Source organism: Salvelinus alpinus, chromosome 34 (genome assembly GCF_045679555.1).
Source record: "Salvelinus alpinus chromosome 34, SLU_Salpinus.1, whole genome shotgun sequence".
NCBI lineage: Eukaryota > Metazoa > Chordata > Actinopteri > Salmoniformes > Salmonidae > Salvelinus > Salvelinus alpinus.
In genome coordinates, this window is record NC_092119.1 from 638,963 (window position 1) to 708,187 (window position 69,225).

Sequence of the window (69,225 nt, forward strand, 5' to 3'; positions counted from 1 at the left end):
AAATCCAGCCGGGTGAAGTGTACCCATCCACGGGTGTAAGCACCATCAGCCTCTGGCCCTGACCGCCGACAGACCCCCACCTTCTTGACCTGCCTCTGTCCCTGACCGCCTGCAGACCCCCACCTTCTTGACCTGCCTCTGCCCCTGACCGCCTGCAGACCCCCACCTTCTTGACCTGCCTCTGCCCCTGACCGCCTGCAGACCCCCACCTTCTTGACCTGTCCCTGACCGCCGGCAGACCCCCACCTTCTTGACCTGCCTCTGTCCCTGACCGCCTGCAGACCCCCACCTTCTTGACCTGCCTCTGCCCCTGACCGCCTGCAGACCCCCACCTTCTTGACCTGCCTCTGCCCCTGACCGCCTGCAGACCTCCACCTTCTTGACCTGTCCCTGACCGCCGGCAGACCCCCACCTTCTTGACCTGCCTCTGTCCCTGACCGCCTGCAGACCTCCACCTTCTTGACCTGCCTCTGGCCCTGACCGCCTGCAGACCTCCACCTTCTTGACCTGCCTCTGTCCCTGACCGCCTGCAGACCTCCACCTTCTTGACCTGCCTCTGGCCCTGACCGCCTGCAGACCTCCACCTTCTTGACCTGCCTCTGGCCCTGACCGCCTGCAGACCTCCACCTTCTTGACCTGCCTCTGTCCCTGACCGCCTGCAGACCTCCACCTTCTTGACCTGCCTCTGGCCCTGACCGCCTGCAGACCTCCACCTTCTTGACCTGCCTCTGTCCCTGACCGCCGGCAGACCTCCACCTTCTTGACCTGCCTCTGGCCCTGACCGCCTGCAGACCTCCACCTTCTTGACCTGCCTCTGTCCCTGACCGCCTGCAGACCTCCACCTTCTTGACCTGCCTCTGGCCCTGACCGCCTGCAGACCTCCACCTTCTTGACCTGCCTCTGTCCCTGACCGCCGGCAGACCTCCACCTTCTTGACCTGCCTCTGGCCCTGACCGCCGGCAGACCTCCACCTTCTTGACCTGCCTCTGTCCCTGACCGCCTGCAGACCTCCACCTTCTTGACCTGCCTCTGGCCCTGACCGCCTGCAGACCTCCACCTTCTTGACCTGCCTCTGGCCCTGACCGCCTGCAGACCCCCAAATGATGTAGATGTTGGAGGATGTCCAACAATGTCACTACTTTAAACTGGAGTTGGAGTGTCTGGCTTCTTTCTGTCTGCTAAACAAACTCTAGGAGGCAGCCTGGTTGCACGCAAACTGTCCACATGTTACTGTTTGAGACTGTGGGGGGGTAAACCATGGCTGCATGTTAACCCAGCAAACTGTCCACATGTTACTGTTTGAGACTGTGGGGGGTTAAACCATGGCAGCCTGGTTGCACGCAAACTGTCCACATGTTACTGTTTGAGACTGTGGGGGGTTAAACCATGGCAACCTGGTTGCACGCAAACTGTCCACATGTTACTGTTTGAGACTGTTTAAACTGTTGCTATCTGTTAACCCATCTCAACATCTGGATGTGGCTAACCAGCACCATGGCATTGGGGTAAACTGTTGCTATCTGTTAACCCATCTCAACATCTGGATGTGGCTAACCAGCGCCATGGCATTGGGGTAAACTGTTGCTAGCTGGCTTCATTAGAAGCCTGTTTTATCCCGTTTTGGTTGATGAAATTAAACATCAATGTGTTATAGTTTCTCTTTTAATTACCCCAAGAGTTTACATTGCAGTTAACATGACATTTTTTATCCCCTTATTCTAGCTAGCTAACATTACACTCTATCCTGCATTCCACTTAGCGTTGCGAGTGATCAAAGTATGACAGACCATAAGAATTTACCCGTGACAGTGGTGGTACAGAATTTGTGCATTAAAATTCAATATCCAAACACAAATGATAAATTATCAAATTCTAATACAATTTCAGTTGGAACTGAAATCGCTCCATGAGGTCATTAGGTCATTCGATTGCCGGAAAGGGTTACCGACAGGAAACACTTAAGGTAGGAATCTCCCATTCCAGCCAGTCTTCTTCCATTCCTCTAAATGGATTATCATGTACACCACGGCCCAGTGCATAAAATAATCTTAAGTCATTTTTTCCCTTAACTTTAAGTCAGTTGCACAAAACATTTTAAGGCGAATTTCCCCCTTAAATTAAGTGAAAAAGTTACTGGAGGCTGAGACCCCCTTTGTCTCAGCCTCCAGTATCTATGCTCTACAAGTCTGTTATATCAATTCCTAGGACCATGCCTCATTACTTCCTGGCCTGATGCCTCATTACTTCCTGGCCTGATGACTCCTTGCTGTCCCCAGTCCACCTGGTCGTGCTGCTGCTCCAGTTTCAACTGTTCTGCCTGCGGCTATAGAACCCTGACCTATTCACCAGACATGCTACCTTGTCCCGGACCTGCTGTTTTCAACTCTACCTCTCTCTCTCTCTCTCTCTCTCACACACCTGCTGTCCCAACCTCTGACTGCTCGGCTATAAAAAGCCAACTGACATTTCCTCCTGAGGTGCTGACCTGTTGCACCCTCGACAACCACTGTGATTATTATTATCTGACCCTGCTGGTTATCTATGAACGTTTGAACATCTTAGCCATGTTCTGTTATAATCTCCACCCGGCACAGCCAGAAGAGAACTGGCCACCCCTCATAGCCTGGTTCCTCTCTAGGTTTCTTCCTAGGTTTTGGCCTTTCTAGGGAGTTTTTCCTAGCCACCGTGCTTCTACACCTGCATTGCTTGCTGTTTGGGGTTTTAGGCTGGGTTTCTGTACAGCACTTTGAGATATCAGCTGATGTAAGAAGGGCTTTATAAATACATTTGATTTGATCTTAGACCGCTGCGCCACTCGGGAAGACCTGGCGTTTCTATCTGAAACGGTGGTAGAAGAGAAGAGTGGTAAAGATGAACAACATTTAAATGGGACATTTGCTGAAGCATGATGAGTTGAAAGTGTTAGTGCAAAAATGTGCCCCCTTAGGGTCCCCGGGACCAAGATTGGGAAACACTGATTTAGGTCTGTGTGGCCCGGTCACTCACTGGTCCTGGAGGTCACAGAACTTCAACACCATCTGACCAGACTCTGCTGCGGCCAAGGAGGCTCCTCTCCCGGACTCTGCTGCGGCCAAGGAGGCTCCTCTCCCAGACTCTGATTGGCTAATGGCCAACAAACTTTGTAAACCATTAACTAAAAGTACAGCTATCATGCTTGTAAACAAATTTTAGTGTTCAAAAGCCATTAATACATTGCTTTTTAGAAATAATTGCATTTAGAAATAGTTGCATTTAACTGACGAAAATCCTGTTTAGGTCATTTCCTTAGTAGGTGACATCAGAGGTCAGCATGTGGGAGGAGTGGGAGCTCGTGGTGCTTTCAAGACAACAGGGAATTCAGAAGAAAAAAAACATGGGAAAAATCATGACGTCAGTTACCTCCAGGTCGGAAAGTCGGAGCCCTAGAAAGATGCCAGAGTTTCCGACTTGGAATTCCGACTTGGAATTCCGACTTGGATGTGGCCAAAAATAATAATTCCCAGTTAGAGCTAGTTTTGTTTTTTTAAAGTTTTTTAAGTTCCCAGATGTCTTAAACGCACTAAAGTCGGAAGTCCGAGATTTCCCAGTTATCTTGAACACGGCATCAGGATGATAGACCAGTTTCCCACTAGTAATTCCCAGTTAAAAAAGCAGCTGAAGTGGATTTTAACCAGTCTTGTGGTTAATTCCCACTTGGTTACGAACCGAGCATTATTTCCTTTCAATCTGTGTCCAATTAAGGCCTAGACAACCAGGTGAGGAGAATTCCTAACTAATCAGTTACCTTAATTGATCAGTCAAGTACAAGGGAGGAGCGAAAACCTGCAGACAGACTGCCTAGGTGCCCTCATGCTGTGTTCATAATCAAGTGGGAAGGTGGTAATTACCTGTTGTGAAGGTGTAAATAAGAGTTGGATGCATTCAAGTGCTTTGAACTCATTGAGAAACGCCGATTGGCAAACAAGCTGCGTCAACCATTTAACTAAAAGTACAGCTATTATGCTCGCAAACAAATTATATAGTGTTCAAAAACCATAGTATTCTATTTTTATATTTTTTATAAATTAATGTTTTGTTGTTGGAATTCCCCAGTTGGATGACCATTCATTTTTTTAAATAATCCCAGTCGGAGCTCTTTTCCCAGTTGTTTTGAAAGCAGCATTCCCAGTGGGAAACTAGTCATCCGGAGCTCCCACTTCTCCCACATGCTGACCTCTGACATCACCTACTAAGGAAATGATCTCAACAGGATTTTCAGCAGTTAAACGCAACAAAACATTTATTTTAAAAAACGATCTATTATTAATATGGTTTTTGAACACAAAATTTTAGTTTATGGCTTATGACTTCACAACTGGTAAATTCTCACCTCTCACTTGGATACGAATGCAGCATAAGGGGAGGTTGATGTTACGTGGGAGAGCTGGAGAGTGTTTGAGGGGAGGAGTTGCCCCTTAGGCTATAGGCCTCTGTCTCGTTCAACAGGACTTAATGGCGTGCAACTTTTAATTCAACAGATACTGTGCTGTTCTGAACAACCAGTTGAAGAATGGTGTAATCATGGGCAGCGTTTACACAGGCAGCCCAATTCTGATATTTTTTTTTTCACTACTTGGTCTTTTGTCCAATCAGATCAGCTCTGAAAAGAGCTGATGTGAAAAAAATATTTTGTGATTAATCAAAAGAACAATTAGTGTAAAAAAGATGAAAAAATACCTCAAGGCTGTTGAAAAATGGTGCGCGAAAAAAAAACAATCACTGAATGTAGCAAAACGTTTAATGAACTGAACGCACCCCGGTAGACACGCCCTCTCAGCTCTAGCTCTGTTTGATTGGTTGTTATCCTTTTCATGATAAACGTCGAGTTTTTCAAGCTCATACAGAACACACATTAAAACCAACTACAAATGCTCTCAATCATAAAAATGACATTTGTTTTTTTAACAAATTCCTATTTTTTCCCCCACCACACATATAATCTGATCATATAAATCTCATAATCTTCAGCCTACTTAGAAAGAATGACTTAAACTGCAAAAATATGAAAAGCGCATTCTGTTCTATTTGTTATTTTGTGCCTTTCTAATAAGTCTATGCCATCACACTACTACATGTAGAACATATGTTATAGGAGCTAGTCTTCCATCCATCTCAGTGGCTGGTCTTGTACACCACATCTCCAACCTGGAGTACCCCTGTCTTGCTGACGATATACATCTGTCCAAACAGGGGAGATGCCTTATAGATGTTCTTCTGGGATGGTTCACACATTCGATAGCTGGGAAGCAAATAAAACCGTAGGAGTTAATACCTTCTATAATATTATATTTTATATATATTACCTTATACTTTAACTTATATATTATATTTTATATATATTACCTTATACTTTAACTTATATATTATGTTTTATATATATTACCTTAAACTTTAACTTATATATATTACCTTATACTTTAACTTATATATTATGTTTTATATATATTACCTTATACTTTAACTTATATATTATATTTTATATATATTACCTTAAACTTTAACTTATATTTTATATATATTACCTTATACTTTAACTTATATTTTATATTTTATATATATTGCCTTATACTTTAACTTATATATTATATTTTATATATATGATCTTATACTTTAACTTATATATTATATTTTATATATATTACCTTATACTTTAACTTATATATTATATTTTATATATATGATCTTATACTTTAACTTATATATTATATATTATATATATTACCTTATACTTTAACTTATATTTTATATATATATTACCTTATACTTTAACTTATATATTATATATTATATATATTACCGTATACTTTAACTTATATTTTATATTTTATATATATTGCTTGTTGTAGTTGTTCTATAAACAGAAGTCACATTGTGCTTGATCACAGATGGCAGTTTTTATAGAATTTGGTAGTACGTCCAACCGTTCAGCATCGTAACTGACTTCAGTGGGCAAATGTTCACGTTCGATGGCCACTGGCACCCTGGAGATGTGGGCTCTTCACTTCCATGTCTGCCATCTGCTCGGTACAGTTGAAACCAGGATTCATCAGTGAAGAGCCCACATCTCCAGGGTGCCAGTGGCCATCGAACGTGAACATTTGCCCACTGAAGTCAGTTACGATGCTGAACGGTTGGACGTACTACCAAATTCTATAAAAACGAAGTTGGAGGCGGCTTATGGTTGAGAAATGAACATTCAATCATCTGGAAACAGCTCTGGTGGAAATTCCTGCAGCCAGCATGCCAATTGCACACTCCCTCATAATTTGACATCTGTGGCATTGTGTTGTGTGACAAAACTGCACAATTTTTATAATGGCCTTTTATTGTACCCAGCACAAGGTGCACCTGTGTAAAGATCATAATGTTTAATCAGCTTCTTGATATGCCACACCTGTCAGGTGGATGGATTATCTTGGCGAAGGAGAAATGCTCACTAACAGGGATGCAAAGAAATTTGTGCATAAAAGTTGAGATTAATAAGCTTTCGGTGAGTATGGAAAAATTTCTGGGATCTTTTAATGTCAGCTCATGGGAAACATGGGAACAACACTTTACATGTTGCGTTTTATATTGTTGTTCAGTGTACATAGAGTGCCAGCTACTCTTGTTACCTTTTGAGTGTGTCCAGTGGCTGTTTCCTGCTGATGACTCCTGTTTCAGGGTCAACCGTGGTGGAGATGCATCTGATGAGGAGGACAAAATGAGGATGACAAAATGAGGAGGACAAAATGAGGAGGACAAAATGAGGAGGACAAAATGAGGAGGACAAAATGAGGAGGACAAAATGAGGATGACAAAATGAGGATGACAAAATGAGGATGACAAAATGAGGATGACAAAATGAGGATGACAAAATGAGGATGACAAAAGAAGGATAACAAATGAGGATGACAAAAGGAGGATAACAAAATGAGGATGACAAATGTGGATGACATCCTTCACTTAACACCTTAACAGTAGTGTTATATAATGTTGGGTTCTGAGGTTCTGAGAATATGAAAATATACTTATTCATGTCACTGAGGGAGTGCTGAGGTTTAGAGGGTCTACACCAGAAGTTAATGGTTATAGGAGGAAGGTATATAGTGTGTGCAACTAAGATTGGAATGTGTTGAGTGCAGGGAAGCGATTACATGTGGCAGGCATTGATAAGGGGAGAGAGCCATGGATTAGTGATGGAGGGGGGGTTGAAGTCAGGGCAGGCATTGATAAGGGGAGAGAGCCATGGATTAGTGACGGAGGGGGGTTGAGGTCAGGTCACCTTAAGGGAGAAATAAAAGTTTATGGCCCGTATCACTAGTGTCCTGCCTAGCAGTAAAGATACAATGTTTGTACAGATGTGTAGGAGGAGACTCAGCTTAGGAGGAAGGGTTAAATATCATTGCGTGTGTGATATTATATAAACACAGGGTCACTATATTATATAAACACAGGGTTACTATATTATATACACACAGGGTTACTATATTATATAAACACAGGGTCACTATATTATATAAACACAGGGTCACTATATTATATAAACACAGGGTCACTATATTATATAAACACAGGGTCACTATATTATATAAACACAGGGTTACTATATTATATAAACACAGGGTCACTACATTATATACAACTATATAAACACAGGGTCACTATATTATATAAACACAGGGTCACTATATTATATACAACTATATAAACACAGGGTCACTATATTATATAAACACAGCGTCACTATATTATATACACACAGGGTCACTATATTATATAAACACAGGGTCACTATATTATATAAACACAGGGTTACTATATTATATAAACACAGGGTCACTACATTATATACAACTATATAAACACAGGGTCACTATATTATATAAACACAGGGTCACTACATTATATACAACTATATAAACACAGGGTCACTATATTATATAAACACAGGGTCACTATATTATATAAACACAGGGTCACTATATTATATACAACTATATAAACACAGGGTCACTATATTATATAAACACAGGGTCACTATATTATATAAACACAGGGTCACTACATTATATACAACTATATAAACACAGGGTCACTATATTATATAAACACAGGGTCACTATATTATATAAACACAGGGTCACTATATTATATACACACAGGGTCACTATATTATATAAACACAGGGTCACTATATTATATAAACACAGGGTCACTATATTATATAAACACAGGGTCACTATATTATATAAACACAGGGTCACTACATTATATACAACTATATAAACACAGGGTCACTATATTATATAAACACAGGGTTACTATATTATATAAACACAGGGTCACTATATTATATAAACACAGGGTTACTATATTATATAAACACAGGGTCACTACATTATATAAACACAGGGTCACTATATTATATAAACACAGGGTCACTATATTATATAAACACAGGGTCACTATATTATATAAACACAGGGTCACTATATTATATAAACACAGGGTCACTACATTATATACAACTATATAAACACAGGGTCACTATATTATATAAACACAGGGTTACTATATTATATAAACACAGGGTCACTACATTATATAAACACAGGGTCACTATATTATATAAACACAGGGTAACTATATTATATAAACACAGGGTCAATATATTATATAAACACGGGGTCACTATATTATATAAACACAGGGTCACTATATTATACAAACACAGGGTCACTATATTATATACAACTATATAAACACAGGGTCACTATATTATATAAACACAGGGTCACTATATTATATAAACACAGGGTCACTATATTATATAAACACAGGGTCACTATATTATATAAACACAGGGTTACTATATTATATAAACACAGGGTCACTATATTATATACAACTATATAAACACAGGGTCACTATATTATATAAACACAGGGTCACTATATTATATAAACACAGGGTCACTATATTATATAAACACAGGGTCACTATATTATATAAACACAGGGTCACTATATTATATACAACTATATAAACACCAGGTCACTATATTATATAAACACATAAACACAGGGTCACTATATTATATACAACTATATAAACACAGGGTCACTATATTATATAAACACAGGGTCACTATATTATATAAACACAGGGTCACTATATTATATAAACACAGGGTCACTATATTATATAAACACAGGGTTACTATATTATATACAACTATATAAACACCAGGTCACTATATTATATAAACACATAAACACAGGGTCACTATATTATATACAACTATATAAACACAGGGTCACTATATTATATAAACACAGGGTCACTATATTATATAAACACAGGGTTACTATATTATATAAACACAGGGTCACTACATTATATACAACTATATAAACACAGGGTCACTATATTATATAAACACAGGGTCACTATATTATATAAACACAGGGTCACTATATTATATACAACTATATAAACACAGGGTCACTATATTATATAAACACAGGGTCACTATATTATATAAACACAGGGTCACTACATTATATACAACTATATAAACACAGGGTCACTATATTATATAAACACAGGGTCACTATATTATATAAACACAGGGTCACTATATTACATACACACAGGGTCACTATATTATATAAACACAGGGTCACTATATTATATAAACACAGGGTCACTATATTATATAAACACAGGGTCACTATATTATATAAACACAGGGTCACTACATTATATACAACTATATAAACACAGGGTCACTATATTATATAAACACAGGGTTACTATATTATATAAACACAGGGTCACTACATTATATAAACACAGGGTCACTATATTATATAAACACAGGGTCACTACATTATATACAACTATATAAACACAGGGTCACTATATTATATAAACACAGGGTTACTATATTATATAAACACAGGGTCACTATATTATATAAACACAGGGTCACTATATTATATAAACACAGGGTCACTATATTATATAAACACAGGGTCACTATATTATACAAACACAGGGTCACTATATTATATACAACTATATAAACACAGGGTCACTATATTATATAAACACAGGGTCACTATATTATATAAACACAGGGTCACTATATTATATAAACACAGGGTTACTATATTATATAAACACAGGGTCACTATATTATATACAGCTATATAAACACAGGGTCACTATATTATATAAACACAGGGTCACTATATTATATAAACACAGGGTCACTATATTATATAAACACAGGGTCACTATATTATATAAACACAGGGTTACTATATTATATACAACTATATAAACACCAGGTCACTATATTATATAAACACATTAACATAGGGCCACTATATTATATACAACTATATAAACACAGGGTCACTATATTATATAAACACAGGGTTACTATATTATATAAACACAGGGTCACTATATTATATAAACACAGGGTCACTATATTATATAAACACAGGGTCACTATATTATATAAACACAGGGTCACTATATTATATAAACAAAGGGTCACTATATTATATAAACACAGGGTCACTATATTATATAAACAAAGGGTCACTATATTATATAAACACAGGGTCACTATATTATATAAACACAGGGTCACTATATTATATAAACAAAGGGTCACTATATTATATAAACACAGGGTCACTATATTATATAAACACAGGGTCACTATATTATATAAACAAAGGGTCACTATATTATATAAACACAGGGTCACTATATTATATAAACACAGGGTCACTATATTATATAAACACAGGGTCACTATATTATATAAACACAGGGTCACTATATTATATACAACTATATAAACACAGGGTCACTATATTTAATACAACTATATAAACACAGGGTCACTATATTATATAAACACAGGGTCACTATATTATATAAACACAGGGTCACTATATTATATAAACACAGGGTCACTATATTATATAAACACAGGGTCACTATATTATATAAACAAAGGGTCACTATATTATATAAACACAGGGTCACTATATTATATAAACAAAGGGTCACTATATTATATAAACACAGGGTCACTATATTATATAAACACAGGGTCACTATATTATATAAACAAAGGGTCACTATATTATATAAACACAGGGTCACTATATTATATAAACACAGGGTCACTATATTATATAAACACAGGGTCACTATATTATATAAACACAGGGTCACTATATTATATACAACTATATAAACACAGGGTCACTATATTTAATACAACTATATAAACACAGGGTCACTATATTATATAAACACAGGGTCACTATATTATATAAACACAGGGTCACTATATTATATAAACACAGGGTCACTATATTATATAAACAAAGGGTCACTATATTATATAAACAAAGGGTCACTATATTATATAAACACAGGGTCACTATATTATATAAACACAGGGTCACTATATTATATAAACAAAGGGTCACTATATTATATAAACACAGGGTCACTATATTATATAAACACAGGGTCACTATATTATATAAACAAAGGGTCACTATATTATATAAACACAGGGTCACTATATTATATAAACACAGGGTCACTATATTATATAAACACAGGGTCACTATATTATATAAACAAAGGGTCACTATATTATATAAACACAGGGTCACTATATTATATAAACACAGGGTCACTATATTATATAAACAAAGGGTCACTATATTATATAAACACAGGGTCACTATATTATATAAACACAGGGTCACTATATTATATAAACACAGGGTCACTATATTATATAAACACAGGGTTACTATATTATATAAACAAAGGGTCACTATATTATATAAACACAGGGTCACTATATTATATAAACACAGGGTCACTATATTATATAAACACAGGGTCACTATATTATATAAACACAGGGTCACTATATTATATAAACACAGGCTCACTATATTATATAAATACAGGGTTACTATATTATATAAACACAGGGTCACTATATTATATAAAACTATATAAACACAGGGTCACGACAATAGCAAACCTTGCTAGTGCCCGTAGCAACGGGAGGAAGTTTGTTTGTGATGATAAATGATGATCAGTAGTCAAGACCACGTTACCTTCCGCACGCCATCACACGGTGCAGCCGCACGTTGCCAATCTGGATATCTTCCCAAGAATCCTAACCAAGAGGAAGATGAAGTTATGGGAATAGAATTAGTATCCTAAAACCCCAACACACTGGAACAAAGTTATGATGAAGTGGAATTACAGGAGTCCACTTTTAAGCCTCAAAAGACCAGGATATACCCCATGAAATGACATGTAGAATAACATAGGATCTCTGGATAGACCAATTAAACTTCCTCAATTATAGAATTAACATGATTTACTAAAACGATATATGTGATGTTGTTGGATGTTGGTTGATGTATGATGTTGTGTGATTGGTGTGGATATTGTGTGATGTAGTATGATGTTGTGTGATGCGTTGATGTGTGTGATGTTGTGTTGTGTGTTGATGTGTGTTGTGGGTTGATGTGTGATGCTGTGTGATGCTGTGTGATGCTGTGTGATGTGTGCGTGTTGATAAAGCTGAAAGCTATAAAACTGTACCTCGTCAAAAGCATCACAATCACTGACAACGATGCTAGGTCGGAACCGTGCCACGGTGACCTCCTTCTCCAGCCTACTGCTCAGGTCCTTCACAGAGGCTTCAGACAGCAGCATGACAGGGCCAAGGTCAGGGTACACTATCTAGACAACAACATGACAGGGCCAAGGTCAGGGTACACTATCTAGACAACAACAGGACAGGGCCAAGGTCAGGGTACACTATCTAGACAACAACATGACAGGGCCAAGGTCAGGGTACACTATCTAGACAACAACATGACAGGGCCAAGGTCAGGGTACACTATCTAGACAACAACAGGACAGGGCCAAGGTCAGAGTACACTATCTAGACAACAACAGGACAGGGCCAAGGTCAGGGTACACTATCTAGACAACAACATGACAGGGCCAAGGTCAGGGTACACTATCTAGACAACAACAGGACAGGGCCAAGGTCAGGGTACACTATCTAGACAACAACATGACAGGGCCAAGGTCAGGGTACACTATCTAGACAACAACAGGACAGGGCCAAGGTCAGGGTACACTATCTAGACAACACCAGGACAGGGCCAAGGTCAGGGTACACTATCTAGACAACAACAGGACAGGGCCACGGTCAGGGTACACTATCTAGACAACAACAGGACAGGGCCACGGTCAGGGTACACTATCTAGACAACAACATGAAAGGGCCAAGGTCAGGGTACACTATCTAGACAACAACAGGACAGGGCCAAGGTCAGGGTACACTATCTAGACAACAACATGACAGGGCCAAGGTCAGGGTACACTATCTAGACAACAACATGACAGGGCCAAGGTCAGGGTACACTATCTAGACAACAACATGACAGGGCCAAGGTCAGGGTACACTATCTAGACAACAACAGGACAGGACCAAGGTCAGGGTACACTATCTAGACAACAACAGGACAGGGCCAAGGTCAGGGTACACTATCTAGACAACAACATGACAGGGCCAAGGTCAGGGTACACTATCTAGACAACAACATGACAGGGCCAAGGTCAGGGTACACTATCTAGACAACAACATGACAGGAGCAAATGTCAGGGTACACTATCTAGACAACAACATGACAGGACCAAATGTCAGGGTACACTATCTAGACAACAACATGACAGGGCTAAGGTCAGGGTACACTATCTAGACAACAACATGACAGGAGCAAATGTCAGGGTACACTATCTAGACAACAACATGACAGGGCCAAGGTCAGGGTACACTATCTAGACAACAACAGGACAGGGCCAAGGTCAGGGTACACTATCTAGACAACAACATGACAGGGCCAAGGTCAGGGTACACTATCTAGACAACAACATGACAGGGCCAAGGTCAGGGTACACTATCTAGACAACAACATGACAGGAGCAAATGTCAGGGTACACTATCTAGACAACAACATGACAGGGCCAAGGTCAGGGTACACTATCTAGACAACAACAGGACAGGGCCAAGGTCAGGGTACACTATCTAGACAACAACATGACAGGGCCAAGGTCAGGGTACACTATCTAGACAACAACAGGACAGGGCCGATGTCAGGGTACACTATCTAGACAACAACATGACAGGGCCAAGGTCAGGGTACACTATCTAGACAACAACAGGACAGGGCCAAGGTCAGGGTACACTATCTAGACAACAACATGACAGGGCCAAGGTCAGAGTACACTATCTATACAACAACATGACAGGGCCAAGGTCAGGGTACACTATCTAGACAACAACATGACAGGAGCAAATGTCAGGGTACACTATCTAGACAACAACATGACAGGAGCAAATGTCAGGGTACACTATCTAGACAACAACATGACCAAGGTCAGGGTACACTATCTAGACAACAACATGACAGGACCAAATGTCAGGGTACACTATCTAGAAAACAACATGACAGGGCCACGGTCAGGGTACACTATCTAGACAACAACATGACAGGGCCAAGGTCAGGGTACACTATCTAGACAACAACATGACCAAGGTCAGGGTACACTATCTAGACAGCAACACGACAGGGCCAAGGTCAGGGTACACTATCTAGACAACAACATGACAGGGCCAAGGTCAGAGTACACTATCTAGACAACAACATGACAGGGCCAAGGTCAGGGTACACTATCTAGACAACAACATGACCAAGGTCAGGGTACACTATCTAGACAACAACATGACAGGGCCAAGGTCAGGGTACACTATCTAGACAACAACATGACAGGGCCACGGTCAGGGTACACTATCTAGACAACAACATGACAGGGCCAAGGTCAGGGTACACTATCTAGACAACAACAGGGCCAAGGTCAGGGTACACTATCTAGACAACAACATGACAGGGCCAAGGTCAGGGTACACTATCTAGACAACAACATGACCAAGGTCAGGGTACACTATCTAGACAACAACATGACAGGACCAAATGTCAGGGTACACTATCTAGACAACAACATGACAGGGCCACGGTCAGGGTACACTATCTAGACAACAACAGGACAGGGCCAAGGTCAGGGTACACTATCTAGACAACAACATGACAGGGCCAAGGTCAGGGTACACTATCTAGACAACAACAGGACAGGGCCAAGGTCAGGGTACACTATCTAGACAACAACATGACAGGGCCAAGGTCAGAGTACACTATCTAGACAACAACATGACAGGGCCAAGGTCAGGGTACACTATCTAGACAACAACATGACCAAGGTCAGGGTACACTATCTAGACAACAACATGACAGGGCCAAGGTCAGGGTACACTATCTAGACAACAACATGACAGGGCCAAGGTCATGGTACACTATCTAGACAACAACATGACAGGGCCAAGGTCAGGGTACACTATCTAGACAACAACAGGGCCAAGGTCAGGGTACACTATCTAGACAACACCAGGACAGGGCCACGGTCAGGGTACACTATCTAGACAACAACATGACAGGGCCAAGGTCAGGGTACACTATCTAGACAACACCAGGACAGGGCCAAGGTCAGGGTACACTATCTAGACAACAACATGACCAAGGTCAGGGTACACTATCTAGACAACAACATGACAGGAGCAAGGTCAGGGTACACTATCTAGACAACAACACGACAGGGCCAAGGTCAGGGTACACTATCTAGACAACAACATGACAGGGCCAAGGTCAGGGTACACTATCTAGACAACAACATGACAGGGCCAAGGTCAGGGTACACTATCTAGACAACAACATGACCAAGGTCAGGGTACACTATCTAGACAACAACACGACAGGGCCAAGGTCAGGGTACACTATCTAGACAACAACATGACCAAGGTCAGGGTACACTATCTAGACAACAACATGACAGGAGCAAATGTCAGGGTACACTATCTAGACAACAACATGACAGGAGCAAATGTCGGGGTACACTATCTAGACAACAACATGACAGGGTCAAATGTCAGGGTACACTATCTAGACAACAACATGACAGGGCCAAGGTCAGGGTACACTATCTAGACAACAACATGACAGGGCCACGGTCAGGGTACACTATCTAGACAACAACATGACAGGAGCAAATGTCAGGGTACACTATCTAGACAACAACATGACAGGAGCAAATGTCAGGGTACACTGTCTAGACAACAACATGACAGGAGCAAATGTCAGGGTACACTATCTAGACAACAACATGACAGGGCCAAGGTCAGGGTACACTATCTAGACAACAACATGACAGGGCCACGGTCAGGGTACACTATCTAGACAACAACATGACAGGACCAAGGTCAGGGTACACTATCTAGACAACAACATGACAGGAGCAAATGTCAGGGTACACTATCTAGACAACAACATGACAGGAGCAAATGTCAGGGTACACTATCTAGACAACAACATGACAGGGTCAAATGTCAGGGTACACTATCTAGACAACAACATGACAGGGTCAAATGTCAGGGTACACTATCTAGACAACAACATGACAGGGCCAAGGTCAGGGTACACTATCTAGACAACAACATGACAGGGCCAAGGTCAGGGTACACTATCTAGACAACAACAGGGCCACGGTCAGGGTACACTATCTAGACAACAACATGACAGGGCCAAGGTCAGGGTACACTATCTAGACAACAACATGACCAAGGTCAGGGTACACTATCTAGACAACAACATGACAGGACCAAATGTCAGGGTACACTATCTAGACAACAACATGACAGGGCCACGGTCAGGGTACACTATCTAGACAACAACAGGACAGGGCCAAGGTCAGGGTACACTATCTAGACAACAACATGACAGGGCCAAGGTCAGGGTACACTATCTAGACAACACCAGGACAGGGCCACGGTCAGAGTACACTATCTAGACAACAACATGACAGGGCCAAGGTCAGGGTACACTATCTAGACAACAACAGGACAGGGCCAAGGTCAGGGTACACTATCTAGACAACACCAGGACAGGGCCACGGTCAGAGTACACTATCTAGACAACAACATGACAGGGCCAAGGTCAGGGTACACTATCTAGACAACAACAGGACAGGGCCAAGGTCAGGGTACACTATCTAGACAACAACATGACAGGGCCACGGTCAGAGTACACTATCTAGACAACAACATGACAGGGCCAAGGTCAGGGTACACTATCTAGACAACAACAGGACAGGGCCAAGGTCAGGGTACACTATCTAGACAACAACATGACAGGGCCAAGGTCAGGGTACACTATCTAGACAACAACATGACCAAGGTCAGGGTACACTATCTAGACAACAACATGACAGGGCCAAGGTCAGGGTACACTATCTAGACAACAACATGACAGGGCCAAGGTCATGGTACACTATCTAGACAACAACATGACAGGGCCAAGGTCAGGGTACACTATCTAGACAACAACATGACCAAGGTCAGGGTACACTATCTAGACAACAACATGACAGGAGCAAGGTCAGGGTACACTATCTAGACAACAACACGACAGGGCCAAGGTCAGGGTACACTATCTAGACAACAACATGACAGGGCCAAGGTCAGGGTACACTATCTAGACAACAACATGACAGGGCCAAGGTCAGGGTACACTATCTAGACAACAACATGACCAAGGTCAGGGTACACTATCTAGACAACAACACGACAGGGCCAAGGTCAGGGTACACTATCTAGACAACACCAGGACAGGGCCACGGTCAGGGTACACTATCTAGACAACAACATGACAGGGCCAAGGTCAGGGTACACTATCTAGACAACACCAGGACAGGGCCAAGGTCAGGGTACACTATCTAGACAACAACATGACCAAGGTCAGGGTACACTATCTAGACAACAACATGACAGGAGCAAGGTCAGGGTACACTATCTAGACAACAACACGACAGGGCCAAGGTCAGGGTACACTATCTAGACAACAACATGACAGGGCCAAGGTCAGGGTACACTATCTAGACAACAACATGACAGGGCCAAGGTCAGGGTACACTATCTAGACAACAACATGACCAAGGTCAGGGTACACTATCTAGACAACAACACGACAGGGCCAAGGTCAGGGTACACTATCTAGACAACAACATGACAGGAGCAAATGTCAGGGTACACTATCTAGACAACAACATGACAGGAGCAAATGTCGGGGTACACTATCTAGACAACAACATGACAGGGTCAAATGTCAGGGTACACTATCTAGACAACAACATGACAGGGCCAAGGTCAGGGTACACTATCTAGACAACAACATGACAGGGCCAAGGTCAGGGTACACTATCTAGACAACAACATGACAGGAGCAAATGTCAGGGTACACTATCTAGACAACAACATGACAGGAGCAAATGTCAGGGTACACTGTCTAGACAACAACATGACAGGAGCAAATGTCAGGGTACACTATCTAGACAACAACATGACAGGGCCAAGGTCAGGGTACACTATCTAGACAACAACATGACAGGGCCACGGTCAGGGTACACTATCTAGACAACAACATGACAGGACCAAGGTCAGGGTACACTATCTAGACAACAACATGACAGGAGCAAATGTCAGGGTACACTATCTAGACAACAACATGACAGGAGCAAATGTCAGGGTACACTATCTAGACAACAACATGACAGGGTCAAATGTCAGGGTACACTATCTAGACAACAACATGACAGGGTCAAATGTCAGGGTACACTATCTAGACAACAACATGACAGGGCCAAGGTCAGGGTACACTATCTAGACAACAACATGACAGGAGCAAATGTCAGGGTACACTATCTAGACAACAACATGACAGGGCCAAGGTCAGGGTACACTATCTAGACAACAACATGACAGGGCCAAGGTCAGGGTACACTATCTAGACAACAACATGACAGGGCCAAGGTCGGGGTACACTATCTAGACAACAACATGACAGGGCCAAGGTCGGGGTACACAACCGTGGGATGTAGCTGAGGTAAGTCGGACAGGCTCTCATGATGAGATAAGCCCAGCCTGTGACTTAAAATTCAGTGTCACCCTTGACCTAAAAAGAGAATTTCCTCTTGGCCTAATGGTTACGTGGGTTGGTTTCCTGACTGGGAGACCAGGGTTCAGATCCTACCTGTGGCAGATACAGAGTCACACAACAATTAGGATATTGCTGCACTTTGTGTTGTTCAACCCAGACTCACATGGAGTGAAAACAAATGAAGACCTCCATAACTTCTGAAGTCAGTCGTTTGGTACACACGCTTTAACTCCAAAAGATCAGGAAAATAAATAACAAAACAATTTACAGTCATGAAGTAGTTCTTATTTATATCGTAAAAAGGTGTGTTTCTTTAATCATGTAGAGAATACCTGTGAATACAGGTGGCATTATAGGTGAATACAGGTGAATACAGGTCAATACAGGTGACATTATAGGTGTGTGTTTAGAAAACTACTTTATTTAAACTTTTCTTATCCAGGAAGTCAAATCAATCAAATATTATTTGTGACCCCCCCGTCTCTTTTCAGTCTTTATGTTACATTGGATAAAAGTACACACTCAGAGTTTCTATATGACGTATCATATACTGTAGATGGAGGAGACATGGGAAAGTAACGCAGCTTTAAAAATGTTTATACACTTAGAATCTAATTCAGGACAAAAAAGGCATTCAAACATTTTACTGTGATTTTCAACACTTGCTCTACATTAATCCCTGGGAAACATATTTACAAAAAGGAATACTTTCACCAAATTGCAAAAAAATTGATTCTCTGAACATTATCTCACCAAGTTACCCCATTAAACCATTTACAGTATTAAAATGGCCTATTGTTGTATAATAAAAGGTCATCTTTCACATTGAACAGCTTGTGCTTTTCTTTGTTTACGCCCATTTAGCATCGTCCGTACCCTTTAAAGCCTTAGATCCACCAGTCTCTTAAAGAAACAACACATTGGAACACAAGCGAATGGGAAGTGGGAATGGGAGGTGGGAAAGGGAAGTGGGAAAGGGAAGTGGGAATGGGAAGTGGGAATGGGAGGTGGGAATGGGAGGTGGGAATGGGAAGTGGGAATGGGAAGTGGGAAAGGGAAGTGGGAATGGGAAGTGGGAATGGGAGGTGGGAATGGGAGGTGGGAATGGGAAGTGGGAAAGGGAAGTGGGAAAGGGAAGTGGGAATGGGAAGTGGGAAAGGGAAGTGGGAATGGGAAGTGGGAAAGGGAAGTGGGAATGGGAAGTGGGAATGGGAAGTGGGAAAGGGAAGTGGGAATGGGAAGTGGGAATGGGAAGTGCGAATGGGAAGTGGGAAAGGGAAGTGGGAGTGGGAAAGGGAAGTGGGAGTGGGAAGTGGGAAAGGGAGGTGGGAAAGGGAAGTGCGAAAGGGAAGTGCGAAAGGGAAGTGCGAAAGGGAAGTGGGAATGGGAAGTGGGAAAGGGAAGTGGGAAAGGGAAGTGGGAAAGGGAAGTGGGAAAGGGAGGTGGGAAAGGGAAGTGGGAATGGGAAGTGGGAATGGGAAGTGGGAAAGGGAAGTGGGAATGGGAAGTGGGAAAGGGAAGTGCGAAAGGGAAGTGGGAATGGGAAGTGGGAAAGGGAAGTGGGAATGAGAAGTGGGAATGGGAAGTGGGAAAGGGAAGTGGGAAAGGGAAGTGGGAATGGGAAGTGGGAAAGGGAAGTGGGAAAGGGAAGTGGGAAAGGGAAGTGGGAAAGGGAAGTGCTAAAGATGTGAGGTAGTGCTAAAAAAAAGAAAAAAGATTTCAACAATAAAATACTTTATTAACTTCAAGCGCTAAAAAGGTAGTAGCCTACAACTATATTTAAAAAAGAAGTAAACAAACACAAAGGTAAAAATACTGTCTAGATCTAGGCCTATATCATAAGATCATAAGGTCAGGGTACACTATCTAGACAACAACATGACAGGAGCAAATGTCAGGGTACACTATCTAGACAACAACATGACAGGGCCAAGGTCAGGGTACACTATCTAGACAACAACATGACAGGGCCAAGGTCAGGGTACACTATCTAGACAACAACATGACAGGGCCAAGGTCGGGGTACACTATCTAGACAACAACATGACAGGGCCAAGGTCGGGGTACACAACCGTGGGATGTAGCTGAGGTAAGTCGGACAGGCTCTCATGATGAGATAAGCCCAGCCTGTGACTTAAAATTCAGTGTCACCCTTGACCTAAAAAGAGAATTTCCTCTTGGCCTAATGGTTACGTGGGTTGGTTTCCTGACTGGGAGACCAGGGTTCAGATCCTACCTGTGGCAGATACAGAGTCACACAACAATTAGGATATTGCTGCACTTTGTGTTGTTCAACCCAGACTCACATGGAGTGAAAACAAATGAAGACCTCCATAACTTCTGAAGTCAGTCGTTTGGTACACACGCTTTAACTCCAAAAGATCAGGAAAATAAATAACAAAACAATTTACAGTCATGAAGTAGTTCTTATTTATATCGTAAAAAGGTGTGTTTCTTTAATCATGTAGAGAATACCTGTGAATACAGGTGGCATTATAGGTGAATACAGGTGAATACAGGTCAATACAGGTGACATTATAGGTGTGTGTTTAGAAAACTACTTTATTTAAACTTTTCTTATCCAGGAAGTCAAATCAATCAAATATTATTTGTGACCCCCCCGTCTCTTTTCAGTCTTTATGTTACATTGGATAAAAGTACACACTCAGAGTTTCTATATGACGTATCATATACTGTAGATGGAGGAGACATGGGAAAGTAACGCAGCTTTAAAAATGTTTATACACTTAGAATCTAATTCAGGACAAAAAAGGCATTCAAACATTTTACTGTGATTTTCAACACTTGCTCTACATTAATCCCTGGGAAACATATTTACAAAAAGGAATACTTTCACCAAATTGCAAAAAAATTGATTCTCTGAACATTATCTCACCAAGTTACCCCATTAAACCATTTACAGTATTAAAATGGCCTATTGTTGTATAATAAAAGGTCATCTTTCACATTGAACAGCTTGTGCTTTTCTTTGTTTACGCCCATTTAGCATCGTCCGTACCCTTTAAAGCCTTAGATCCACCAGTCTCTTAAAGAAACAACACATTGGAACACAAGCGAATGGGAAGTGGGAATGGGAGGTGGGAAAGGGAAGTGGGAAAGGGAAGTGGGAATGGGAAGTGGGAATGGGAGGTGGGAATGGGAGGTGGGAATGGGAAGTGGGAATGGGAAGTGGGAAAGGGAAGTGGGAATGGGAAGTGGGAAAGGGAAGTGGGAATGGGAAGTGGGAATGGGAGGTGGGAATGGGAGGTGGGAATGGGAAGTGGGAAAGGGAAGTGGGAAAGGGAAGTGGGAATGGGAAGTGGGAAAGGGAAGTGGGAATGGGAAGTGGGAAAGGGAAGTGGGAATGGGAAGTGGGAATGGGAAGTGGGAAAGGGAAGTGGGAATGGGAAGTGGGAATGGGAAGTGCGAATGGGAAGTGGGAAAGGGAAGTGGGAGTGGGAAAGGGAAGTGCGAAAGGGAAGTGGGAAAGGGAAGTGGGAAAGGGAAGTGGGAAGTGGGAAAGGGAGGTGGGAAAGGGAAGTGCGAAAGGGAAGTGCGAAAGGGAAGTGGGAATGGGAAGTGGGAAAGGGAAGAGGGAAAGGGAAGTGGGAAAGGGAAGTGGGAAAGGGAGGTGGGAAAGGGAAGTGGGAATGGGAAGTGGGAATGGGAAGTGGGAAAGGGAAGTGGGAATGGGAAGTGGGAAAGGGAAGTGCGAAAGGGAAGTGGGAATGGGAAGTGGGAAAGGGAAGTGGGAATGAGAAGTGGGAATGGGAAGTGGGAAAGGGAAGTGGGAAAGGGAAGTGGGAATGGGAAGTGGGAAAGGGAAGTGGGAAAGGGAAGTGGGAAAGGGAAGTGGGAAAGGGAAGTGCTAAAGATGTGAGGTAGTGCTAAAAAAAAGAAAAAAGATTTCAACAATAAAATACTTTATTAACTTCAAGCGCTAAAAAGGTAGTAGCCTACAACTATATTTAAAAAAGAAGTAAACAAACACAAAGGTAAAAATACTGTCTAGATCTAGGCCTATATCATAAGATGCTTTGAGAAGCTTTAGTTCAGTAAATCAGATGGATCTTTCAAATATCCACGGTAACAGAGACCAGGAAGTGCCATTTGACAGAGAAGCTTTGAGTGACAGAATGGACACTCTTTCTCCTGAATGTCCCAGCCCCCTTATTATCTCAACCAATCACAGCTAGGCAAGATTCTGTATTTTCTCTGTGTCTAAACAGCTTAGTGATTTCACATTTTATTTATATGTACAGATTACATACAGGTTTGTTAGTGAGGCACATTTTGATCAAATGTTTATTTTTTTACGTTCAAATGCCGCTCCTGTAAAGTAGTAACGTCCGCAATATTGAGGGGGAAAGGTGTTTTTGTGTCTTCTTCATGACTGTATTGGTGTGTGTGGACCATGTTAATTCCTTAGTGATGTGGTCACTCAGTCGTGAGTGAACAAGGAGTAGAGGAGGGGACTAAGCACACACCCATGAGGTTCTCGTGTTGAGGGTCAGCGTGGCAGATGTGTTGTTGCCTACCCTCACCACCTCGGGGCGGCCCGTCAGGAAGTCCAGGATCCAGTTTCAGAGGGAGGTGTTCAGGTCCTGAGATTAGTGATGAGCTTTGAGGGTACTATGGTGTTGAACGCTGAGCTGTAGTCAATGAACAGCATTCTCACATAGGTGTTCCTTTTGTCCAGGTGGGGGAGGGCAGTGTGGAGTGCAATTGAGATCCCGTCATCTGTGGATCTGTTGGGGTGGTATGCAAATTGGAGTGGGTCTAGGGTTTCTGGAATAATGGTGTTGATGTGATCCATGACCAGCCTTTCAAAGCACTTCATGGCTACAGACGTGAGTGCTACGGGGCGATAGTCATTTAGGCAGGTTACCTTCGTGTTCTTGTACACAGGGACTATGGTGGTCTGCTTGAAACACGTTGGTATTACAGACTGGGTCAGGTAGAGGTTGAACATGTCAGTGAAGACACTTGACATCTGGTCAGCGTATGTTCTAAGTACGCCACCTGCTAATCCATCTGGCCCCGCGGCCTTGTGAATGTTAATCTGTTTAAAGGTTTCACTCACATCGGCTACAGAGAGCAAGATCACAGAGTCGTCCGGAACAGCTGGTGCTCTCATGCATGGTTCCAGTGTTTCTTGCTTCGACGCGAATACAGAAGGAATTTAGCTCGTCTGATAGGCTCGCGTGACTTGGCAGCTCGCGGCTGGGTTTCCATTTGTAATCCGTGATAGTTTCAAAAGCCCTGTCACATCCGACGAGCGTCAGACCCGATGTAGTATTGAACTTAGTCCTGTATTGAAGTCCCACTGAGGTTAGAAGTCCTCTTTTTTTTTAAAGGGAGGAAATGCAAGTGTGGAATAAGCATAACTTTACTAAGTTAATCAAACCCATCAACTAAGGTCATAAGGTGATAAGGTAATAAGAGGACCACAACGGAAACAAACCTTTGCAAACATTAAAGTGATCAAGGATAGAATACAATTTTCTCTCTGGCTGGAGCAGCCTACTTTGAATGATCAAATATATTCAAATCTATCCACCAACTGAGCTGTTACCTTTTCATTGCGAGGAAAGAGAGACTCGCAGTCCGCTGATCTCCTGTGTGTCATGTGGGGTTCAAAGTGCACCAGGCGATAGGTTTTACCTGCCCCCAGGTAACGGGTCAGCCAGCTAGACGCCTCGTCTCCACAGTCCCTGCCCTGGATGTCAGTGCTAAACACTCTGGGACACAGACAGAAGAGTTTAGACACTTCCTGCTGACACAGACAGAAGAGTTAAGACACTTCCTGTTGACACAGACAGAAGAGTTTAGACACTTCCTGCTGACACAGACAGAAGAGTTTAGACACTTCCTGTTGACAAAGACAGAAGAGTTTAGACACTTCCTGTTGGCACAGACAGAAGAGTTTAGACACTTCCTGTTGACACAGACAGAAGAGTTTAGACACTTCCTGTTGACACAGACAGAAGAGTTTAGACACTTCCTGTTGACACAGACAGAAGAGTTTAGACACTTCCTGTTGACACAGACAGAAGAGTTTAGACACTTCCTGTTGACACAGACAGAAGAGTTTAGACACTTCCTGCTGACACAGACAGAAGAGTTTAGACACTTCCTGTTGACACAGACAGAAGAGTTGAGACACTTCCTGTTGACACAGACAGAAGAGTTGAGACACTTCCTGTTGACACAGACAGAAGAGTTGAGACACTTCCTGTTGACACAGACAGAAGAGTTTAGACACTTCCTGTTGACACAGACAGAAGAGTTTAGACACTTCCTGTTGACACAGACAGAAGAGTTTAGACACTTCCTGCTGACACAGACAGAAGAGTTTAGACACTTCCTGTTGGCACAGACAGAAGAGTTTAGACACGTCCTGCTGACACAGACAGAAGAGTTTAGACACGTCCTGCTGACACAGACAGAAGAGTTTAGACACTTCCTGTTGACACAGACAGAAGAGTTTAGACACTTCCTGTTGACACAGACAGAAGAGTTTAGACACTTCCTGTTGACACAGACAGAAGAGTTTAGACACTTCCTGTTGACACAGACAGAAGAGTTTAGACACTTCCTGTTGACACAGACAGAAGAGTTTAGACACTTCCTGTTGACACAGACAGAAGAGTTGAGACACTTCCTGCTGACACAGACAGAAGAGTTGAGACACTTCCTGTTGACACAGACAGAAGAGTTTAGACACTTCCTGTTGACACAGACAGAAGAGTTTAGACACTTCCTGTTGACACAGACAGAAGAGTTTAGACACTTCCTGTTGACACAGACAGAAGAGTTTAGACACTTCCTGCTGACACAGACAGAAGAGTTTAGACACTTCCTGTTGGCACAGACAGAAGAGTTTAGACACGTCCTGCTGACACAGACAGAAGAGTTTAGACACGTCCTGCTGACACAGACAGAAGAGTTTAGACACTTCCTGTTGACACAGACAGAAGAGTTTAGACACTTCCTGCTGACACAGACAGAAGAGTTTAGACACGTCCTGCTGACACAGACAGAAGAGTTTAGACACTTCCTGTTGACACAGACAGAAGAGTTTAGACACTTCCTGTTGACACAGACAGAAGAGTTTAGACACTTCCTGTTGACACAGACAGAAGAGTTTAGACACTTCCTGCTGACACAGACAGAAAAGTTAAGACACTTCCTGTTGACACAGACAGAAGAGTTTAGACACTTCCTGTTGACACAGACAGAAGAGTTTAGACACTTCCTGTTGACACAGACAGAAGAGTTTAGACACTTCCTGTTGACACAGACAGAAGAGTTTAGACACTTCCTGTTGACACAGACAGAAGAGTTTAGACACTTCCTGCTGACACAGACAGAAGAGTTTAGACACTTCCTGCTGACACAGACAGAAGAGTTTAGACACTTCCTGTTGACACAGACAGAAGAGTTTAGATACTTCCTGTTGACACAGACAGAAGAGTTTAGATACTTCCTGCTGACACAGACAGAAGAGTTTAGACACTTCCTGTTGACACAGACAGAAGAGTTTAGACACTTCCTGTTGACACAGACAGAAGAGTTTAGACACTTCCTGTTGACACAGACAGAAGAGTTTAGACACTTCCTGCTGACACAGACAGAAGAGTTTAGACACTTCCTGTTGACACAGACAGAAGAGTTTAGACACTTCCTGCTGACACAGACAGAAGAGTTTAGACACTTCCTGCTGACACAGACAGAAGAGTTTAGACACTTCCTGTTGACACAGACAGAAGAGTTTAGACACTTCCTGTTGACACAGACAGAAGAGTTTAGACACTTCCTGCTGACACAGACAGAAGAGTTTAGACACTTCCTGCTGACACAGACAGAAGAGTTTAGACACTTCCTGTTGACACAGACAGAAGAGTTTAGACACTTCCTGTTGACACAGACAGAAGAGTTTAGACACTTCCTGTTGACACAGACAGAAGAGTTTAGACACTTCTTGTTGACACAGACAGAAGAGTTTAGACACTTCCTGCTGACACAGACAGAAGAGTTTAGACACTTCCTGTTGACACAGACAGAAGAGTTTAGACACTTCCTGTTGACACAGACAGAAGAGTTTAGACACTTCCTGTTGACACAGACAGAAGAGTTTAGACACTTCCTGTTGACACAGACAGAAGAGTTTAGACACTTCCTGTTGACACAGACAGAAGAGTTTAGACACTTCCTGTTGACACAGACAGAAGAGTTTAGACACTTCCTGTTGACACAGACAGAAGAGTTTAGACACTTCCTGTTGACACAGACAGAAGAGTTTAGACACTTCCTGTTGACACAGACAGAAGAGTTTAGACACTTCCTGTTGACACAGACAGAAGAGTTTAGACACTTCCTGTTGACACAGACAGAAGAGTTTAGACACGTCCTGCTGACACAGACAGAGGAGTTTAGACACTTCCTGTTGACACAGACAGAAGAGTTTAGACACTTCCTGCTGACACAGACAGAAGAGTTTAGACACGTCCTGCTGACACAGACAGAAGAGTTTAGACACTTCCTGTTGACACAGACAGAAGAGTTTAGACACTTCCTGTTGACACAGACAGAAGAGTTTAGACACTTCCTGTTGACACAGACAGAAGAGTTTAGACACTTCCTGTTGACACAGACAGAAGAGTTTAGACACTTCCTGTTGACACAGACAGAAGAGTTTAGACACTTCCTGTTGACACAGACAGAAGAGTTGAGACACTTCCTGCTGACACAGACAGAAGAGTTGAGACACTTCCTGTTGACACAGACAGAAGAGTTTAGACACTTCCTGTTGACACAGACAGAAGAGTTTAGACACTTCCTGTTGACACAGACAGAAGAGTTTAGACACTTCCTGCTGACACAGACAGAAGAGTTTAGACACTTCCTGTTGGCACAGACAGAAGAGTTTAGACACGTCCTGCTGACACAGACAGAAGAGTTTAGACACGTCCTGCTGACACAGACAGAAGAGTTTAGACACTTCCTGTTGACACAGACAGAAGAGTTTAGACACTTCCTGTTGACACAGACAGAAGAGTTTAGACACTTCCTGTTGACACAGACAGAAGAGTTTAGACACTTCCTGCTGACACAGACAGAAGAGTTTAGACACGTCCTGCTGACACAGACAGAAGAGTTTAGACACTTCCTGTTGACACAGACAGAAGAGTTTAGACACTTCCTGTTGACACAGACAGAAGAGTTTAGACACTTCCTGTTGACACAGACAGAAGAGTTTAGACACTTCCTGCTGACACAGACAGAAGAGTTTAGACACTTCCTGCTGACACAGACAGAAGAGTTTAGACACTTCCTGCTGACACAGACAGAAGAGTTTAGACACTTCCTGCTGACACAGACAGAAGAGTTTAGACACTTCCTGTTGACACAGACAGAAGAGTTTAGACACTTCCTGTTGACACAGACAGAAGAGTTTAGACACTTCCTGCTGACACAGACAGAAGAGTTTAGACACTTCCTGCTGACACAGACAGAAGAGTTTAGACACTTCCTGTTGACACAGACAGAAGAGTTTAGACACTTCCTGTTGACACAGACAGAAGAGTTTAGACACTTCCTGCTGACACAGACAGAAGAGTTTAGACACTTCCTGCTGACACAGACAGAAGAGTTTAGACACTTCCTTCTGACACAGACAGAAGAGTTTAGACACTTCCTGCTGACACAGACAGAAGAGTTTAGACACTTCCTGCTGACACAGACAGAAGAGTTTAGACACTTCCTGCTGACACAGACAGAAGAGTTTAGACACTTCCTGCTGACACAGACAGAAGAGTTTAGACACTTCCTGCTGACACAGACAGAAGAGTTTAGACACTTCCTGCTGACACAGACAGAAGAGTTAAGACACTTCCTGTTGACACAGACAGAAGAGTTTAGACACTTCCTGTTGACACAGACAGAAGAGTTTAGACACTTCCTGTTGACACAGACAGAAGAGTTTAGACACTTCCTGCTGACACAGACAGAAGAGTTTAGACACTTCCTGTTGACACAGACAGAAGAGTTTAGACACTTCCTGTTGACACAGACAGAAGAGTTTAGACACTTCCTGTTGACACAGACAGAAGAGTTTAGACACTTCCTGTTGACACAGACAGAAGAGTTTAGACACTTCCTGCTGACACAGACAGAAGAGTTTAGACACTTCCTGTTGACACAGACAGAAGAGTTTAGACACTTCCTGTTGACACAGACAGAAGAGTTTAGACACTTCCTGCTGACACAGACAGAAGAGTTAAGACACTTCCTGTTGAGACAGACAGAAGAGTTTAGACACTTCCTGTTGACACAGACAGAAGAGTTTAGACACTTCCTGTTGACACAGACAGAAGAGTTTAGACACTTCCTGTTGACACAGACAGAAGAGTTTAGACACTTCCTGCTGACACAGACAGAAGAGTTTAGACACTTCCTGCTGACACAGACAGAAGAGTTTAGACACTTCCTGCTGACACAGACAGAAGAGTTTAGACACTTCCTGTTGACACAGACAGAAGAGTTTAGACACTTCCTGTTGACACAGACAGAAGAGTTTAGACACTTCCTGTTGACACAGACAGAAGAGTTTAGACACTTCCTGTTGACACAGACAGAAGAGTTTAGACACTTCCTGTTGACACAGACAGAAGAGTTTAGACACGTCCTGCTGACACAGACAGAGGAGTTTAGACACTTCCTGTTGACACAGACAGAAGAGTTTAGACACTTCCTGCTGACACAGACAGAAGAGTTTAGACACGTCCTGCTGACACAGACAGAAGAGTTTAGACACGTCCTGCTGACACAGACAGAAGAGTTTAGACACTTCCTGTTGACACAGACAGAAGCGTTTAGACACTTCCTGTTGACACAGACAGAAGAGTTTAGACACTTCCTGTTGACACAGACAGAAGAGTTTAGACACTTCCTGTTGACACAGACAGAAGAGTTTAGACACTTCCTGTTGACACAGACAGAAGAGTTTAGACACTTCCTGTTGACACAGACAGAAGAGTTTAGACACTTCCTGTTGACACAGACAGAAGAGTTTAGACACTTCCTGTTGACACAGACAGAAGAGTTTAGACACGTCCTGCTGACACAGACAGAGGAGTTTAGACACTTCCTGTTGACACAGACAGAAGAGTTTAGACACTTCCTGCTGACACAGACAGAAGAGTTTAGACACGTCCTGCTGACACAGACAGAAGAGTTTAGACACGTCCTGCTGACACAGACAGAAGAGTTTAGACACGTCCTGCTGACACAGACAGAAGAGTTTAGACACTTCCTGTTGACACAGACAGAAGAGTTTAGACACTTCCTGTTGACACAGACAGAAGAGTTTAGACACTTCCTGTTGACACAGACAGAAGAGTTTAGACACTTCCTGCTGACACAGACAGAAGAGTTTAGACACTTCCTGCTGACACAGACAGAAGAGTTTAGACACTTCCTGCTGACACAGACAGAAGAGTTTAGACACTTCCTGTTGACACAGACAGAAGAGTTTAGACACTTCCTGTTGACACAGACAGAAGAGTTTAGACACTTCCTGTTGACACAGACAGAAGAGTTTAGACACTTCCTGTTGACACAGACAGAAGAGTTTAGACACTTCCTGCTGACACAGACAGAAGAGTTTAGACACTTCCTGTTGACACAGACAGAAGAGTTTAGACACGTCCTGCTGACACAGACAGAGGAGTTTAGACACTTCCTGTTGACACAGACAGAAGAGTTTAGACACTTCCTGCTGACACAGACAGAAGAGTTTAGACACGTCCTGCTGACACAGACAGAAGAGTTTAGACACTTCCTGTTGACACAGACAGAAGAGTTTAGACACTTCCTGTTGACACAGACAGAAGAGTTTAGACACTTCCTGTTGACACAGACAGAAGAGTTTAGACACTTCCTGCTGACACAGACAGAAGAGTTTAGACACTTCCTGCTGACACAGACAGAAGAGTTTAGACACTTCCTGCTGACACAGACAGAAGAGTTTAGACACTTCCTGTTGACACAGACAGAAGAGTTTAGACACTTCCTGTTGACACAGACAGAAGAGTTTAGACACTTCCTGTTGACACAGACAGAAGAGTTTAGACACTTCCTGTTGACACAGACAGAAGAGTTTAGACACTTCCTGCTGACACAGACAGAAGAGTTTAGACACTTCCTGTTGACACAGACAGAAGAGTTTAGACACTTCCTGTTGACACAGACAGAAGAGTTTAGACACTTCCTGTTGACACAGACAGAAGAGTTTAGACACTTCCTGCTGACACAGACAGAAGAGTTTAGACACTTCCTGTTGACACAGACAGAAGAGTTAAGACACTTCCTGTTGACACAGACAGAAGAGTTTAGACACTTCCTGTTGACACAGACAGAAGAGTTTAGACACTTCCTGTTGACACAGACAGAAGAGTTTAGACACTTCCTGTTGACACAGACAGAAGAGTTTAGACACGTCCTGCTGACACAGACAGAGGAGTTTAGACACTTCCTGTTGACACAGACAGAAGAGTTTAGACACTTCCTGCTGACACAGACAGAAGAGTTTAGACACGTCCTGCTGACACAGACAGAAGAGTTTAGACACGTCCTGCTGACACAGACAGAAGAGTTTAGACACTTCCTGTTGACACAGACAGAAGAGTTTAGACACTTCCTGTTGACACAGACAGAAGAGTTTAGACACTTCCTGTTGACACAGACAGAAGAGTTTAGACACTTCCTGCTGACACAGACAGAAGAGTTTAGACACTTCCTGCTGACACAGACAGAAGAGTTTAGACACTTCCTGCTGACACAGACAGAAGAGTTTAGACACTTCCTGTTGACACAGACAGAAGAGTTTAGACACTTCCTGTTGACACAGACAGAAGAGTTTAGACACTTCCTGTTGACACAGACAGAAGAGTTTAGACACTTCCTGTTGACACAGACAGAAGAGTTTAGACACTTCCTGCTGACACAGACAGAAGAGTTTAGACACTTCCTGTTGACACAGACAGAAGAGTTAAGACACTTCCTGTTGACACAGACAGAAGAGTTTAGACACTTCCTGCTGACACAGACAGAAGAGTTTAGACACTTCCCGTTGACACAGACAGAAGAGCTTAGACACTTCCCGTTGACACAGACAGAAGAGTTTAGACACTTCCCGCTGACACAGACAGAAGAGTTTAGACACTTCCTGCTGACACAGACAGAAAAGTTAAGACACTTCCTGTTGACACAGACAGAAGAGTTTAGACACTTCCTGTTGACACAGACAGAAGAGTTTAGACACTTCCTGTTGACACAGACAGAAGAGTTTAGACACTTCCTGCTGACACAGACAGAAGAGTTTAGACACTTCCTGTTGACACAGACAGAAGAGTTTAGACACTTCCTGTTGACACAGACAGAAGATTTTAGACACTTCCTGCTGACACAGACAGAAGAGTTTAGACACTTCCTGTTGACACAGACAGAAGAGTTTATACACTTCCTGTTGACACAGACAGAAGAGTTTAGACACTTCCTGCTGACACAGACAGAAGAGTTTAGACACTTCCTGTTGACACAGACAGAAGAGTTTATACACTTCCTGCTGACACAGACAGAAGAGTTTATACACTTCCTGTTGGCACAGACAGAAGAGTTTAGACACTTCCTGTTGACACAGACAGAAGAGTTTAGACACTTCCTGTTGACACAGACAGAAGAGTTTAGACACTTCCTGCTGACACAGACAGAAGAGTTTAGACACTTCCTGTTGACACAGACAGAAGAGTTTAGACACTTCCTGTTGACACAGACAGAAGAGTTTAGACACTTCCTGTTGACACAGACAGAAGAGTTTAGACACTTCCTGCTGACACAGACAGAAGAGTTTAGACACTTCCTGTTGACACAGACAGAAGAGTTTAGACACTTCCTGCTGACACAGACAGAAGAGTTTAGACACTTCCTGTTGACACAGACAGAAGAGTTTATACACTTCCTGTTGACACAGACAGAAGAGTTTATACACTTCCTGTTGACACAGACAGAAGAGTTTAGACACTTCCTGCTGACACAGACAGAAGAGTTTAGACACTTCCTGTTGACACAGACAGAAGAGTTTATACACTTCCTGCTGACACAGACAGAAGAGTTTATACACTTCCTGTTGACACAGACAGAAGAGTTTAGACACTTCCTGCTGACACAGACAGAAGAGTTTAGACACTTCCTGTTGACACAGACAGAAGAGTTTAGACACTTCCTGTTGACACAGACAGAAGAGTTTAGACACTTCCTGTTGACACAGACAGAAGAGTTTAGACACTTCCTGTTGACACAGACAGAAGAGTTTAGACACTTCCTGCTGACACAGACAGAAGAGTTTAGACACTTCCTGTTGACACAGACAGAAGAGTTTAGACACTTCCTGTTGACACAGACAGAAGAGTTTAGACACTTCCTGTTGACACAGACAGAAGAGTTTAGACACTTCCTGTTGACACAGACAGAAGAGTTTAGACACTTCCTGTTGACACAGACAGAAGAGTTAAGACACTTCCTGTTGACACAGACAGAAGAGTTTAGACACTTCCTGTTGACACAGACAGAAGAGTTTAGACACTTCCTGCTGACACAGACAGAAGAGTTAAGACACTTCCTGTTGACACAGACAGAAGGGTTTAGACACTTCCTGTTGACACAGACAGAAGAGTTTAGACACTTCCTGTTGACACAGACAGAAGCGTTAGACACTTCCTGTTGACACAGACAGAAGAGTTTAGACACTTCCTGTTGACACAGACAGAAGAGTTTAGACACTTCCTGTTGACACAGACAGAAGAGTTTAGACACTTCCTGTTGACACAGACAGAAGAGTTTAGACACTTCCTGTTGACACAGACAGAAGAGTTTAGACACTTCCTGTTGACACAGACAGAAGGGTTTAGACACTTCCTGTTGACACAGACAGAAGAGTTTAGACACTTCCTGTTGACACAGACAGAAGAGTTTAGACACTTCCTGTTGACACAGACAGAAGAGTTTAGACACTTCCTGTTGACACAGACAGAAGAGTTTAGACACTTCCTGTTGACACAGACAGAAGAGTTTAGACACTTCCTGCTGACACAGACAGAAGAGTTTAGACACTTCCTGTTGACACAGACAGAAGAGTTTAGACACTTCCTGTTGACACAGACAGAAGATTTTAGACACTTCCTGCTGACACAGACAGAAGAGTTTAGACACTTCCTGTTGACACAGACAGAAGAGTTTATACACTTCCTGTTGACACAGACAGAAGAGTTTAGACACTTCCTGCTGACACAGACAGAAGAGTTTAGACACTTCCTGTTGACACAGACAGAAGAGTTTATACACTTCCTGCTGACACAGACAGAAGAGTTTATACACTTCCTGTTGGCACAGACAGAAGAGTTTAGACACTTCCTGTTGACACAGACAGAAGAGTTTAGACACTTCCTGTTGACACAGACAGAAGAGTTTAGACACTTCCTGCTGACACAGACAGAAGAGTTTAGACACTTCCTGTTGACACAGACAGAAGAGTTTAGACACTTCCTGTTGACACAGACAGAAGAGTTTAGACACTTCCTGTTGACACAGACAGAAGAGTTTAGACACTTCCTGCTGACACAGACAGAAGAGTTTAGACACTTCCTGTTGACACAGACAGAAGAGTTTAGACACTTCCTGCTGACACAGACAGAAGAGTTTAGACACTTCCTGTTGACACAGACAGAAGAGTTTATACACTTCCTGTTGACACAGACAGAAGAGTCTATACACTTCCTGTTGACACAGACAGAAGAGTTTAGACACTTCCTGCTGACACAGACAGAAGAGTTTAGACACTTCCTGTTGACACAGACAGAAGAGTTTATACACTTCCTGCTGACACAGACAGAAGAGTTTATACACTTCCTGTTGACACAGACAGAAGAGTTTAGACACTTCCTGCTGACACAGACAGAAGAGTTTAGACACTTCCTGTTGACACAGACAGAAGAGTTTAGACACTTCCTGTTGACACAGACAGAAGAGTTTAGACACTTCCTGTTGACACAGACAGAAGAGTTTAGACACTTCCTGTTGACACAGACAGAAGAGTTTAGACACTTCCTGTTGACACAGACAGAAGAGTTTAGACACTTCCTGCTGACACAGACAGAAGAGTTTAGACACTTCCTGTTGACACAGACAGAAGAGTTTAGACACTTCCTGTTGACACAGACAGAAGAGTTTAGACACTTCCTGTTGACACAGACAGAAGAGTTTAGACACTTCCTGTTGACACAGACAGAAGAGTTTAGACACTTCCTGTTGACACAGACAGAAGAGTTAAGACACTTCCTGTTGACACAGACAGAAGAGTTTAGACACTTCCTGTTGACACAGACAGAAGAGTTTAGACACTTCCTGCTGACACAGACAGAAGAGTTAAGACACTTCCTGTTGACACAGACAGAAGGGTTTAGACACTTCCTGTTGACACAGACAGAAGAGTTTAGACACTTCCTGTTGACACAGACAGAAGCGTTAGACACTTCCTGTTGACACAGACAGAAGAGTTTAGACACTTCCTGTTGACACAGACAGAAGAGTTTAGACACTTCCTGTTGACACAGACAGAAGAGTTTAGACACTTCCTGTTGACACAGACAGAAGAGTTTAGACACTTCCTGTTGACACAGACAGAAGGGTTTAGACACTTCCTGTTGACACAGACAGAAGAGTTTAGACACTTCCTGTTGACACAGACAGAAGAGTTTAGACACTTCCTGTTGACACAGACAGAAGAGTTTAGACACTTCCTGTTGGCACAGACAGAAGAGTTTAGACACTATATAGAAAAATACACGTTTGAAAATTTCGGAAAGAATAGACGACTCTTGTTCGACCAAGATTTTATTTTAGTCGCGGACAGCCCAAACTACAAGACATGTCACAACCGACTTCACAACACATTACGTGTGTGCCGACAGGCCCCTAACTCTACAACACAAAATCCATGTGTGTATGTTATCATGTGTGTGTGTGTGTGTGTGTATATATACTGTATATATATATATATATGTGTGTGTACATGTTTGTAATCCATGTGTACGTGTGTGTATGTTATTATGTGTGTGTGTGTGTGTGTGTGTGTGTGTGTGTGTGTGTGTGTGTGTGTGTGTGTGTCTGTACCAATGTTTGTGTTGCTTCACAGTCCCCACTGTTCCATAAGGTGCAACAAAACTAGGGCCTGTAGGACCTGCCTTGTTGATAGTGCTGTTGAGAAGGCAGAGCAATGCTTTATTATGGACAAACTTCTCCCCATCTTAGCTACTGTTGTATCAATATGTTTCGACCATAACAGTTTACAATCCCGGGTTACCCCCAAGCAGTTTAGTCACCTCAACTTGCTCAATTTCCACATTATTCATTACAAGATTTAGTTGAAGTTTAAGGTTTAGTGAATGATTTGTCCCAAATACAACGCTTTTAGTTTTTTAAATATTTAGGACAAATTTATTCCTTGCCACCCACTCTGAAACTAACTGCAGCTCTTTGTTGAGTGTTGCAGTCATTTCAGTCTCTGTAGTAGCTGACGTGTATAGTGTTGAGTCATCCGCATACAAAGACACTCTGGCTTCACTCAAAGCCAGTGGAATGTCATTAGTAACACATACCTGCAGTCGATGACAGGGTTGTCGGGCTGCAGTAGGGGGAACCTGAGCTCCTCCATGTCTGGTCCGTTCAGACACGTCTGCCCCCCCTCGCTGGTCAGAGACACCAGAACAAGGCGAGGCTCCTGTCTGCCCGTCACGAAATGACCATCCTCAGTGATCACCAGCCAGTGCCTGCAGCAAAAACACAGCATTATCCAGAGTGACTTACAGTTAGTTTAGTGAATTCATCTTACAGTAGCTGTGTACGACAGGCACAGTGCAGCGTTCTCTGCCTTGATCGGCAACATTATAATTTACATTTGAGGAAGTGTAACAGGACCCTTATCCACTGGGTGTGTAACCTGGTTAGGGCGTCCACCCACGGTGCTCAGAGTAACCTGGTTAGGGCGTCCACCCACGGTGCTCAGAGTAACCTGATTAGGGCGTCCACCCACGGTGCTCAGGGTAACCTGGTTAGGGCGTCCACCCACGGTGCTCAGAGTAACCTGGTTAGGGCGTCCACCCACGGTGCTCAGAGTAACCTGATTAGGGCGTCCACCCACGGTGCTCAGGGTAATCTGATTAGGGCGTCCCCCCACGGTGCTCAGAGTAACCTGATTAGGGCGTCCACCCACGGTGCTCAGAGTAACCTGATTAGGGCGTCCACCCACGGTGTTCAGGGTAACCTGATTAGGACATCCACCCACGGTGCTCAGAATGACAGAAATCACATTCAGAATATGGTAATTCATCAAAACACGCAAGTTTGAAGATGTTAGAATAACTGTCCACGGGGCCTCCCGATTGGTTAACGCTGTCGTCAAGGCAAAGCGTGGCTACTTTGAAGAATATCAAATATATTTTGATTTTACACTTTGTTTTGGTTACTACATGATTCCATATGTGTTATTTCATAGTTTTGATGTCTTCACTATTATTCTACAATGTAGAAAATAGTACAAATAAAGAAAACCCTGGAATGAGTAGGTGTGTCCAAACTTTTGACTGGTACTGTACACTGAATATAAATGCAACATGTCCCATGTTTCATGAGCTGAAATAAAAGATCACAGAAATGTTCCAGACGCACAAAAAGCTTTTTTATTTCAAATTTTGTGCACAAATTTGTTTACATCTCTCTTAGTGAGCATTTCTCTTTTGCCAAGATAATCCATCCACCTGACAGGTGTGGTATATCAAGAAGCTGATTAAACAGCATGATCCTTACAGAGGTGCACCTTGTGCTGGTTACAATAAAAGGCTAAAATGTGCAGAAGAAAGAAAGAAAAAAGTCAAGAAGCTTGTCGCCTGCCTTCCTGCCTTTGGGCAGAGACATGAGCATCTTGTCATTATATTCAGATCTCTGGTGTAAATGTGAAGGTGCACTGTTGAGCGAAGGAGACGAGACCATCTTGTCATTATATTCAGATCTCTGGTGTAAATGTGAAGGTGCACTGAGGAGCGAAGGAGACATGAGCATCTTGTCATTATATTCAGATCTCTGGTGTAAATGTGAAGGTGCACTGAGGAGTGAAGGAGACATGAGCATCTTGTCATTATATTCAGATCTCTGGTGTAAATGTGAAGGTGCACTGTTGAGCGAAGGAGACGAGACCAAAAAAGACAGCATGAGAACAAGCGGACGTAAACACCCAGAAAAACTAAAAATAACAAAATCTTGATTCTTGCGATACAGGCATTTGTAATATCGTACAAAAACATACATTTGAATGAATTCCGATATACAGTGCATTCAGAAAGTATTCAGACCCTTTGACTTTTTCCACATTTTGTTATTTTACAGCCTTATTCTAAAATTGAATAAAATGGACACAATACCCTATAATGACAAAGCGAAAACAGGTTTTTAGACATTTTTACAAATGTATAAAAAATAAATAATAATACCTTGTTTACATAAGTATTCAGACCCTTTGATATGAGACTCTAAGTTGAACTCAGGTGCATCCTGTTTCCATTGATCATCCTTCAGATGTTTCTACAACTTGATTGGAGTCCACCGGTGGATTGGACATGATTTGGAAAGACACACACCTGTCTATTTAAGGTCCCACAGTTGACAGTGCGTGTCAGAGCAAAAACCAAGCAATAAGGTCGACGGAATTGTCCGTAGAGCTCAGAGACAGGATTATGTCGAGGCACAGATCTGGGGAAGGGCACCAAAACATTTCTGCAGCTTTGAAGCACCCCAAGAACCCAGTGGCCTCCATCCTTCTTAAATGGAAGAAGTTTGGAACCACCAAGACTCTTCCTAGAGCTGGCCGCCCGGCCAAACTGAGCAATCGGGGGAAAAGGGCCACAGTCAGGGTCAGTCTGACAGAGCTCCAGAGTTCCTCTGTGGAGATGGTAGAACCTTCAAGAAGGACAACCATCTCTGCAGCACTCCACCAATCAGGCCTTTATGGTAGAGTGGCCAGACGGAAGCCACTCCTCAGTAAAAGGATGCTCTCAATTGTGCTTCTGTAGAAGTTTGTGAGTGTTTTGAGTGACAAGCCAAATGTCTTAAGCCTCCTGAGGTTGAAGAGGCGCTGTTGTGCCGCCTTCACCACACTCTCTGTGTGGGTGGACCATTTCAGTTTGTCCGTGATGTCTACTGTACGTCGAGGAACTTAACTTTCCATCTTCTCCAGTACTGTCCCGTTTGATGTGGATCGGGGGGGTGCTCCTTCTGCTGTTTCCTGAAGTCCACGATCATCTCCTTTGTTTTGTTGACGTTGAGTGAGAGGTTGTTTTCCTGACGCCACAATCCGAGTGCCCTCACCTCCCATTATGGGGTATTGTGTGTAGATTGACGAGGGGGAAAGAAACTATTTCATCCATTCTAGAATTAAGCTGTAATGTAACAAAATCTGGAAAAAGTCAAGGGGTCTGAATACTTTCTGAGTATTGCCCAGTCCTACGCAGCACTGAAACACGCCACGCTGAAGAGTAAAGCAGCAGTCTGTTACTTAATACAGATCCAATATGTTTACAGTGTAAAGCAGCAGTCTGTTACTTAATACAGATCCAATATGTTTACAGTGTAAAGCTGCAGTCTGTTACATAATACAGATCCAATATGTTTACAGTGTAAAGCTGCAGTCTGTTACTTAATACAGGTCCAATATGTTTACAGTGTAAAGCAGCAGTCTGTTACTTAATACAGATCCAATATGTTTACAGTGTAAAGCTGCAGTCTGTTACATAATACAGATCCAATATGTTTACAGTGTAAAGCTGCAGTCTGTTACTTAATACAGATCCAATATGTTTACAGTGTAAAGCAGCAGTCTGTTACATAATACAGATCCAATATGTTTACAGTGTAAAGCAGCAGTCTGTTACTTAATACAGATCCAATATGCTTACAGTGTAAAGCTGCAGTCTGTTACTTAATACAGGTCCAATATGTTTACAGTGTAAAGCAGCAGTCTGTTACATAATACAGATCCAATATGTTTACAGTGTAAAGCAGCAGTCTGTTACTTAATACAGATCCAATATGTTTACAGTGTAAAGCTGCAGTCTGTTACTTAATACAGGTCCAATATGTTTACAGTGTAAAGCAGCAGTCTGTTACTTAATACAGATCCAATATGTTTACAGTGTAAAGCAGCAGTCTGTTACTTAATACAGATCCAATATGTTTACAGTGTAAAGCTGCAGTCTGTTACATAATACAGATCCAATATGTTTACAGTGTAAAGCTGCAGTCTGTTACTTAATACAGGTCCAATATGTTTACAGTGTAAAGCAGCAGTCTGTTACTTAATACAGATCCAATATGTTTACAGTGTAAAGCTGCAGTCTGTTACATAATACAGATCCAATATGTTTACAGTGTAAAGCTGCAGTCTGTTACTTAATACAGATCCAATATGTTTACAGTGTAAAGCAGCAGTCTGTTACATAATACAGATCCAATATGTTTACAGTGTAAAGCAGCAGTCTGTTACTTAATACAGATCCAATATGTTTACAGTGTAAAGCTGCAGTCTGTTACTTAATACAGGTCCAATATGTTTACAGTGTAAAGCAGCAGTCTGTTACATAATACAGATCCAATATGTTTACAGTGTAAAGCAGCAGTCTGTTACTTAATACAGATCCAATATGTTTACAGTGTAAAGCTGCAGTCTGTTACTTAATACAGGTCCAATATGTTTACAGTGTAAAGCAGCAGTCTGTTACTTAACACAGATCCAATATGTTTACAGTGTAAAGCAGCAGTCTGTTACTTAATACAGATCCAATATGTTTACAGTGTAAAGCTGCAGTCTGTTACTTAATACAGATCCAATATGTTTACAGTGTAAAGCAGCAGTCTGTTACTTAATACAGATCCAATATGTTTACAGTGTAAAGCAGCAGTCTGTTACTTAATACAGATCCAATATGTTTACAGTGTAAAGCTGCAGTCTGTTACATAATACAGATCCAATATGTTTACAGTGTAAAGCAGCAGTCTGTTACATAATACAGATCCAATATGTTTACAGAGTAAAGCAGCAGTCTCTTACTTAATACAGATCCAATATGTTTACAGTGTAAAGCAGCAGTCTGTTACATAATACAGATCCAATATGTGTACAGTGTAAAGCAGCAGTTTGTTACTTAATACAGATCCAATATGTTTACAGTGTAAAGCAGCAGTCTGTTACTAAATACAGATCCAATATGTTTACAGTGTAAAGCAGCAGTCTGTTACATAATACAGATCCAATATGTTTACAGTGTAAAGCAGCAGTCTGTTACTTAATACAGATCCAATATGTTTACAGAGTAAAGCAGCAGTCTGCTACTTAATACAGATCCAATATGTTTACAGTGTAAATCTGCAGTCTGTTACATAATACAGATCCAATATGTTTACAGTGTAAAGCAGCAGTCTGTTACTTAATACAGATCCAATATGTTTACAGTGTAAATCTGCAGTCTGTTACATAATACAGATCCAATATGTTTACAGTGTAAAGCAGCAGTCTGTTACTTAATACAGATCCAATATGTTTACAGTGTAAAGCAGCAGTCTGTTACTTAATACAGATCCAATATGTTTACAGTGTAAAGCAGCAGTCTGTTACTTAATACAGATCCAATATGTTTACAGTGTAAAGCTGCAGTCTGTTACTTAATACAGATCCAATATGTTTACAGTGTAAAGCAACAGTCTGTTACTTAATACAGATCCAATATGTTTACAGTGTAAAGCAGCAGTCTGTTACTTAATACAGATCCAATATGTTTACAGTGTAAATCTGCAGTCTGTTACATAATACAGATCCAATATGTTTACAGTGTAAAGCAGCAGTCTGTTACTTAATACAGATCCAATATGTTTACAGTGTAAAGCTGCAGTCTGTTACTTAATACAGGTCCAATATGTTTACAGTGTAAAGCAGCAGTCTGTTACTTAATACAGATCCAATATGTTTACAGTGTAAAGCAGCAGTCTGTTACTTAATACAGATCCAATATGTTTACAGTGTAAAGCTGCAGTCTGTTACATAATACAGATCCAATATGTTTACAGTGTAAAGCTGCAGTCTGTTACTTAATACAGGTCCAATATGTTTACAGTGTAAAGCAGCAGTCTGTTACTTAATACAGATCCAATATGTTTACAGTGTAAAGCTGCAGTCTGTTACATAATACAGATCCAATATGTTTACAGTGTAAAGCTGCAGTCTGTTACTTAATACAGATCCAATATGTTTACAGTGTAAAGCAGCAGTCTGTTACATAATACAGATCCAATATGTTTACAGTGTAAAGCAGCAGTCTGTTACTTAATACAGATCCAATATGTTTACAGTGTAAAGCTGCAGTCTGTTACTTAATACAGGTCCAATATGTTTACAGTGTAAAGCAGCAGTCTGTTACATAATACAGATCCAATATGTTTACAGTGTAAAGCAGCAGTCTGTTACTTAATACAGATCCAATATGTTTACAGTGTAAAGCTGCAGTCTGTTACTTAATACAGGTCCAATATGTTTACAGTGTAAAGCAGCAGTCTGTTACTTAACACAGATCCAATATGTTTACAGTGTAAAGCAGCAGTCTGTTACTTAATACAGATCCAATATGTTTACAGTGTAAAGCTGCAGTCTGTTACTTAATACAGATCCAATATGTTTACAGTGTAAAGCAGCAGTCTGTTACTTAATACAGATCCAATATGTTTACAGTGTAAAGCAGCAGTCTGTTACTTAATACAGATCCAATATGTTTACAGTGTAAAGCTGCAGTCTGTTACATAATACAGATCCAATATGTTTACAGTGTAAAGCAGCAGTCTGTTACATAATACAGATCCAATATGTTTACAGAGTAAAGCAGCAGTCTCTTACTTAATACAGATCCAATATGTTTACAGTGTAAAGCAGCAGTCTGTTACATAATACAGATCCAATATGTGTACAGTGTAAAGCAGCAGTTTGTTACTTAATACAGATCCAATATGTTTACAGTGTAAAGCAGCAGTCTGTTACTAAATACAGATCCAATATGTTTACAGTGTAAAGCAGCAGTCTGTTACATAATACAGATCCAATATGTTTACAGTGTAAAGCAGCAGTCTGTTACTTAATACAGATCCAATATGTTTACAGAGTAAAGCAGCAGTCTGCTACTTAATACAGATCCAATATGTTTACAGTGTAAATCTGCAGTCTGTTACATAATACAGATCCAATATGTTTACAGTGTAAAGCAGCAGTCTGTTACTTAATACAGATCCAATATGTTTACAGTGTAAATCTGCAGTCTGTTACATAATACAGATCCAATATGTTTACAGTGTAAAGCAGCAGTCTGTTACTTAATACAGATCCAATATGTTTACAGTGTAAAGCAGCAGTCTGTTACTTAATACAGATCCAATATGTTTACAGTGTAAAGCAGCAGTCTGTTACTTAATACAGATCCAATATGTTTACAGTGTAAAGCTGCAGTCTGTTACTTAATACAGATCCAATATGTTTACAGTGTAAAGCAACAGTCTGTTACTTAATACAGATCCAATATGTTTACAGTGTAAAGCAGCAGTCTGTTACTTAATACAGATCCAATATGTTTACAGTGTAAATCTGCAGTCTGTTACATAATACAGATCCAATATGTTTACAGTGTAAAGCAGCAGTCTGTTACTTAATACAGATCCAATATGTTTACAGTGTAAAGCTGCAGTCTGTTACATAATACAGATCCAATATGTTTACAGTGTAAAGCAGCAGTCTGTTACTTAATACAGATCCAATATGTTTACAGTGTAAAGCAGCAGTCTGTTACTTAATACAGATCCAATATGTTTACAGTGTAAAGCAGCAGTCTGTTACTTAATACAGATCCAATATGTTTACAGTGTAAAGCTGCAGTCTGTTACTTAATACAGATCCAATATGTTTACAGTGTAAAGCAACAGTCTGTTACTTAATACAGATCCAATATGTTTACAGTGTAAAGCAGCAGTCTGTTACTTAATACAGATCCAATATGTTTACAGTGTAAATCTGCAGTCTGTTACATAATACAGATCCAATATGTTTACAGTGTAAAGCAGCAGTCTGTTACTTAATACAGATCCAATATGTTTACAGTGTAAAGCTGCAGTCTGTTACATAATACAGATCCAATATGTTTACAGTGTAAAGCAGCAGTCTGCTACTTAACACAGATCCAATATGTTTACAGTGTAAAGCAGCAGTCTGTTACTTAATACAGATCCAATATGTTTACAGTGTAAAGCAGCAGTCTGTTACTTAATACAGATCCAATATGTTTACAGTGTAAAGCAGCAGTCTGTTACATAATACAGATCCAATATGTTTACAGTGTAAAGCAGCAGTCTGTTACTTAATACAGATCCAATATGTTTACAGTGTAAAGCAGCAGTCTGTTACTTAATACAGATCCAATATGTTTACAGTGTAAATCTGCAGTCTGTTACATAATACAGATCCAATATGTTTACAGTGTAAAGCAGCAGTCTGTTACTTAATACAGATCCAATATGTTTACAGTGTAAAGCTGCAGTCTGTTACATAATACAGATCCAATATGTTTACAGTGTAAAGCAGCAGTCTGTTACTTAATACAGATCCAATATGTTTACAGTGTAAAGCAGCAGTCTGTTACTTAATACAGATCCAATATGTTTACAGTGTAAAGCAGCAGTCTGTTACTTAATACAGATCCAATATGTTTACAGTGTAAAGCAGCAGTCTGTTACTTAATACAAATCCAATATGTTTACAGTGTAAAGCAGCAGTCTGTTACTTAATACAGATCCAATATGTTTACAGTGTAAAGCAGCAGTCTGTTACTTAATACAGATCCAATATGTTTACAGTGTAAAGCAGCAGTCTGTTACTTAATACAGATCCAATATGTTTACAGTGTAAAGCAGCAGTCTGTTACATAATACAGATCCAATATGTTTACAGTGTAAAGCAGCAGTGTGTTACATAATACAGATCCAATATGTTTACAGTGTAAAGCAGCAGTCTGTTACTTAATACAGATCCAATATGTTTACAGTGTAAAGCAGCAGTCTGTTACATAATACAGATCCAATATGTTTACAGTGTAAAGCAGCAGTCTGTTACTTAATACAGATCCAATATGTTTACAGTGTAAAGCAGCAGTCTGTTACATAATACAGATCCAATATGTTTACAGTGTAAAGCAGCAGTCTGTTACATAATACAGATCCAATATGTTTACAGTGTAAAGCAGCAGTCTGTTACTTAATACAGATCCAATATGTTTACAGTGTAAAGCAGCAGTCTGTTACTTAATACAGATCCAATATGTTTACAGTGTAAAGCAGCAGTCTGTTACTTAATACAGATCCAATATGTTTACAGTGTAAAGCAGCAGTCTGTTACATAATACAGATCCAATATGTTTACAGTGTAAAGCAGCAGTCTGTTACTTAATACAGATCCAATATGTTTACAGTGTAAAGCTGCAGTCTGTTACTTATTACAGATCCAATATGTTTACAGTGTAAAGCTGCAGTCTGTTACTTAATACAGATCCAATATGTTTACAGTGTAAAGCTGCAGTCTGTTACTTAATACAGATCCAATATGTTTACAGTGTAAAGCTGCAGTCTGTTACTTAATACAGGTCCAATATGTTTACAGTGTAAAGCAGCAGTCTGTTACTTAACACAGGTCCAATATGTTTACAGTGTAAAGCAGCAGTCTGTTACTTAATACAGATCCAATATGTTTACAGTGTAAAGCTGCAGTCTGTTACTTAATACAGATCCAATATGTTTACAGTGTAAAGCAGCAGTCTGTTACTTAATACAGATCCAATATGTTTACAGTGTAAAGCAGCAGTCTGTTACTTAATACAGATCCAATATGTTTACAGTGTAAAGCTGCAGTCTGTTACATAATACAGATCCAATATGTTTACAGTGTAAAGCAGCAGTCTGTTACATAATACAGATCCAATATGTGTACAGTGTAAAGCAGCAGTTTGTTACTTAATACAGATCCAATATGTTTACAGTGTAAAGCAGCAGTCTGTTACTAAATACAGATCCAATATGTTTACAGTGTAAAGCAGCAGTCTGTTACATAATACAGATCCAATATGTTTACAGTGTAAAGCAGCAGTCTGTTACTTAATACAGATCCAATATGTTTACAGAGTAAAGCAGCAGTCTGCTACTTAATACAGATCCAATATGTTTACAGTGTAAATCTGCAGTCTGTTACATAATACAGATCCAATATGTTTACAGTGTAAAGCAGCAGTCTGTTACTTAATACAGATCCAATATGTTTACAGTGTAAAGCAGCAGTCTGTTACTTAATACAGATCCAATATGTTTACAGTGTAAAGCAGCAGTCTGTTACATAATACAGATCCAATATGTTTACAGTGTAAAGCAGCAGTCTGTTACTTAATACAGATCCAATATGTTTACAGTGTAAAGCTGCAGTCTGTTACATAATACAGATCCAATATGTTTACAGTGTAAAGCTGCAGTCTGTTACTTAATACAGATCCAATATGTTTACAGTGTAAAGCAGCAGTCTGTTACTTAATACAGATCCAATATGTTTACAGTGTAAAGCAGCAGTCTGTTATTGAATACAGATCCAATATGTTTACAGTGTGAAGCTGCAGTCTGCTACTTCATACAGATCCAATGTGTTTACAGTGTAAAGCTGCAGTCTGTTATTGAATACAGGTACAATATGTTTACAGTGTAAAGCAGCAGTCTGTTACCTAATACAGATCCAATATGTTTACAGTGTAAAGCAGCAGTCTGTTACTTAATACAGATCCAATATGTTTACAGTGTAAAGCTGCAGTCTGTTACCTAATACAGATCCAATATGTTTACAGTGTAAAGCAGCAGTCTGTTGCTTAATACAGATCCAATATGTTTACAGTGTAAAGCAGCAGTCTGTTACCTAATACAGATCCAATATGTTTACAGTGTAAAGCAGCAGTCTGTTACCTAATACAGATCCAATATGTTTACAGTGTAAAGCAGCAGTCTGTTACATAATACAGATCCAATATGTTTACAGTGTAAAGCAGCAGTCTGTTACATAATACAGATCCAATATGTTTACAGTGTAAAGCAGCAGTCTGTTACTTAATACAGATCCAATATGTTTACAGTGTAAAGCAGCAGTCTGCTACTTAATACAGATCCAATATGTTTACAGTGTAAAGCAGCAGTCTGTTACTTAATACAGATCCAATATATTTACAGTGTAAAGCAGCAGTCTGTTATTGAAAACAGATCCAATATGTTTACAGTGTAAAGCAGCAGTCTGTTACTTAATACAGATCCAATATGTTTACAGTGTAAAGCTGCAGTCTGTTATTGAAAACAGATCCAATGTGTTTACAGTGTAAAGCTGCAGTCTGTTACTTAATACAGATCCAATATGTTTACAGTGTAAAGCAGCAGTCTGTTACTTAACACAGATCCAATATGTTTACAGCGTAAAGCTTTATTCTGGAACATTCTAATGCATTGATTTTATCTGAAATACACAGTGAAATGATTGAAAACTTTATCAAGTTCACCTAGCCAGATTGGAAGCATTTGTTGTGATGTTGTGTAGAAAGAAAGACACAATGTTACAATTTAAAATGACTGAAATGGTATAAATTCTATGTATTGTTAGTTTTGGATATTGTCTAGACCTATATAACTAAGACTATTTTCTAAGTAAGAGAACATTTATCCGTTAATATTTAGTCTGTTCTCTTGAGATGAAAGTGTTATATACAGTTTTACTACAAGATATGAATTGCCACAATGATGTTTGTTCTTCAAATTATGTATTTTATTAAAAACAAAAATGAAGGAAATAGCCCATGTTATCTTCAAAAATAAATGTAGGTTTCATTTTTCAAGGTTTTGGATTTCTCTTTTTTCAGGTTTTCTAAAACAAGAATCACACTTTTCTAAATAGAAAAACAACCAAATTTGATATTTTAAGTCCACAACAACGCTTAAACCACACCATGAGGTCTGGGGAAAATCTGAGAAATTTTGATTTTTGGGTGTAGTTAACCTTTAACCCTTGAGTCTAAGCAAGGGTAGGGGGGATGGGTTCTAAGCTAACATATGTAATTGTTTTAAGTTAGCTAAATTATCCTTGGTATGACTATTTGACTTTGAATTTTAAGACCCCTTAAGGTGTCAACGAATACATAACCTTATTAGGTGAAACATTGAATTTGGCATTACTGCTATTAGCCAATAGAAACACATTTAACAGATTCACTACATTGAACAACAGATAGTCCTTACTGCTATTAGCCAATAGAAACACATTGAATAACAGATAGTCCTTACTGCTATTAGCCAATAGAAACACATTGAATAACAGACAGTCCTTACTGCTATTAGCCAATAGAAACACATTGAATAACAGATAGTCCTTACTGCTATTAGCCAATAGAAACACATTGAATAACAGACAGTCCTTACTGCTATTAACCAATAGCAACACATTGAATAACATATAGTCCTTACTGCTATTAGCCAATAGAAACACATTGAATAACAGATAGTCCTTACTGCTATTAGCCAATAGAAACACATTGAATAACAGACAGTCCTTACTGCTATTAGCCAATAGAAACACATTGAATAACAGATTCACTACATTGAATACCAGATAGTCCAAAAGGAAGTTTGTTCTGAAGTATCTGTCCTATTGACATGTATTTATCCCCTTATTTTAGGCACTAAACTATCTACATACAGTACCAATCAAAAGTTTGGACACGCCTGCTCATTCTAGGGTTTTTCTTTATTTTTACTATTTTCTACATTGTAGAATAATAGTGAAGACATCAAAACTATGAAATAACACATATGGAATCATGTAGTAAACAACAAAAAAAGTGTTAAACAAATCAAAATATATTTTATATTTGAGATTCTTCAAAGTAACCACCCTTTGCCTCGATGACAGCTTTGCACAAACAGAAATTTGCACCCTGTAGCACAAACTCCCAAAAGTTCTGGTACACTGTCTTGTCTAGGTTACTGTAAACTATCTGAAATTAGATGTAGGCCTGTAGGCTATAGGCTACCTTCCTTTATCTACTCTAAACCATGGCAAAACTGAATTACAATCATAAACCCAGATTTTAGTCAATAGCCTATGCCTATTGAAATGACAAGTCAATCTCACAAATGGGACGTTTTATAATGGTTTGTAGTCTTAAAATCTGGCACATAATAACGTCACAATTGGCAGAAAAAAAAGCCAAAAAATAAATGTTTTTTTAACATCCAAGTGTTTCTTGCTCGTGAGATTTTGAGATCCTCTATCCAACTTTCATCACTCAAACTCTCCTGTCGGATTTATCTATAGCTATCCACATGCGCAAAGGGGATTTATTTACAATTATAAACCTGGTTAGAGCCCTGAATGCTGATTGGCTGAAAGCCATGGTATATCAGACCGTATACCATGGGTATGACAAAACATTTATTTTCACTGCTCTAATGACGTTGGTAACCAGTTTATAACAGCAATAAGGCACCTCGGGAGGTTTGTGGTATATGGCCAATATAATCAATAATGCAGCCCGGAGATTGTGGTATATGGCCAATATACCACGGCTAACGGCTGTATCCAGGCACCCCACGTTGTGTCATGCATAACAACAGCCCTTAGCCGTGGTATATTGGCCATATACCATACCCCCTCGTGCCTTATTGCTTAATCATAGCAGTCAACGAGTTAAACGGACATTCGTTAATGGAAAATGATCTGGCGAGTTTAATAAGGGCAAATTATATTTTCTCTTGCCACATATTGAAATTCCTTTATAATGTCATTTCAAAGCTTGCAATAATTATTATTTTGAGGGAACACAAATGTTGCTTCTAAAGTTGTTACTATGACTATGATATTCATTCTTAATTAGCTCGATAACGTTGTGGGGGGAAAAAGGGGGTTTATTGTATAAAATATGGCAACTCCTCTCTTGCTGTGAAAATAAAATAATTGGGCTCGTTTTCAGGCCTTTTGTGCAGCTTTTCAGTGGCCATTGGTTTTAGACATGTTTGCTTGACCTGGCAACTCTGGGGGGGGGGGGGGGTTACAACCAACCACAACCTTCCTGACCTGGCAACGCTGGGGGGGGGGGGGGGGGTTACAACCAACCACAACCTTCATGACACGTTTGGATGACGACACGTAGGGGGGCCTCCTGATTCAAAAACGGACAAACTTGCAATTTGTTGTTGTGGTTACCTTAGCTTTCTTGGGAACAGGAACAATGGTGGCCCTCTTGAAGCATGTGGGAACAGCAGACTGGGATAAGGATTGATTGAATATGTCCTTAAACACACCAGCCAGCTGGTCTGCGCATGCTCTGAGGACGCGGCTGGGAATGCCTCTAATGACGTTGGTAACCAGTTTATAATAGCCGCAAACTTGATGATTGAGCTGGAGGCGTGCATGGCCACGCAGTCGTGGGTGAAATTGCAAACATGCAATTTGTTCAACATGATAATCACCAATGATAATAAACCCTGGATTGCTGATGCAACATGTAATGGACTTTGAGAGGCTTTGAAGCCTCTGGTCGACCATATTGGCACTCCGCCATAGGACTGAATAGAATTGTACAGTATCAATTAAATGTTTCAAGGACAAAATGACATGTATTTAAGGGCAGGGCGCTGGACACTGCGTATCTGTTATATTGCCATGCTGGCATTGTTCGCTCTCTTTTCATGTCCTGACAGTGAGTAAGTAGCTGTGATTGTTTTTTATCAGAGTTATCTGGCGTAGGCTACGGCCAGACTGTGGCCTGTGAGTTTGGAGTCAATAAACCGTCCACTCGAGAACTGCAATGGCCATTCACTCGTTTCTGATCTATGTGGTCATAACATTGGGTAAAAGTAGTACTGACGCCTATAAATCATTGATAATCACTTGTGTCAACATGTGTCACCAATTCAAGCGGTGTCGGCCAACATTAGCCTAAACTCCTGAACATGAATTTATCGTTATGAAAATAAATGCTACTGACCGATCTTGTAGCTCACCGTACTTCAAACCAATCTGTTGACATTCTGCAAGGGCCACGGACACGGCTTTCCCCGATTTCAATGGGTGAATGAGCAGCTGTGACACAACTCCCACACGGACAACTTTCTCCGGTTTGAGAAAATACTTATAGCCAAGTCCCAGTCCGACAACAGTAAGACCAGCACCCCCAGCCAACAGCAGGGCTTTCTTATTCTCTGTGAACGCATTCATTAACACTTCTTTAAAGTACATCTTCACTTTTCAAACGGCTCAGATGGACATTGAACCAGAGATTGGTTTGTCTTATTGAACTTGTCAGTGAAGGGGTTGTTCTGTGATGACGTCAGATATACAAGACTAGTTCGTGGGCTCTGAATTTTATGAATGGACCATTGAAGGAGCTGAAGTTGTAAGACTATCAGGTTGTTATTATAACATTATTTGTACACAATAATTCTACATATACACAGTGGTGTAAAGTACTTAAGTAAAAATACTTTAAAGTACTACTTAAATCGTTTTTTGGGGGGGTATCTGTACTTTACTTTACTATTTCAATTTTTTTTACAACTTTTACTTTTATTTTTACTTCACTACATTCCTAAAGAAAGTAGTGTACTTTTTACTCAATACATATTCCCCTGACACCCAAAAGTACTTGTTACCTTTTGAATGCTGAGCAGGTGTCACGTTCTGACCTTAGTTCCTATGTTATGTCTTTATTTTAGTTTGGTCAGGGCGTGAGTTGGGGTGGGCATTCTATGTTGTTTTTCTATGTTTTGTTCTGTTGGTAGATTTCTATGTGTTTGGCCTAGTATGGTTCTCAATCAGAGGCAGGTGTCAGTCGTTATCTCTGATTGGGAGCCATATTTAGGTAGCCTGTTTTTCATTGTGTTTTGTGGGTGATTATTTTCTGTTGTGTGTCTGCACCATACAGAACTGTTTCGTTTTCGTTTCTGTCTTTCACGTTGTTATTTTGTATTTTCAGTGTTCAGTTGATTCGTTAAATATTGACATGGACACATACCACGCTGCATTTTGGTCCTCTTCTTCCACCCACGACGAGCGTTACAGCAGGACAGGAAAATGGTCTAATGCACACGCTTATCAAGAGGTCATCCCTGGTCCTCCCTACTGCCTCTGATCTGGCGGACTCACTAAACAGAGAACATCCCTGGTCCTCCCTACTGCCTCTGATCTGGCGGACTCACTAAACAGACAAGCTTTGTTTGTAAATTATGTCTGAGTGTTGGAGTGTGCCCCTGGCTTTACGTAAATAAAAACATTTGAAATTATGTGTACTTTTACTTTTGATACTTAAGTATATTTAAAACCAAATACTTTTACTCAAGTAGTATTTTACTGGCCGACTTTCACTTTTACTTGAGTTTTCTATTAAGGTATCTTTACTTTAACTCAAGTATGACGACAGGGTACTTTTTCCCACCACTGCATATACATTGTATTTATACTCTTTAATACAAGCAGCAAAAAAAATTACCTAATATGGTCAAGGCAGTGATGATAGAAGACTTCCTGTGATGATGTAATGTCATCTCTGACCATCCCATTGAAACAATTTCTGTCAGCAGAAAACTGCAGATGGTCCCTACTGTACTGTATGCCTGCTATGGTAATCGGGTTCACAGTCACCTCTGCCCACAATAGACTGTCCTAATATGGTCAAGGCAGTGATGATTAGAAGACTTCCTACGGTGATGTAATGTCATCTCTGACCATCCCAGTGAAACTATTTCTGTCTTTGACATGAATACCAAAGTCTGTGGCCAAGCAGAAAACAACAGATGCTCTCTTCATAGGGAGGCAATACAGGGATTTGTCAAATGGATCCTCCTTCTGTTGCTGTTTTGTGCAGTAGTGCTTCCCAAGCTACTTTTGACCAGAGAATGGCACCCTATATAGTACAACTACTTTTTGACCAGAACCCCTATGGAAGCCTATGGGCCCGGGTCAAAATAAGTGCACTATATAGAGAATAGGGTTGCCATTTGGGACTGCACCATTGGTCTAATGGCTGAAGGCAGAGTGTAGGGCACACAGCCAGCTCTCTCTATTTGGCTTGATGTTGAGATGGCAAGCAAACCTGATTACCAGGCAAAACCTAAACTGGTCACTACTGTACTGTATGCCTGCTATAGTGATTACAGTAGCCTGGGTACCAGGTAAGACTATAAGCAACAAAGAATGACAAAATAATTGCTTGTTGAAAATAAAAAGTGACCAACTCTGATTGTATCCATGTACTGTTACTCTGATTGTACCCATGTACTGTAACTCTGATTGTACCCATGTACTGTTACTCTGATTGTATCCATGTACTGTAACTCTGATTGTATCCATGTACTGTTACTCTGATTGTACCCATGTACTGTAACTCTGATTGTACCCATGTACTGTACCTCTGATTGTACCCATGTACTGTAACTCTGATTGTATCCATGTACTGTTACTCTGATTGTACCCATGTACTGGAACTAGTACAAAAAAGCTTTGACGTTTCCTTTACATCATGTTTTCTTGGTTTTAAAACTGTATTTTTACGTCCAGTTCATTTTGCCTTGCTAACATCAATAGCAAGAAGCAGTAGCTAGCTACCAGCCAGCTCCAGTGTGCAGTTTTCGCCCCCTACGTTACTGAAAAATGTTGTTTGACTTTTTGTTGAAAACCCCCTTTCATTCTCTGGGGGGCCCACATCAGATTCAAGCTTCTGGGGAAAAAGCCGCATCGATCATGACTAAGACCTGCTTATTCAAACTGCGCAACACAACGAAAAAGTACAAAGAAACAGGGATTGTCTCAAGCGGTTTATAAACACCACTGAGTTTTTTTGGGGGGGACCTGAAATAATTGTCTTTTAAAGGACACGACGAGAGGGAAAGTTCCTCTAACAAGGGCAACAACAAGGAGCTTGCAGCGGTAATAGCACGTTACGGCGCTTTACTTCGTGAACACATGGAACTACGTTCTGCTGTCTTTTTTTCTGGGATGTCGAAATCAATTCAATAGTTTCCATCGCATCATCCATTCAATTACTTTAATTAAATTAAATGTATAAAAAATTCACGCGCGCTCAAGTAGGCTTTCCACTTTTTTATTTAGAAAAGATGATAACACATAATCACTACCGGACAAAACACAAGCAACAAAAAAAAACGAATTACATAAATGTTGTAGCTGCCTAGGTCACACCTAAACTTTAAATATCTGACATTCTGTATAGAATGAAACACGAGACAATGTTTCAGTCTGATCAACTGTAGGCTACAAATAAGAGCAGCTGTATACAGACGATGTGCGCTGTCCATTTGGTCTTGAGTAACTTATTGGTAAACGTTATGTATTTGATCTCAGGTAGAGGTCGACCCATCTGTGTGTCAGGAGAGAATATGAATGTGATCAAATTTTGGTTTATATTCTTAATTGGGCTGGCTAGGCTGCCTATACGTTTTCAATTCAAAAATATGAACTGGAATGTATCAGTCCACATAATAGTGATGACAGATGTGAGTTAATTAAGCAATAGGGCCCGAGGGGGTGTGGTATACATTTACATTTACATTTAAGTAATTTAGCAGACGCTCTTATCCAGAGCGACTTACAAATTGGTGCATTCACCTTATGACATCCAGTGGAACAACCACTTTACAATAGTGCATCTAAATCTTTTAAGGGGGGGGGGGGGGGTCAGAAGGATTACTTTATCCTATCCTAGGTATTCCTTGAAGAGGTGGGGTTTCAGGTGTCTCCGGAAGGTGGTGATTGACTCCGCTGTCCTGGCGTCGTGAGGGAGTTTGTTCCACCATTGGGGTGCCAGAGCAGCGAACAGTTTTGACTGGGCTGAGCGGGAACTGTACTTCCTCAGTGGTAGGGAGGCGAGCAGGCCAGAGGTGGATGAACGCAGTGCCCTTGTTTGGGTGTAGGGCCTGATCAGAGCCTGAAGGTACTGAGGTGCCGTTCCCCTCACAGCTCCGTAGGCAAGCACCATGGTCTTGTAGCGGATGCGAGCTTCAACTGGAAGCCAGTGGAGAGAGCGGAGGAGCGGGGTGACGTGAGAGAACTTGGGAAGGTTGAACACCAGACGGGCTGCGGCGTTCTGGATGAGTTGTAGGGGTTTAATGGCACAGGCAGGGAGCCCAGCCAACAGCGAGTTGCAGTAATCCAGACGGGAGATGACAAGTGCCTGGATTAGGACCTGCGCCGCTTCCTGTGTGAGGCAGGGTCGTACTCTGCGGATGTTGTAGAGCATGAACCTACAGGATATGTATATTGGTATATGGCCAATATACAACGGCTAATGGTTGTTCTTAAGCACGACGCAATGCAGAGTGCCTGGGTACAGCCCTTAGCCCGTGATACATTGGCCATATACCACAAACCCCCGAGGTGCCTTATTGCTATTATAAACTGGTTAACAACTTAATTAGAGCATTAAAAAGATGTGTTTTGTCATACCCGTGGTATAAGGTCTGATATACTACGGCTGTCATCCAATCAGCATTCAGGCCTTGAACCACCCAGTTTATAATGTTGTATAAGTCCAACAGTTGCATAGGCCTGCATGATGCAAACATGCATAACGCTCAGCCCTGTGAGTTATATTGTCTATCAGTTGTTGTCTCTGTGTCTGGGTAGAAGAAATCCCCCTCCTAATCTAGTCTAAATATAATTCATATGAACAAATATAAGGTATTGTAGCTGCAGTTTGACAGCTACAAACTCCCCAGGAGTTTTTCCCCCCAGTTTTTTTAAACCATCTGACCTGATTTAGGTAAAAGTGGTCCCATCATGGCCCTTTAAAACCTTCTTACAACTGATTCATCACTGTCATACCTCATCCTGTGGCGTTCTGCATTAGCATCGAATAGCCCCCCGTGATATGCAACTTTTCAGGGAAGTTAGGAACCAATATACACAGGCAGTTAGGAAAGCTAAGGCTAGCTTTTTCAAACAGAAATGTGCATCCTGTAGTACAAACTCCCAAAAGTTCTGGGACAATGTAAAGTTCATGGAGAATAAGAGCACCTCCTCCCAGCTGCCCACTGCATTGAGGATAGGAAACTCTGTCACCACCAATAAATCCACTATAATTGAGAATTTCAATAAGCATTTTTCTACGGCTAGCCACGCTTTCCACCTGGCTTACCCTACCCCGGTCAACAGCCCTGTACCCCCCACAGCAACTCGCCCAAGCCTCCCCGCTTCTCCTTCACCCAAATCCAGATAGCTGATGTTCTGAAAGAGCGGCAACATCAGCCGGGCTAGACAATCTGGACCCTCTCTTTCTAAAATTACCTGCCGAAATTGTTGCAACCCCTATTACTAGCCTGTTCAACCTCTCTTTCGTATCGTCTGAGATCCCCATACATTGGAAAGCAGCCGCGGTCATCCCCCTCTTCAAAGGGGGAGACACTCTAGACCCAAACTGCTACAGACCTATATCTATCCTACCCTGCCTTTCTAAGGTCTTCGAAAGGGGGAGACACTCTAGACCCAAACTGTTACAGACCTATATCTATCCTACCCTGCCTTTCTAAGGTCTTCGAAAGCCAAGTTAAAACAGATTACCGACCATTTCGAATCCCACCGTACCTTCTCCGCTATGCAATCTGATTTCAGAGCTGGTCATGGGTGCACCTCAGCCACGCTCAAGGTCCTGAACGATATCATAACCGCCATCGATAAGAGACAATACTGTGCAACCGTATTCATCGACCTGGCCAAGGCTTTCGACTCTGTCAATCACCACATTCTTATCGGCAGACTCGATAGCCTTGGTTTCTCAAATGATTCCATCGCCTGGTTCACCAACTACTTCTCTGATAGAGTTCAGTGTGTCAAATTGGAGGGCCTGTTGTCCGGACCTCTGGCAGTCTCTATGGGGGTGCCACAGGGTTCAATTCTCGGGCCGACTCTTTTCTCTGTATATATCAATGATGTCGCTCTTGCTGCGGGTGATTCTCTGATCCACCTCTACGCGGACGACACCATTCTGTATACTTCTGGCCCTTCTTTGGACACTGTGTTAACTAACCTCCAGACAAGCTTCAATGCCATACAACTCTCATTCCGTGGCCTCCAACTGCTCTTAAATGCAAGTAAAACTAAATGCATGCTCTTCAACCGATTGCCCGCACCTGCTCGCCCGTCCAGCATCACTACTCTGGACGGTTCTGACTTAGAATATGTGGACATCTACAAATACCTAGGTGTCTGGTTAGACTGTAAACTCTCCTTCCAGACTCACATTAAACATCTCTAATCCAAAATGAAATCTAGAATCGGCTTCCTATTTCACAACAAAGCATCCGTCACTCATGCTGCCAAACATACCCTCGTAAAACTGACCATCCTACCGATCCTCGACTTCGGCGATGTCATTTACAAAATAGCCTCCAACACTCTACTCAACAAATTGGATGCAGTCTATCACAGTGCCATCCGTTTTGTCACCAAAGCCCCATATACTACCCACCACTGCGACCTGTACGCTCTCGTTGACTGGCCCTCGCTTCATACTCGTCGCCAAACCCACTGGCTCCAGGTCATCTACAAGTCTTTGCTAGGTAAAGCCCCGCCTTATCTCAGCTCACTGGTCACCATAGCAGCACCAGACCCGTAGCACGCGCTCCAGCAGGTATATCTCACTGGTCACCCCCAAAGCCGATTCCTCCTTCGGCCACCTTTCAGTCCAGTTCTCTGCTGCCAATGACTGGAGCGAACTGCAAAAATCACTGAAGCTGGAGACTCATATCTCCCTCACTAACTTTAAGCACCAGCTGTCAGAGCAGCTCACAGATCACTGCACCTGTACATAGCCCATCTGTAAATAGCCGATTCAACTACCTCATCCCCATAGTATATTTATTTATTTATCTTGCTCCTTTGCACCCCAGTATCTCTACTTGCACATTCATCTTCTGCACATCTACCGTTCCAGTGTCTAATTGCTATATTGTAATTACTTCGCCACCATGGCCTATTTATTGCCTTACCTCCTCATGCCATTTGCATTTTCTATTGTGTTATTGACTGTACTCTTGTTTATTCCATGTGTAACTCTGTGTTGTTGTTTGTGTTGCACTGCTTTGCTTTATCTTGGCCAGGTCGCAGTTGTAAATGAGAACTTGTTCTCAACTGGCCTACCTGGTTAAATAAAGGTGAAATAAATAAAATAATAATAAAGGCCCTACTCTCCCGATTGCTCAGTTTGGCTGGGTGACTCTAGGAGGAGTCTTGGTGGCTCCATCGTGTTCTTGGGGACCTTCACTACTGCAGACATTCTTTGGTGCCGCCAGTCTGCTTGCAGTTGTCAGTTATCGTCAGGTATGTGGATGATCAGGACTTTATTCAGGAACATTTCTTGGGCCTACTTTGATCTGTCAAGTGGTTCGAGATGCGCAGTCAAGTGTTTGACTTCATGGAGAAACTCGTTGTTCAAACCTACGACAGCGCAGCTGAAATGGAATGTATCTGCCATGTTGTATTTACAGCTAAGTCCCCTCCTGTTCCCTGATTTAAGAGTTGATGACCACTCCACTACCATCGTCAACTCTGTCCTGACATGAACTGAAGCCAGGTCTCATGTGCCCGCTCATCCACTGAATGTTTCCTCTCCAAGCACTGTGAGTACACTTATCAATTGACTGTATGTAGAGTCAATCACATACACAACCACATTATTACACATCCATGAAATTACTCGTTGCTTGGACTAACTCATTCTTAGCTCTGTTGTCTATCTATGTGTTATTGTTTTTTGTCTTCACAGACAAGTCCTGTTCTGCACTGAAGTCAAGCCTCTGACACCTCAAACTCATACCTCATACCCTCATTCAATCACGGCTGTGATCCCTTCCCAACGTTGTGTAAGTAGCTCTCTCATTCCCATTCCCCATAATATTGTACTATAAATAAAATAATTACTCTGACGATTTTTTGAAACACACTTTGACGTCGCCATGCGTTCCGATGCCGATCTCATGGGTCCCCCATCCTCCTTTTCTGGTCACCAGCCTCTATTGGTACAGTGACCAGACGGAAGCCACTTCTCAGTAAAAGGCACATGACAGCCCACTTGGAGTTTGCCTAAAGGCACCTAAAGGACTCTCAGACCATGAGATACAAGATTCTCTGGTCTGATGAAACCAAGATTGAACTTTTTGGCCTGAATGCAAAGCGTCACGTCTGGAGGAAACCTGGCACCATCCCTACAGTGAAGCATGGTGGTGGCAGCATCATGCTGTGGGGATGTTTTTCAGCGGCAGGTTTTGGGAGACTAGTCAGGATCAAGCGAAAGATGAACGGAGCAAAGTACAGAGAGATCCTTGATGAAAACCTGCTCCAGAGCGCTCAGGACCTCAGACTGGGGTGAAGGTTCACCTTCCAACAGGACAACGACCCTAAGCACACAGCCAAGACAACGCAGGAGTGGCTTCGTGACAAGTCTCTGAATGTCCTTGAGTGGCCCAGCCAGAGCCCGGACTTGAACCCGATCAAACATCTCTGGAGAGACCTGAAAATAGCTGTGCAGCAATGCTCCCCATCCAACCTGACAGAGCTTGAGAGGATCTGCAGAGAAGAATGGGAGAAACTCTCCAAATATATGTTATCCAAAAACCTGTTTTTGCTTTGTCATTATGGGGTATTGTGTGTAGATTGTCGAGGGGAAAAAACTATTTAATCAATTTTAAAATAAGGCTGTAACGCAACAAAATGTGGAAATAGTCAAGGGGTCTGAATACTTTCCCAATGTACTGTAATACTCTTACAATCAGCAAAAGAAAAGACTGTCCTAATATGGTCAAGGCAGTGATGAGTAGAAGACTTCCTGTGATGATGTCATGTCATCTCTGACCTTCCCAGGGAGACTATTTCTGTCAGCAGAAAACAGCAGATGCTCTCTTCATAGGGAGGCAATACAGGGATTTGTTGAATGGGTCATCCTTCTGATGCTGTTTTTGGTCAAGGGTGCTTCCCAAAATGGCTCCCTATGCCTTATATAGTGCACTACTTTTGACCAGAGCCCTATGGCAGCTTTAAACTGGTCCCTACTGTACTGTATGCCTGCTATGGTAATCTGGTTCACAGCCACCTCTGCCCACAATAGCCTGGGTACCAGGTAAGATTAAAAGCAACAAGGAAAATACAAAGTGAATGGGTGGAATAATGTGACCAAGGCAAAAAAGCATTTGTTGGCTACCTCTGATTGTACCCATGTACTGTACCTCTGATTGTACCCGTGTACTGTAACTCTGATTGTACCCATGTACTGTAACTCTGATTGTACCCATATACTGTAACTCTGATTGTACTCATGTACTGTACCTCTGATTGTACCCGTGTACTGTACCTCTGATTGTACCCGTGTACTGTAACTCTGATTGTACCCATGTACTGTAACTCTGATTGTACCCATGTACTGTAACTCTGATTGTACCCATATACTGTAACTCTGATTGTACCCATGTACTGTACCTCTGATTGTACCCGTGTACTGTACCTCTGATTGTACCCATGTACTGTAACTCTGATTGTACCCGTGTACTGTAACTCTGATTGTATCCATGTACTGTACCTCTGATTGTACCCATATACTGTAACTCTGATTGTACCCATGTACTATAACTCTGATTTAACCCATGTACTGGAACTCTGATTGTATCCATGTACTGTAACTAGTACAAAAAAACGTAACATTTCCTTTACATTACATTACAAGTTCAGATAAATCTCTTTTTTAATCTCTTCATACTGTTTAAAACACATAACATACCAGACAGAATACCACAACTCATATACTGTATATCCAATGTTGTTTTACTTCAGATTGGGATTTCAAAATCTTCCAACTAAGATTTCTGGGAAACCTGGGGGGGGGGAATGGGGGGGGGCGGAAGTTACAGGAACGTTTCAGCGTTAGTTGTGATGCAGTACATTGGCACAGGTTGGGTATGATGACACCTCAGAAAAGGGTCTGTTGGATAGCTAGAAGAGCAGAGTAGGACCTGGCCTGTCATCCGTGGTCCTGTGGTGAAACCACCTGTCCTGGGCGTAGGACTTGTCACTGCCTTGTTTCATCACAATGCTGTTGTTTCTGGTGCATTGGGGCAGCAGGGTAGCCTAGTGGTTTAGAGCGTTGGACTAGTAACCGAAAGGTTGCAAATTCAAATCAACGAGCTGACAAGGTACAACTCTGTCTTTCTGCCCCTGAACAAGGAAGTTAACCCACTGTTCCCCGGGAGGCCGTCATTGAAAATAAGAATTTGTTCTTAACTGACTTGCCTAGTCAAATAAAGGTCAAATAAAATTTCAGACCTGGTTTGTACTAATCTCTTGTCGATGTAGTTTTCGGGATATTTTTTGGTTCTGTGTTGTCAAGATTAAGACTTGCACAAATCTAGTCAAATAAGCTAAATACTTTGTGAATGACCGGATGAGAGCAACTTAAAGTGATGAGAAAAATATGCACTAAAAGTTACATAAACAGAAGTTATTAATACTTGGAGAGTTTAAAATAAACATTTTTTAATTTTAAATTGAAATTGATTAGATTATCAGAAATAAATGATTGCCTAGCCACAGTAATAATCATTCATAGTGGCGGAGCAGAATTATACAGAAAACGTACAGTACATGATTGTACTATATATAATAATATATAATATATATATTAATATATATCATTAACAATAGATTAAATTCATTAAACATTTCTGCGCTACAACAGAGGAAACGTACAGTACATGATTGTACTATATATAATTATATATAATATATATATTAATATATATCATTAACAATAGATTAAATTCATTAACATTTCTGCGCTACAACAGAGTAAACATACAGTACACAGAAGTGTTTATTGCTCCTCGGTGAACCTGACATCAGTGTGTCGCTAACAGCTTCGCTTCCTACACTGTCCCTGTCTCTTTACAGGATCAGTGGGGCTTGACAACATGCCAACCAGTAGTCCTCCTATATAGCCAAGGATTCGATTCGATAGCAGCACTGGTGACATTTTAAGCTAGCTACCCAAAAGTACTTGTTACAGTTTGACAGGAAAATGGTCCAATTCACACACTTATCAAGAGAACATCCCTGGTCCTCTTTACTTCCTCTGATCTGGCGTACTCACTAAACACAAATGCTTGGTTTGTAAATGATGTTTGAGTGTTGGAGTGTGCCCCTGGCTATCTGTAATGATGTTTGAGTGTTGGAGTGTGCCCCTGGCTATCTGTAATGATGTTTGAGTGTTGGAGTGTGCCCCTGGCTATCTGTAATGATGTCTGAGTGTTGGAGTGTGCCCCTGGCTATCTGTAATGATGTCTGAGTGTTGGAGTGTGCCCCTGGCTATCTGTAATGATGTCTGAGTGTTGGAGTGTGCCCCTGGCTATCTGTAATGATGTCTGAGTGTTGGAGTGTGCCCCTGGCTATCTGTAATGATGTCTGAGTGTTGGAGTGTGCCCCTGGCTATCTGTAATGATGTCTGAGTGTTGGAGTGTGCCCCTGGCTATCTGTAATGATGTCTGAGTGTTGGAGTGTGCCCCTGGCTATCTGTAATGATGTCTGAGTGTTGGAGTGTGCCCCTGGCTATCTGTAATGATGTCTGAGTGTTGGAGTGTGCCCCTGGCTATCTGTAATGATGTCTGAGTGTTGGAGTGTGCCCCTGGCTATCTGTAATGATGTTTGAGTGTTGGAGAGTGCCCCTGGCTATCTGTAATGATGTTTGAGTGTTGGAGTGTTCCCCTGGCTATCTGTAATGATGTCTGAGTGTTGGAGTGTTCTCCTGGCTATCTGTAATGATGTCTGAGTGTTGGAGTGTTCCCCTGGCTATCTGTAATGATGTCTGAGTGTTGGAGTGTGCCCCTGGCTATCTGTAATGATGTCTGAGTGTTGGAGTGTGCCCCTGGCTATCTGTAATGATGTTTGAGTGTTGGAGTGTGCCCCTGGCTATCTGTAATGATGTCTGAGTGTTGGAGTGTGCCCCTGGCTATCTGTAATGATGTCTGAGTGTTGGAGTGTGCCCCTGGCCATCTGTAATGATGTCTGAGTGTTGGAGTGTGCCCCTGGCTATCTGTAAATGATGTCTGAGTGTTGGAGTGTGCCCCTGGCTATCTGTAAATGATGTCTGAGTGTTGGAGTGTGCCCCTGGCTATCTGTAAATGATGTCTGAGTGTTGGAGTGTGCCCCTGGCTATCTGTAATGATGTCTGAGTGTTGGAGTGTGCCCCTGGCTATCTGTAAATGATGTCTGAGTGTTGGAGTGTGCCCCTGGCTATCTGTAAATGATGTCTGAGTGTTGGAGTGTGCCCCTGGCTATCTGTAATGATGTTTGAGTGTTGGAGTGTTCCCCTGGCTATCTGTAATGATGTCTGAGTGTTGGAGTGTTCCCCTGGCTATCTGTAATGATGTCTGAGTGTTGGAGTGTTCCCCTGGCTATCTGTAATGATGTCTGAGTGTTGGAGTGTGCCCCTGGCTATCTGTAATGATGTCTGAGTGTTGGAGTGTGCCCCTGGCTATCTGTAATGATGTCTGAGTGTTGGAGTGTGCCCCTGGCTATCTGTAATGATGTCTGAGTGTTGGAGTGTGCCCCTGGCTATCTGTAATGATGTCTGAGTGTTGGAGTGTGCCCCTGGCTATCTGTAATGATGTTTGAGTGTTGGAGTGTTCCCCTGGCTATCTGTAATGATGTCTGAGTGTTGGAGTGTGCCCCTGGCTATCTGTAATGATGTTTGAGTGTTGGAGTGTGCCCCTGGCTATCTGTAATGATGTCTGAGTGTTGGAGTGTGCCCCTGGCTATCTGTAATGATGTCTGAGTGTTGGAGTGTGCCCCTGGCTATCTGTAATGATGTTTGAGTGTTGGAGTGTTGCCCTGGCTATCTGTAATGATGTCTGAGTGTTGGAGTGTGCCCCTGGCTATCTGTAATGATGTTTGAGTGTTGGAGTGTGCCCCTGGCTATCTGTAATGATGTCTGAGTGTTGGAGTGTGCCCCTGGCTATCTGTAATGATGTTTGAGTGTTGGAGTGTGCCCCTGGCTATCTGTAATGATGTCTGAGTGTTGGAGTGTGACCCTGGCTATCTGTAATGATGTTTGAGTGTTGGAGTGTGCCCCTGGCTATCTGTAATGATGTTTGAGTGTTGGAGTGTGCCCCTGGCTATCTGTAATGATGTTTGAGTGTTGGAGTGTGCCCCTGGCTATCTGTAATGATGTTTGAGTGTTGGAGTGTGCCCCTGGCTATCTGTAATGATGTTGGAGTGTTGGAGTGTGCCCCTGGCTATCTGTAATGATGTCTGAGTGTTGGAGTGTGCCCCTGGCTATCTGTAATGATGTCTGAGTGTTGGAGTGTGCCCCTGGCTATCTGTAATGATGTCTGAGTGTTGGAGTGTGCCCCTGGCCATCTGTAATGATGTCTGAGTGTTGGAGTGTGCCCCTGGCTATCTGTAATGATGTTTGAGTGTTGGAGTGTGTCCCTGGCTATCTGTAATGATGTTGGAGTGTTGGAGTGTGTCCCTGGCTATCTGTAATGATGTTTGAGTGTTGGAGTGTGCCCCTGGCTATCTGTAATGATGTCTGAGTGTTGGAGTGTGCCCCTGGCTATCTGTAATGATGTCTGAGTGTTGGAGTGTGCCCCTGGCTATCTGTAATGATGTCTGAGTGTTGGAGTGTGCCCCTGGCCATCTGTAATGATGTCTGAGTGTTGGAGTGTGCCCCTGGCTATCTGTAATGATGTTTGAGTGTTGGAGTGTGTCCCTGGCTATCTGTAATGATGTTGGAGTGTTGGAGTGTGTCCCTGGCTATCTGTAATGATGTTTGAGTGTTGGAGTGTGTCCCTGGCTATCTGTAATGATGTTTGAGTGTTGGAGTGTGTCCCTGGCTATCTGTAATGATGTCTGAGTGTTGGAGTGTGCCCCTGGCTATCTGTAATGATGTTGGAGTGTTGGAGTGTGTCCCTGGCTATCTGTAATGATGTCTGAGTGTTGGAGTGTGTCCCTGGCTATCTGTAATGATCTTTGAGTGTTGGAGTGTGTCCCTGGCTATCTGTAATGATGTTTGAGTGTTGGAGTGTGTCCCTGGCTATCTGTAATGATGTCTGAGTGTTGGAGTGTGCCCCTGGCTATCTGTAATGATGTCTGAGTGTTGGAGTGTGCCCCTGGCTATCTGTAATGATGTTTGAGTGTTGTAGTGTTCCCCTGGCTATCTGTAATGATGTTGGAGTGTTGGAGTGTGCCCCTGGCTATCTGTAATGATGTCTGAGTGTTGGAGTGTGCCCCTGGCTATCTGTAATGATGTCTGAGTGTTGGAGTGTGCCCCTGGCTATCCGTAATGATGTCTGAGTGTTGGAGTGTGCCCCTGGCTATCTGTAATGATGTCTGAGTGTTGGAGTGTGCCCCTGGCTATCTGTAATGATGTTTGAGTGTTGGAGTGTGCCCCTGGCTATCTGTAATGATGTCTGAGTGTTGGAGTGTGCCCCTGGCCATCTGTAATGATGTCTGAGTGTTGGAGTGTGCCCCTGGCTATCTGTAATGATGTTTGAGTGTTGGAGTGTGTCCCTGGCTATCTGTAATGATGTTGGAGTGTTGGAGTGTGTCCCTGGCTATCTGTAATGATGTCTGAGTGTTGGAGTGTGCCCCTGGCTATCTGTAATGATGTCTGAGTGTTGGAGTGTGCCCCTGGCTATCTGTAATGATGTCTGAGTGTTGGAGTGTGCCCCTGGCTATCCGTAATGATGTCTGAGTGTTGGAGTGTGCCCCTGGCTATCTGTAATGATGTCTGAGTGTTGGAGTGTGCCCCTGGCTATCTGTAATGATGTTTGAGTGTTGGAGTGTGCCCCTGGCTATCTGTAATGATGTCTGAGTGTTGGAGTGTGCCCCTGGCCATCTGTAATGATGTCTGAGTGTTGGAGTGTGCCCCTGGCTATCTGTAATGATGTTTGAGTGTTGGAGTGTGTCCCTGGCTATCTGTAATGATGTTGGAGTGTTGGAGTGTGTCCCTGGCTATCTGTAATGATGTTTGAGTGTTGGAGTGTGTCCCTGGCTATCTGTAATGATGTTTGAGTGTTGGAGTGTGTCCCTGGCTATCTGTAATGATGTCTGAGTGTTGGAGTGTGCCCCTGGCTATCTGTAATGATGTTTGAGTGTTGGAGTGTGTCCCTGGCTATCTGTAATGATGTCTGAGTGTTGGAGTGTGTCCCTGGCTATCTGTAATGATGTTTGAGTGTTGGAGTGTGTCCCTGGCTATCTGTAATGATGTTTGAGTGTTGGAGTGTGTCCCTGGCTATCTGTAATGATGTCTGAGTGTTGGAGTGTGCCCCTGGCTATCTGTAATGATGTCTGAGTGTTGGAGTGTGCCCCTGGCTATCTGTAATGATGTTTGAGTGTTGTAGTGTGTCCCTGGCTATCTGTAATGATGTTTGAGTGTTGGAGTGTGTCCCTGGCTATCTGTAATGATGTTTGAGTTTTGGAGTGTGTCCCTGGCTATCTGTAATGATGTCTGAGTGTTGGAGTGTGCCCCTGGCTATCTGTAATGATGTTTGAGTGTTGGAGTGTGTCCCTGGCTATCTGTAATGATGTCTGAGTGTTGGAGTGTGCCCCTGGCTATCCGTCCCCCCCCCAAAAAAAAATTGTGTCATCTGGTTTGCTTAATATAAGGAATTTGAAATGGTTAACACTTTTACATTTACTTTTGATACTTAAGTATATTTAAAACCAAATACTTTTAGACTTTAGTCTAAAGTAGTATTTTACTGGGTGACTGTTACTTGAGTGATTTTCTATTAAGTTATCTTAACTTTTCCTCAAGTACGACAATTTAGTACTTTTTCCACCACTGAAGAGGACTGCAGTGATTTTACCTAAACAGCCTGAGATTACAAGACGGCTGGTCTTTAATCATAATATAGCCCTTCTATCCACTTTTTACAGTGAGAGCAGACACTTCTTCTCCAGTCTTTACAGTGAGAGCAGACACTTCTTCTCCAGTCTTTACAGTGAGAGCAGACACTTCTTCTCCAGTCTTTACAGTGAGAGCAGACACTTCTTCTCCAGTCTTTACAGTGAGAGCAGACACTTCTTCTCCGGTCTTTACAGTGAGAGCAGACACTTCTTCTCCAGTCTTTACAGTGAGAGCAGACACTTCTTCTCCAGTCTTTACAGTGAGAGCAGACACTTCTTCTCCAGTCTTTACAGTGAGAGCAGACACTTCTTCTCCAGTCTTTACAGTGAGAGCAGACACTTCTTCTCCGGTCTTTACAGTGAGAGCAGACACTTCTTCTCCAGTCTTTACAGTGAGAGCAGACACTTCTTCTCCAGTCTTTACAGTGAGAGCAGACACTTCTTCTCCAGTCTTTACAGTGAGAGCAGACACTTCTTCTCCAGTTTTTACAGTGAGAGCAGACACTTCTTCTCCGGTCTTTACAGTGAGAGCAGACACTTCTTCTCCAGTCTTTACAGTGAGAGCAGACACTTCTTCTCCAGTCTTTACAGTGAGAGCAGACACTTCTTCTCCGGTCTTTACAGTGAGAGCAGACACTTCTTCTCCGGTCTTTACAGTGAGAGCAGACACTTCTTCTCCAGTCTTTACAGTGACAGCAGACACTTCTTCTCCAGTCTTTACAGTGAGAGCAGACACTTCTTCTCCAGTCTTTACAGTGAGAGCAGACACTTCTTCTCCGGTCTTTACAGTGAGAGCAGACACTTCTTCTCCAGTCTTTACAGTGAGAGCAGACACTTCTTCTCCAGTCTTTACAGTGGGAGCAGACACTTCTTCTCCGGTCTTTACAGTGAGAGCAGACACTTCTTCTCCAGTCTTTACAGTGAGAGCAGACACTTCTTCTCCAGTTCAGGTAGTCTATCCCAGATTTAGGTAGTCTATCCCAGTTCAGGTAGTCTATCCCAGTTTAGGTGGTCTATCCCAGTTCAGGTAGTCTATCCCAGTTCAGGTAGTCTATCCCAGTTCAGGTAGTCTATCCCAGTTCAGGTAGCCTATCCCAGTTTCAGGTAGTCTATCCCAGTTCAGGTAGCCTATCCCAGTTCAGGTAGTCTATCCCAGTTCAGATAGTCTATCCCAGTTCAGATAGTCTATCCCAGTTCAGGTAGTCTATCCCAGTTCAGGTGGTCTATCCCAGTTTCTGTTTGGTGCTTAAAGGAATCTGACCTGATCACTGAGTCTCAACCAGGGATCCCTGACTCTCGACCAGGGATCACTGAGTCTCGACCAGGGATCCCTGAGTCTCGACCAGGGATCCCTGAGTCTCGACCAGGGCTCACTGAGTCTCAACCAGGGATCACTGAGTCTCAACCAGGGATCACTGAGTCTCAACCAGGGATCCCTGAGTCTCGACCAGGGATCACTGAGTCTCAACCAGGGATCACTGAGTCTCAACCAGGGATCACTGAGTCTCGACCAGGGATCACTGAGTCTCGACCAGGGATCACTGAGTCTCAACCAGGGATCACTGAGTCTCGACCTGGGATCACTGAGTCTCAACCAGGGATCACTGAGTCTCGACCTGGGATCACTGAGTCTCAACCAGGGATCACTGAGTCTCGACCAGGGATCCCTGAGTCTCGACCAGGGATCACTGAGTCTCGACCAGGGATCACTGAGTCTCGACCAGGGATCACTGAGTCTCGACCAGGGATCACTGAGTCTCAACCAGGGATCACTGAGTCTCGACCAGGGATCACTGAGTCTCAACCAGGGATCACTGAGTCTCCACCAGGAATCACTAAGTCTCGACCAGGGATCACTGAGTC

At 42.0% G+C, this 69,225-nt stretch overlaps 1 protein-coding gene and 1 long non-coding RNA gene across 2 annotated transcripts; one reads left to right on the forward strand and one right to left on the reverse strand.

Moving 5' to 3' along the window:
- Window positions 1-4,759: 4,759 nt before the first annotated feature.
- marc1 (mitochondrial amidoxime reducing component 1) lies at window positions 4,760-51,786 on the reverse strand. Its single transcript, XM_071382317.1, has 7 exons — window positions 51,449-51,786; window positions 36,920-37,090; window positions 24,778-24,943; window positions 12,691-12,831; window positions 12,195-12,256; window positions 6,654-6,725; window positions 4,760-5,278 (listed from the first exon to the last, which is right to left on the reverse strand). The coding sequence occupies exons 1-7, from the start codon at window positions 51,697-51,699 to the stop codon at window positions 5,152-5,154; spliced, it is 990 nt and encodes a 329-aa protein (XP_071238418.1). The 5' UTR covers window positions 51,700-51,786; the 3' UTR covers window positions 4,760-5,151.
- On the forward strand, window positions 51,773-52,742 carry LOC139563552 (uncharacterized). Its single transcript, XR_011672585.1, has 2 exons — window positions 51,773-51,869; window positions 52,436-52,742. It is a non-coding gene; the product is annotated as an uncharacterized lncRNA (long non-coding RNA).
- The last annotated feature ends 16,483 nt before the right edge of the window (window positions 52,743-69,225 follow it).

Bases quoted from the DNA above. Each gene is read 5' to 3' on its own strand.
- marc1 (XM_071382317.1), bottom strand. From the start codon at position 51,699: ATGTACTTTAAAGAAGTGTTAATGAATGCGTTCACAGAGAATAAGAAA. The intron at 37,091-51,448 runs GTCAGTAGCATT...TTTTTGCTGCAG, and splicing joins TACGGTGAGCTACAAGATCG to GCACTGGCTGGTGATCACTG. The intron at 12,832-24,777 runs GTAACAGCTCAG...GTTGTTGTCTAG, and splicing joins TCTTTCCTCGCAATGAAAAG to ATAGTGTACCCTGACCTTGG.